Source organism: Podarcis raffonei, chromosome 10 (genome assembly GCF_027172205.1).
Source record: "Podarcis raffonei isolate rPodRaf1 chromosome 10, rPodRaf1.pri, whole genome shotgun sequence".
In the NCBI taxonomy this organism is placed as follows: Eukaryota; Metazoa; Chordata; class Lepidosauria; order Squamata; family Lacertidae; genus Podarcis; species Podarcis raffonei.
Genome location: NC_070611.1, coordinates 11,126,785 through 11,187,669, shown reverse-complemented (window position 1 = coordinate 11,187,669; position 60,885 = coordinate 11,126,785). Strand labels below are relative to the sequence as shown.

At 44.3% G+C, this 60,885-nt stretch overlaps 1 long non-coding RNA gene across 1 annotated transcript; it reads right to left on the bottom strand.

Annotated features, from left to right (window-relative positions):
* Positions 1–10,906: 10,906 nt before the first annotated feature.
* On the bottom strand, positions 10,907–58,672 carry LOC128422315 (uncharacterized). The gene is made up of 4 exons (XR_008332473.1): positions 58,545–58,672; positions 58,117–58,244; positions 18,296–18,421; positions 10,907–10,934 (listed from the first exon to the last, which is right to left on the bottom strand). It is a non-coding gene; the product is annotated as an uncharacterized LOC128422315 (long non-coding RNA).
* Between the last annotated feature and the right edge of the window lie 2,213 nt (positions 58,673–60,885).

The window sequence follows — 60,885 nt, the reverse complement described above, 5'->3', positions numbered from 1 at the left end:
TTTTTAATCTCACAATTATCTCTGGGCATATTTCTAGTGCCGCATGGAGGATATCTCTTGAATCCAGGGTTGGGTGAATCAATCAGTTTTGGGTTCTCTTGGTTTCTCATTTTTCCAACCATAAGTTCTGTTCCCATTTCCCCATCAGTTTGTGAATTGTTTTTAAAGTCCTCATGGAAATTCTTTAAACCCATCAGCTGATTTCTCCTAAGAAGATTTTCCCTAACGGAGTCATTTCTGAAAAGCCATTTCCCCCAGTATAATGCATTTTCCAGCAATTTGCATACTTTATCCTAGTATGTGCATTTTGGGCACGTTCCTTGGCTGTAGAATGACATTTCTAAATTCAGAGAAGTGTAAATTTTGAGGTATGGCTGTGCTTCAGTTTGCATATTGTTTTGGAAGGTCTGAATTTGGTAGGTTTGCCTCTAAATGCAAATTTAATCCCTACCAATACCTGCACCCTTCTCTGAACATTGTCTGTCTGTCACTGCCTCCCCAGCATTTTGTGGCATCTTCTTGCAAACTGGACAGGAGCATTTTCATTGGGAGAAATGAAAGGAAATCTTAACTACGTTCATTTGTCCAAAAATCTTCCAGGAAGCTGGGAGCTGGTGCTGTTTCATACAAAGTATATTTTCTGTCCGTGCAAGGATATGTAATATATGAAGTAGCAGATAAAAGGAATTAAATCCACTGGCAAATATAAGGCATGGCAGCAATTCTTCCAGCCACAGGATTTGCAGGAACTGATGCTATTTATAACTACAGTCAACCAGTTCTCATATTCCTTTCTCCCTGCAAAGGCACACAAAGAGAAGGTACAGGGCAATTTGTGGGTGAATTCGAATAAGTTTTACTCAGAGTCAACTCAGTGAAACTAATGAACATTGAAGCCTTTTCCCTAGGTATTATAGGTGAAGAGTTTCCAAGAGAAGATAAAATACTTTTTATGTATGCAACAACGGCAGCGAGAAGGCTACTAGCTCAGGGATGGAAGGAAGAAGAAATACCAACAAAAGAATGACAGATGAAACTGATGGAGTATGTGGAAATGGCAAAACTGACGGGGCGGATCCAAAACCGGGAAGATCAAGTATTTTCCAAAGACTGGAGTAAATTTGTCATTTACTTAAAAGACCACTGTAAACAGTTAAAGTCTTTGGCAGGGATATAAAGACACTTGTAATGTGGAATTGTTTTAATGGTAATTATGGTTATACAATAGTTAAAGGTAAAGGTAAAGGGACCCCTGACCATTAGGTCCAGTCGTGACCGACTCTGGGCTTGCGGCGCTCATCTCGCTTTACGGGCCGAGGGAGCCGGCATACGGCTTCCGAGTCATCTGGCCAGCATGACTAAGCCACTTCTGGCGAACCAGAGCAGCGCACAGAAATGCCGTTTACCTTCCCGCCGAAGCGGTACCCATTTATCTACTTGCACTTATGTGCTTTCAAACTGCTAGGTGGGCAGGAGCAGGGACCGAGCAACGGGAGCTCACCCCGTCGCGGGGATATGAACTGCCGACTTTCTGATCAGCAAGTCCTAGGCTCTGTGGTTTAACCCACAGCGCCACCCGCGTACCCTTATCTAACAATAGTTAGATAAGGGTAAAAGATGCAGTAAATTTAATCTTAAAGATGGAACCCATGGAAGGAGAGAAGGAGGTCTAAGGGTTCGAAAGAACTCTGTATTTTAATGTTTGAAATCACTATGTTTTATATATATAATTTTTTTTAAAAAAAACTTAATAAAAATTACCCACACACACATATATGAGAAATTAATGAACATTACCAAGATAGGTCCATTAGTTTCAGTGGGTCGACTCTTGAGTAAAACTTAGTTGAGTCCCGCCCTGTGTGAACAAGCTCAAAACTGCATGCAGAATTATGGGACGTAAACAGCAGGAGCAACTGGGATCAGTAGAATGTTGGATTTTTTCTGTCTTAGATCCCCTAAACTGCTAATACAAAGACCATAAGAAGTTCCCCATTTAAAGGCTTATGCTGAATGCTCTTATTATGCCTGTGCTGTGTTTCCTTGAGCCAGTTACCTCTGCCCTGTGTTCATAGTGGGCTCGTAGAAATCAAAATATAAAAATAAAAATACCCCGCACATATAAAGACATAATAAAACGTCAAACATTAAAAACTACCCAATGCAGGGCTGCCTTCATATGTCTTCTAAAAATTGTGTAGTTCTTTATCTCCTTCACATCTGAAGGGAGGGTACCACAGCCAAGAAGACCTTCTGCTTTGTTCCCTGTAAATTCACTTCTTGCACACATACACACACAACACATATGCAGCTGGCTGGCAGAGCCAAACAAATCTGCCGAGAAAAGCTGTTTTTAAAAATGAATGAATAAATAAATAAATAATGTTTGTAGACGTATTCCAAGCAGCGATGAATTCTATTTAGCCTCTAAGGAGAAGAGAATTTTGGTCACACTCCTATTTTATGAAGCAACAAAGAAAAAACAGACTGTGTCGGTTCAAAAGCCCCAGAGAAAGATTTTAGGCATTCTGTGTTCTGTTGAAAAATGGGAGCAATGAAGGTGATGGACTACATGGAACTGGCGGAAATGACTGGCAGAATCCGAGACCAGGGAGAAGAGTCGGTGGAAGAAGATTGGAAGAAATTTAAAGTTTATCTACAGAAACATTGTAAAATTAAGGAATGTTAGAAGGATGTTGGAATGAAATTATGTGGTTTTAGCGGAAATGTTATAAGGGATTAAGAAAAAATAGATGGTTAATTGGTGAAAAGAGGGAAAGTAAAGTCACATTATATTAAGATAAGGACAAAAATTGGAAGAGATGGAAAGGATTTGCTGAAATAGCTAACCGAACAAGAATACAAAAAAGGGAGGTGTGAGGAGGTCAAGGAAACAAGTGAATGAAAGGAAGGTTTGTTGTGTTTTTTAATTGTGTTTTTTTTCTTTTTTTTTCTCTTTTCTTCTTTTTCATTATTGTGATGTGTTGTTGTGTTTTTGTTAAATATGGTGTTTTCTATTTTTTCTTTCTGTAACCTTTAAAACTTTAATAAATATTATTTTTAAAAAAGAAAAGAAAAATGGGAGCAATTAGGGATTACCACTTAACCCCAAGTGCATGGCATTTTAGACTGCTGGTTTGTTTTGTTTCCAGGCAAGCCCTGGAACAAATGAAATTGCCATTAGGGTCAAGGGAGGACTGTTCCTGCCGACCTGCTTTCCCCTTAGACAACTCCCCTCAGTCCAGCCTTGCATGATCCTTTTCGTTGGCTCTTCCAGAAAGTACTTTCTTTTCCTTCTCATGTTTAGCTTTAAACCTACATTCTCCTGGAATGTAACAAATGCTCCTCTTTACCTGCACAATCCCTCAGGTCTACGCTTCTCAAAGTTCCAGTTACAGATAGGTAGCCGTGTTGGTCTGCCATAGTCAAAACAAAATTTTTTTTCCTTCCAGTAGCACCTTAAAGACCAACTAACTTAGCTTCTCAAAGTGTGAAGTACACTTCCTTATGCAGTCGCCTTGGCTTCAGGTCACTTCAAATGTTGAGCAAGAGCCTCCTGTACATAGCTGTCAACTTACAGATTTGAAAATAAGGGACCAGCAGCCTCAAAAATAAGGGATCAGCAGCCAAAATAAGGGATTTTGGCTTAGCTTGTGCAGAAATCCCGCACTGATGGAGCCATGCTGCTTTGGCTGCCACTGACTGTGTTTTGCAGGGGGTTGGACTAGATGATCCTAAGGGTCTACAACTCCGACCAAAGAAGAGTGGCAGACAAAACTGATGAACAGCGTTGAGATGGCAAAGCTTACAGGCAGAATTAGAAACCAGGAAGAGGACCTCTTTCATAAAGAATGGGGAAAGTTTATAATTTATTTGAAAAGCTATTGTAAAGAGTTCCATACATTGGTAGGATTGACAGAAAACTTGTAGTAAAAATTTGAACTATGGATGGACAAATGATTGTTAAAAATAGAGTTATGAAAGGGATGCAGAGGGGGAAATCACTACATTAAGATGCTGCACTGGTTGGAGGGGATGCTAAGCAGCACGTCGGAGCTGCCGTCATCCTGGCGCGAGGAGTTCCATCGGCCCTTCCCCACCCGAGAGGGAGGGAGGGAGAGAGACTCTCACTCACGCTACTCGCGAGCCCAGCATGAGGCGGTTGTAGCGCTGCAGCGGCCACTAAAGCGCCGCCCTTCTGCATCCCTCCCCATCCCCTCCTCTTCCTCCTCCCTCAGGCTGCCTCCTCAGCCGCCGCCGCCACCTCCAGCTTCCCCTGGCAGCGGCAGAAGTCTCACAAGACCCCTGGACCCTGGGCAGGAAAGTATGTGCTTCAATGCGTAGCGTATAAATGGCATATGTAAAAATGGAAGCCCATCACAGCAGTCAGAATGCATTCGTGTTCAGATTCCCTGCCAAACTCTTGCCTGTCGAGACTTGAAACCTTTCCAGTTGTATCTGTGCATATCTGTGATGACGGCAGCTGTCTGAAAATGGGATATCAAAAGTTGGTTCTTGTAGTCAGCATCCTTCTTTTCCGCAAATAGGTTTAAAGGATTTGTGACTGCATTCGGCGCGATGGCTTTCCTGTGACTGATTCTCTCTGATGGCTTTTTAAAGCTGTCTCTCTGAAACACACATTTTGATCTGAAAACTGACTGAAGTTATATGTGCTTTCCCTTCAAAGAATTGCTTTTCCTTTTTAAAAAAATTGTGGGTGGTATATACACGCCCAACGGCTTTTATGTGGGCACTGTTAAAAGATATTTAAACCCTTCCTAATGAATAGTGGAATCATATGTGAGGGAAGAGTTTTAAACTTTGGGGAGCAGGTGCTTTCAGATATCACCAAGATGTCGCAGGTTCCTGTCAATGCTAGGTGTCAAGACCCTAAGCTGGACAAATTGGGTAGCGAAAGAGGGGGTCATAGTCACAGGCCCCTTCTCACAGACATGACTTGGCCATGCTGGTAATTTCCAGATTCAATTATCACAGTGCAGCCCTTCCAAGTGTATATATTTTCCAGGACCAATCCCAGATTTAGTTGCCCCGGTTTCTGATTTGATCCCGGAATGCCCCTCTTTTCTTGAGGACATCGTATTTTTATCAGAGGAATGTTGGAGGGTATGGAGTTATGTGCTCTATATCCTTGAAGACGACTCAGAAACTTCAGCTGGTCAAAAATGGAGCAACCAGATTACTGGGGTTCCATTTAAAACTTACATAAACCCTTGTTTTGAAATTGCTGCACTGGGACCGTCCCTGTAAAATAGGGACACTTGGAGGGTCTGTAGCATGTGAAGTAGCCGTAAGAGAATATTGTAAGAACCAACCCTCACTTGGGAGGAACAGATAACTCCTAGGAGTCATATGAGAAGACAGTTGACCAAATTCTTCATCAGGGTATCTAAAATTCTGTAGCAAGGAAAGCCCACAACTTTTGTTTGAGCAATGAAAAGAAACAGCAAATCTTTGAAGGGAAAGTACCTATAACTTGGGTCACTTCTAAGGTCAAAAGGTGCGTGGTTTGGATGCCAATGCCATTTTGAATCATTACAGTGGACCAAAATGTGACTTGGGTGTGGCTTGCCCAGTTTTTGGCATGACAGGCCTAAATTCACAAATTACACTATCTAATTTAGCAATGACAATTTTTTTGGTTCCTAAAAATTCCCAGGCAGTGCCAGGCACTCCCTGGCTACTATTATATCATCTAATTCCAGCCTATTAAGCACAGAGAAAGTTGTTGCAGTGACAGCAGGATTGTGATCGGCAAGGCTGGAACAAGCATCATATTATCTCTTTTCACAGAGACAGGCTTTCTTGAACCCAGTGGTTTTTTCAAAGAGGGCTCAAAGTTAGGATTTACCCCAGGAAATAATAAACTGCCGCAGGGGCTGGATTAAACTGACTGGAGGGCCGGATTAGGCGCCCGAAACGGACTTTGGACATGCCTCTGTATGCTTTCTTCTTCTTGCAAAGATTTACTCCTTGCTGTCTGCCTCTTGTCATGTTTCTCTGCCTGGCTGGGACAAAAAGAGCAACCAAGAGCCTTAGAACAAGCACCCCCTGAGAATCTCTGCTTCTCTTTGACTTTAACCCTAGTCTAACCAATTCTTTCTAACTGTCTAATAATATGCCTCGGGTACTGCCTAGCTGTAGCACAGATACACATGGAAAAACTATGACTTATCACAGCGCATGCCACATTCAATGAAAATCTTGACCTATTATTTCTTGGGGCAAGCAGAAAAGTGAACATCAGGTTCATCGCAGAAATAGCAAGCAGGCAACTATTTAAAATAAAAATGGATTGCCTATCCAGCATCATTATTAATCGGGATCAAATAAATATGTATCTCAAAGGGCAAAATCCCCCACCTCTGATTTTCTCCCTTTTTAAAAAAGAATAGCAGTGTTTGTTTTTATCACAGGATATTTCAGAGATGTTTTTATGTTTAAGTGGCAAACACTACTCTTTGCAACGATTTGAACAAGTTGGCTGGCAGATTCCATGGTAAAGATTTCCATGGACCCTTTAGCATTATTTTGCTCTGATATGAGGAAATGGAGAGGGATGCTAATGCAATGCAGCTTTGCAATAATCAGGGCAGGGCTGTGGTTTTCGGCAGTTCCTCCCTTGTCCTCTCACAGCTTTTAGCTGCCAATAATTATTTTAAATTATACTGTAGTCAAAGCGCCTTGTCAGCCAGAGTGCAGGGATACTCTACTGTTAACTGCCACCCACAGGTTATTGTTTCCTCGTCACAGCTTCTCGGAATCACAGAAAATAGATGAGAACAAAAGAGCATTTAGTTCAATCTCTATTAACCGAGACAGGATTCACTAGAGCTGCCACTAAACAGGGTGGGGGATGGAAATGTTTAGTAATGAAAATCCTGAATTTGGATTAGATGTCTCTGTCTCCGTTAGAAGCTTAGTTTATAACCATTTAAAGATCATCATTTGCAACGGCACTTATTAGGAATAAGCATATTAGATTGTGCCTGCTCACTGTTCTTCCCAAGTAGCTATTCCAGGTGAAGCATATGGTAATTTTCAGTCGGTATAGCACAATGGCTTTTGGCGTGGACTGGTTCTCTCTCTCTCCACCCTAATTTCTACCGTCAGATATCGGAGGAAATGATCCTGCCCTAGAGCAGTGAAGTAGCATGGGGGAGGCATAGGGGCAGTTGCCCCGGGCACAAACTGGTTAGGGAGCACAACATTTCAACACCTGATGCTGACTCAATACAGCTGCATGCTTCCGTCGCTGGGCTCCGTTGAAAACAGCTTCTCTGTGCGAACCAGGAAGTGACCTCTCCAGACAGCAGAACGACTCCTCTTTTCTTATTTCTGCAGCTGTGATCTCCTGGGTGACACAGACGGCCGTTAGGCAGTTTAATGTGCATGTGTACTCCATCCGTTTTCCTTCCTCTGCACAGTCCGAGTCAATGGCAACCCACGCTACGCCACTGCCCTAGAGTAAAAGGTTTGGAATAGACTGCCTGTGGAACCCCTTCCATTTCTACCTTAAGGACCACACTAGGGGTAACCAATGTGGTACCTGGCAGGTGCTGCAGACTACATCTCCCATCACCTCTGACGGATAGTCCTATTAGCTGGGTCTGATGGGAGTTGTATTCCAAAACTCTTGGGAGGGCAGCCTGTTGGCCAACTCACGTGTCTCTGTGGAACTACATAAAGGGCATACCAGTCTCCATGGCACAGAACAGAGGCTGGAAGTTGTCAATGACTCCAGCTCCAACAATTGATTCACAGTTCTAGAAACAAGACCTAGCATTTACGCGGGGGTGGAAAGAGGCAAACAATCCATGTGTAGGAGGTTAAGATTATACCAAAGAGCGCCTTAATCGTTCTATTCTTATCCCTTGCAAAATACAGCACAAGTGGAGAGGGAGATGAGGGCAGGGTGGAAGAAAAGGGGGGTATTGCATTGAATTGTCACAATTGCCTTGTGGGGGAAGCCATTTTAGAATTATTTTTAAATCCGTGTAGAGGTCTATTTCTTTTTTAAAAAAATTCTCTGTAGGAAGATACAGGATGCAGCTAGGTGTTTTTTCCCCTTTTCTTAATTGCTCTCAACATTCATGCCTACCAGGATGTGAATGAGTAACACAGGCTTTTGTTTTATTATCACTTTTAAATAGAAATTCCCTGTCTTAAATATACAGCCTACTTACTTCCAGGAGTATTTGTTTTGGTGCTAGGACACATTGACAGATGCCTTTTATCAAGGACCTGTGTTGGTGTTGTCTGCACAGCACTGCATACCCTCCAACATTTCTCCAATGTAAAGAGAGGCATCTTATTTAATAATAATGATAATGATCATCATCACCCATCTGAGTAGGTTGCCCCAGCCATGCTGGGTGGCTTCCAACTTTTAAAAAACATAATACAACATGGTGCTGCAGGAGACTCTTGAGAGTCCCACGGACTGCAAGAAGATCAAACCTATCCATTCTTAAGGAAATCAGCCCTGAGTGCTCACTGGAAGGTCAGATCCTGAAGCTGAGACTCCAATACTTTGACCACCTCATGAGAAGAGAAGACTCCCTGGAAAAGACCCTGATGTTGGGAAAGATTGAGGGCAGAAGGAGAAGGGGACGACAGAGGACGAGATGGTTGGACAGTGTTCTCGAAGTTACCAGCATGAGTTTGACCAAACTGCGGGAGGCAGTGGAAGACAGGAGTGCCTGGCATGCTGTGGTCCACGGGGTCACGAAGAGTCAGACACAACTAAACGACAAAACAACAACAATACAACATTCAACATTTAAAGAAATCCCTATACTGGGTTGCCTTCAGATGTCTTCTAAAGATTGTATAGTTACTTGTCTCCTTGGCTCAAGGGTTGCATAACTCTACAGCCTCCAACATTTCTCCGATGAAAATAGAGATGTCCTAAGGAAAAGCAGGACATTCCAGGATCAAATCAGAAACCAGGACGGCTTCTGTAAATCTGGGGCTGTCCCTGGAAAGTAGGGATACTTGGAGGGTCTGGAATTGACTGGCAGCAGCTGTCCAGGATTTCAGGCAGGGATCTTCTCCACCTGTACCTGGAGAGACCAGGGATTGAATTGGGGATGTTTTGCATGCACAGGACATGATCTGCCACTGAGCTCTACCCAAAGAAGGCTCAGCTTTGGAATATATTTAACCACCACCAACATCCTTGCCTCCCTTCATGGAATTTAGGGTGGTCTGCATAATCACCCTGGGAGGTAGATGTGAAGGACCACCCTACTGCACCCTATGTTCTTGTGGAAATGTTGTGGGTAACAGGAGAGGATATATTGATTAATATTATCCTTCCTAACTCGCACTAGCAAGTTTATTCATGTAGCACAGTGCGTTCCCCTATCACACAGCGGGAAGCTGGTTGCAGACTCGTTAGAATCTCTTAAGATAATAAGCAATCCAATCTGGCTTGCCCAGATTGGGGTACACGTACATGTACCCCTAAACATTTTGTGAATCTAAGTTTGGCCTCATTGAGGGGCATTTCCATATGAGTAGGAAAATGAGAGTACCCCTAAGCATTTATTTATTTTAGAAAAAAAGCATTGTTCAAAAGTAACAACAAGAAGGTTTACTCACAATCAGAGAGAGCACAGTGTGATCCCTGAAGGCAGGCTTAAGACTTGATGTTACAAATTTGTACAAATAGGTTTACCCCATATGGGAGATAACCCATAGCCAGCAGTGCAGTCCAGGTGAAGCAGGAAGCAGAAAAAGGAGAAAGGGAAGATGGCTATGTGACTGGGCCTTTTACCAGGTCTGGAAAGGTCATGCCCACCTACTAGTCACATGCAAAGAAAGGATGCTCCGGCCAGGTGTAACAGGAAGTTCGACTGGATGGACCAACAGCTCCTACATGTCCACTCTAGCAAAACAGGTAATGGTGTACTTGACTGCTCCAGTGGATTACTCCCCAAAGTTCCCACCTATGAGGATGCAGAATTAGGACCCCGTTTCAGATGTTGTAAGCAGGGACTCAGATCGAAAACAGCTGGAGTTAATCATCACCATCATCTGCAGCTGCTAGGACTGGCCTTGTAAAAGCCACAGATCCTTCTGTTGTGAGGGTCTTCCCTGGAGGGCAGGGCTAGAAATGTGTTAAATAAATAAAGGGAATTCTTCAAACCTCCACTTTATTTGCATAAGCAGCAAAGAATTCGCATAATATGCAAACAGGTTGGAGGTAGAGGGACTAGAAAATGGAAATTTCAGCAGATGCCTTCTTCCCCAGGTTATCTGCAGAGATCAACCTCCCTCCATCTAAATTAATGTGACATGTTTCACCCACAACACTGATATAAACTATAAATTCCCTTAATGTCCCTCAGGACAGCTGGACGCTTCAGGGTCAATTGGGTGACATGCTGTTATTCTGGCATTTCACGACATCATAGACCCTTGAGAGGAGCTACATCAAAATTTAGTCAGAGGCATTCTGCTTTATTCGCATGGGTAGAATGTGAAATACTGATTTTCACAGGATTAAATTGATTCCCCGACACTTTGGGAACCGAACGCAATCCCTAGAAAGGTCTTTATCAAACTATCCGAAACAATTTGCTTTTGGATTTGGACGAGGTGTAAGCAATGCCATTCCAAACAGTGACACCTAAAGAAAGTGACAGTAACTCATCCCAGTCTGTAGGCGAGGATTATAATGTGATGGTTCGCAGCAGACTGTCACTCAAAATGAAAAATATATTGGAAATGTTCTCAAGCCTGCTGCTGCCTTCTTGTGCATTGCTTTCCTTTCCTGAGGCAAGAAATAGTTGCATGCTCACTTTATGAGACGGGAACCGGCAGGTCATCTCAATATATCATGAAACTGTAAAACAAGCATCCTACCTTTTGTAGCTTTAGTAACATTGAAAAGTCCCGTTAATCAGCTCCTGAAATGAAAGCGAGAAAGGCATGTTAGCCATAACCATAGAACCCAGTCGGTAGCTTTAACATTAAATGATATAGCCAACTCCTAGGATCCGGGAGTTCATCACAGACAGTACAGAAAACATTCCCTCCATTAACTGCTTGTGTAAGAACAGGTACATTTTTTTCTAAAAAATGTTTATGGGTACTCTCATTTTCCTACTCATATTGAAATACATCTCCTGGGCTTTTTTTCAGGCGGAACGCTCTGGAACTCAGTTCCGGCACCTTTCAGGTGGACATCATTGCCATTCTATGAGAATGTTCACGGTGAGATTCGGCACCTCTTTTTCTACAAAAATAGCACTGAATTCTACACCTACCTACACACACACACACACACACACACACACGGGCTTCCTTTTTATTCCACATCCATGATGATTTGGGCTCTTGATGCTAGTGGGGCAGTCACATGTGATCTCACTTTCTAAATCAGGCAGAGGCAAACTCGGCCCTCCAGATGTTTTGGGACTAAAACTCGCATCATCCCTAGCTAACTGGACCAGTGGTCAGGGATGATGGGAGTTGTAGTCCCAAAAATCTGGAGGGCCGAGTTTGCCTATGGCCATTCTAAGTTATTTGTGTCCACAAAAGTTTTGAGGCAGTCACACTGCTTCACTTCCCACAGAGCTAGTATTGGTGTGGTGGTTAAGAGTGTTTAACTTGGATCTGGGAGGTAAAGGTGAAGGGACCCCTGACCATTAGGTCCAGTCGTGGCCGACTCTGGGGTTGCAGCGCTCATCTCGCTTTATTGGCCAAGGGAGCCAGAGTACAGCTTCCGGGTCATGTGGCCAGCATGACTAAGCCGCTTCTGGCGAACCAGAGCAGCGCACGGAAACGCCGTTTACCTTCCTGCCAGAGCAGTACCTATTTATCTACTTGCACTTTGACGTGCTTTCGAACTGCTAGGTTGGCAGGAGCAGGGACTGAGAAATGGGAGCTCACCCCATCGTGGGGATTCGAACCGCCGACCTTCTGATCGGCAAGTCCTAGGCTCTGTGGTTTAACCCACAGCGCCACCTGCGTCCCATTGGATCTGGTTTCCAATCCCCACTCAGCCATGAAGCTGACCTTGGTCAAGTCAATGCCTCTCAGCCTAACCTACCTCACAAGGTAGATTAAATGGGAATTAAATGCTTTCCCTCCCTTACATTTTTGTACTTTTAAGAATCTAGGGTCCCTCGATCCTGCTAAATGCTTCTCTCTTGTGCATGTGTGACGTCGTTTCAGCTTCCTAAGAAAGGTCGCTCACCGCCCAAACATCAGAAAGAGAAGGAATGATGTAATCTGGCAGCATTTTATTACTTGCTCGTTTGTCAGCAAGGAAATCTGCATTATGAGAGTTGACAATTAAAAAAAGGTCAGCTTGTGAGGCCTGCTATATGAAACGCTCACAGTTAATCGGTTTTGCTTGTACGTTTTTCTGGAACAGCTACCTTTTGATTGCAAAATGTAAGTGGAAAACAAGGAACCACCAGATCTGAACACAATTATAATCATCACATATAACCTCTCTGGTCTTTCACAGAAACCCTCCTACCTGATAATCAGCACTGGATGGTTTGATCAGACTGTGGCAGCTTTTTGTATACAGGTCCAATAAATTAGCTCTTTATTCTCATTGCTGATATGAGGTGCTTTCAGACGGTGGGAACATATACGGTTGCCGTCTTAGCTGCTTGTTTTGATTGCCTTTTCCTATTTTCAACTATCCTCCAAAAGCATCTCTGTCCTCTGCTGTGCTCTTTTATTTCCTTTCCTTTTGATATGCCTTGCATTGCCTGTGGTGAATTGCTCGCTTGTGTCTTTGTTGCTCTCTCTCATTAGCATAGATGCCCAGCTTGCGCTTGACTTCTGTTTCCCCTAATATACGTTCTGGATGCTTTTGGGGGTGCATTTGCCCTCTAAATGTGAGAATTGCAGAACAAGGAATTTCACCCCGATTGCTGCAGAATGATTCTTAAGGCCCAGAAAATGCGTAAAGGTTTGGCCGAAGTACAAGGCCGTCAGCAGCAGCAAGGCGTGTTTGGGAAATAGCAGCATGGAATGAACAGTGTCTGCTTATTTTCTTCTTCTTTAATTTTATTTTAACCAAGTAATAATCACAAAAGCGGGTGGCGCTGTGGGTTAAACCACAGAGCCTAGGGCTTGCCGATCAGAAGGTCGGCGGTTCGAATCCCCGCGATGGGGTGAGCTCCCATTTCTCAGTCCCTGCTCCTGCCAACCTAGCAGTTCGAAAGCACGTCAAAGTGCAAGTAGATAAATAGGTACCGCTCCGGCGGGAAGGTAAACGGCGTTTCCGTGCACTGCTCTGGTTCACCATAAACAGCTCAGTCATGCTGGCCACATGACCCAGAAGCTGTACGCCGGCTCCCTCGGCCAATAAAGCGAGATGAGAGCCACAACCCCAGAGTCGGCCACGACTGGACCTAATGGTCAGGGGTCCCTTTACCTTTAATAATCATAAAAAATAAAAATGTGCACCCCACCACTGAGACCATTCCATTGTTACTATCCAACCTCCCAAAATTTCAACACCTTTTGCAATGGTTTGACCCCTTTCTGTTTTAACAGTACAAATTCTACAAACACCCTCCATATCTCCTCAAAACCATTTCTCCTGCATACTCCCTGTCTTACCTTAATGGCACATGTTAATTTATCATTAATAGCTATATCCCACACCTCTTTATACTATTCTTCCATTTTATATTCTGCTTGCCCCTTCCAATTCCTAGCTATCATAATTCGCGCATCTTTCAATGAATTTGTGAGCAGGTCCTTCATAGCCTGCAAACCTTCCACCTCATCGTAAGTTGATAATAATGCCATTTCTGGACTTTTGGTCAGCTGTAACCCAGTGATTTCTGTTATCGCCTTGAACACCCAGGTTAGAGGTGGAGGGGTTGTAACCATGCCAATAGGTGTGGTAACAAGGAGGGTATTGGTGTGCAACTGATATCATAAAGACTATGAAACCTGCATATGCAGATTATATAGCCTTGTTCCCCTCGCAATTGTCCTCCTTCGAAGAGAGAAGCTCAGAGGTGGAAGGTCCCAGGTTTCTTAGATAACAGCTCTTACCTGCTAACTTTGCTATCTGAGGCAGGTGAGACCAATGAGAGAGAACAGAAGTGGTACGTGGGGAAACAGGACATTATATACAGAGGTTTTAAATAAAAGTCGGGTGAACTGTGGCAAGGAATTCTGGAAATACATTTCAAAGTCTTGCGTAGCACACTTCAAGGCTGCTTTTTATTGCCATGGATGAGCAGAACATGCCAGAATGGGAGACTTTGGACTTTTGCCGAAAACCATATCATCCCCCACCCCCAGTAATGGCTCATGGACCATCAGCATAATTTGACCACACCATACTGTGAGTTTCCCCACTGCTATGCTGAATTATTGGCTGCCACTGGTCAGGGCAAGGAAACTCGCAGCAGGGTCATGTCATGTTACGGGGTTCAAGGAGCATGAGATATTTGTGGGATGTTTTCAGCAGCAGCCTCAAGTGACCCACTCTGTCTGATTCTGCTCATCAGTGGCAGCTACTGTAGGTGCCTTTGGAAAACCACAGCAGCTCTGCAGCGTACTTTGTATGCAAAAGGCAGGTTTATTCCTTGGCCTCTCCAGGTAGTGTTGAGAACAATCAAGAAGGACCACAGCCATCTTCGAAGAAGATGCTACTGAATTAGGTGAATCAATAGTCTGACTTGATACATGGCACCTTCCCATGCTTTCCATAAGATCTTGTTTGAACATTATACACTCTTCATACAACAACATGAATCATGTCCCCAGACAGGTGTTATTAGTATTAGTATATTAGTATACTAATATAGCGGGTGGCGCTGTGGGTAAAACCTCAGCGCCTAGGACTTGCCGATCGCATGGTCGGCGGTTCGAATCCCCGCGGCGGGGTGAGCTCCCGTCGTTCGGTCCCAGCTCCTGCTCACCTAGCAGTTCGAAAGCACCCCTAAGTGCAAGTAGATAAATAGGTACCGCTTTATAGCGGGAAGGTAAACGGCGTTTCCGTGTGCTGTGCTGGTGCCGGTGCCGGCTCGCCAGAGCAGCTTCGTCACACTGGCCACGTGACCCGGAAGTGTCTCCCGACAGCGCTGGCCCCCAGCCTCTTAAGTGAGATGGGCACACAACCCTAGAGTCGGACACGACTGGCCCGTACGGGCAGGGGTACCTTTACCTTTTTATTAGTATTTAAATTTGTATACCGACCTTCATCCATAAATCTCAGGGCAATTCACAACATAAAACTGCTGCTTACAAAGCAGACAGAATCTAATAATTGAGCCATTTTCTTCCCTAAACAAGGATCTAACCTGAGTATTAACTTGGGACTCAGCTATACAGCTGCAAAGATAACATTTTAAGTGTGTTTTCAGAGCATTCTACAAATGTGACACTAGATGGCGCAGGTGGGCTAACGACAAATTCCATATATATTTTTAAACGTTTTTTTTAAAAGCATTTTCACAGTGTTTTTTTATATATGTGTGTAGATTCAGCCTTGCAGGAAAACATCACTCAACATTTTTACCTTTAAACTTCCAACAGGATGGGATTGTAGTCTGGTGACTACTGGGAAATATATTATTTTAAAGCTGCTTAGCCCATCTTTGTAAACTCACTTGTGCCTTTTCTCCTTTTTTTCTTTTTAAAAAATTCTATTTTCTGCCATTGCTTCTGCAGCCCTGTATTTCAGATGACAGCTTTTGGCCTATTCCCCCCAGACTTCATTATTCTAAAAGGGAAAAGAGAAACATTTGCTTGCGTCGCCTTGGCATGTGCCGCGAAACGTGTGGGCCGAGCTGCGTTTGCAGACAAAGAGAACACACTTAAGCAGGGTAATTGAGCAGATCAGTACAATGATGATATTGGAAGATATTAAACCGGGAGGCTGACGTTACAGTATGTGCCTTTGTAAACAAAATTAGCGAGCTATTTAAAATGGCACCATTAACATCAGTGGCGTAGTGTGGGGGGTGCAGGGGGGGGCCGGCCGCACCGGGCGCAACATCTGGGGTTAGGGCAAATCCACGGGTTAGGGGGCGCAAATTACTTGCCTTGCCCCGGGTGCTGACAACCCACGCTACGCCACTGATTAACATAACTGTCAGGAAAAGGAAATTCTCAAGAGCTCAGAGCTTTTAAAAGCCCTGGCTGTAAAAATACTTAGGGTTTCTGTGGAAATATGCTGTTTAAAATCAAGCAGGGGAGAACATTTAAAAAAACCCCCAGAAAAACCCAATAACTGGATGAGTAAGAATGATGAGACAAGGACGTTTTAAGGTTTTCCTGTCAAAACACTTGGGAAACAAACGAAGGCATGAATTATTATTTTTTTTGGGGGGGGGAATCACTAAGAAAAGTATACAATCTCTGCTAAATACTATCATTAGTTCTTTCTTCCAAAAGAATAACAATAGAAGATGGTTTTATCGAGGGATTTAGGGAAATGATAGGAGCATCACAATACAAATCTAGATGGCTCTCCCCTCTTCTCCATTTAGGGATTTGAAAAATAAATTATGCACCTTTTCAGCATCTGTTCCTGAGCATGAGCCAACCTGTGCTTAATAATGATTATATACGCTGAGACAACCTTATGTTGGGATTTCAATGAGACAGTTAGGGTTTGCCTCCAGGTTGTCAGTATTTCGTGGTTCAATCACCATACTGGAAATGTAGGTTTCTGCAACTAAAGTAGATGAAAGTGTTCTATTGATCTAGTGCTCTATCAGTTTAAAGGTGCTTTAAATGTATAGTAGTACCTAAGGAGAAAACCTGAAGCAGCGATGCAGTTTAGGTAATGTTAGCCTCTGGGCTGAATGACCTTACAGGGACTGCCCACTTTAGGTGGCAATGTGTATTAAAATGGCATTAAGCCACCCCTGCTGTGTTTGGGATGCCTTCTGTTCATTCTGCTAAACTGGGTTCTAGAGTCCTACAGGCTGAAATGCCCCCAACCTTGTTATGAAACCGCCCCCAACCTTGTTATGATCATCTTAGGTCCTTTTTGGTGTGCTTCCGCCACAAGACGTCCAGAGGGTGGCAATGCAAGAACAGGGCCTTTTCTGTGGTGGCTCCCCACTTGTGGAATGCTCTCTCCAAGGAGGTTCACCAGGCACCGTTGTTACATATCTTTAGGTGCCGGGCAAGAACATTCCTCTTCTCCCAGGGCTTTGGCTAAATAAATGATCTATGGCCTTTTAAATTCTGGGTGGGTATTGTTTTTGCTTGTTACTTTGTTGTTCCTTTTTGTGATTTTATACTGTAAACTGCCCTGTGATGCTCAGATGAAAGGGCGGTATAGAGATTTAATAAATAAAATACCAGTAATAATAGCATCTTTAGATACACTAAAGGTCATCTCTTCAAAATGGCAGCCAAGTCCAGACCCTCCAAGTATCCCTATTTTCCAGGAACAGTCCTAGATTTACAGAAGCCATCCTGGTTTCTAATTTGATCCTGGAATGTCCCGCTTTTCCTTAGGACATCTCTATTTTCAAAGGAGTTATGTGACCCCCCGAGCCAAGGAGATAAGTAAATACACAACCTTTAGAAGATAGCTGAAGGCAGCCCTGTATAGAGAAGTTTTTTCTATCTTTAATGTTTTATTATGTTTTTATATCTGTTGGAAGCCTCCCAGAGTGGCTGGGGCAACCCAGTCAGTTGGGCAGGGTATATAATAATAATAATAATAATAATATCATCATCATCATTACGGAATAGGACGTTCCTATTTTCATCAGGACGTGGGTGGCGCTGTGGGTTAAACCACAGAGCCTAGGGCTTGCCGATCAGAAGGTCGGCGGTTCGGATCCCCACAATGGGGTGAGCTCCCATTGCTCGGTCCCTGCTCCTGCCAACCTAGCAGTTCTAAAGCACGCCAAAGTGCAAGTAGATAAATAGGTACCGCTCCGGCAGGAAGGTAAACGGCGTTTCCATGCGCTGCTCTGGTTCGCCAGAAGCGCCTCAGTCATGCTGGCCACATGACCGGAAGCTGTACACCGGCTCCCTCGGCCCATAGAGCGAGATGAGTGCCGCAAGCCCAGAGTCGGTCACGACTGGATCTAATGGTCAGGGGTCCCTTTACCTTTCTTTTCATTGGAGAAATGTTGGAGGGTATGCAAGTCCCATTTTGCTAAGTCCATTGCCTGCAATCAGCTTGAGATCAGTCAAGATGTTGGCATCATGGTATATTGTCATTGGCAATGACAAATGCCATGGCGTTGTTTGAATTAGAAAACCAGCACATGTCAACCGTAAATGTTAGGGCAGATGTGCTATCCTTACTTACCATTTCACAACCCCCAGTAGATTCCTTCTTCACTTGTAGCAGTCTGTTGGCTGACTCTTTCAGAGCCCCCAGAGACCATGTGCTGGGGGATCTTTTGGCATTAAGCCGTTCTCCAAGTAGGCGAGTCTAAAAGGGAAAACAGATGCCACTATTAAAAATGAAAAAGTGATGTGGTTATTTTTGGCCAAGATTGTTGCTATTGCCAGACTAGGTAGCTTTCCTCTCCTCCTCAAGCCAAAAATATGTGCTGTAAAACAGCAACTTTGACGTCGCTGCTGTTTACAAAAAACTTACGAATCACGACCAAATCCCCCACCACCTGCACACCTATTTTAAACTGTGTTTAAAATATGCTTGGATTCATCAGTTTTAATGTCAGTAACTTCCTAAGAAAATGTTGTTCCTCCTAACAGGTGTGAAATGTGCAAAATGTATCTCTCGGGGGGGGGAGAGAAAGAGAGAGAGAGAGATTAATTTGCAGTTAATTTATTTTACAGTAGTCTCTGTAAACCAATGACCACATTTTATCCTTGCAACCAATGAGCTGCTCTGAAGCAAATAGGCTTTGCATAGTTAAACTGCGATCATTTGCATATCCTGCCTTTTTCTGTGCCTTTTTCCTCTGTCCCTTCTGATTTACAGAAAAATGCAGAGGAAAGCACAACAGACTCAAAAGTATTTCAGGGAGCAAAGGACTTGGTGGGGGAGGATTCCTAAAAGAGCAGCAGTCTGTGTTGGCCAAGGGGGAACAACAATCTCCCACTTCCTGCAGCCTTCCTTGCGAACAAGCCCCTATAAATTGTTTGTGGTCCAGCAACTTATCCTTAGGTGTGGCCATCGCATGCACAATGTTTAGTTCTTTGTGGGCTACAAAACAGGCAGATCCACCGATATCAGGCTCCCTGATTGGTTGTCCTGGGACCTGGGACTGTGGGTCGCATCAGGGAAGAATTTTGGAACAGAAGCCCCCTTAGCAGAATGAGCTGCAGGGTCCCAAAATAAAATAAAATGCAACAGGACTGGCTTGCTACATTTTGACGCACATGCAGCATTCATGCACTTCCTAAAGAGCCCTTCTGTCAAGACAATCTCTCTCTCTTTCCGCCTTATCTACAATGTTCATTGCATTATTATTATTTTCATTTTTTTCAGGGTAGCCATACTTCTTCATTTCCAATATGTGCATGTCCCTGGAGGAGACTGATCATCTGGATCCATTTCAGTCTGGTTTCACCAGCTGGGGACCCCCAAGGGAAGAAGGCTCAGAGCCAGGGGATTGGTGGTGGGACGACAATAAGAGGTCAGAGGGAGAAGACTGGAAAGAGGAGGTGTCAGAAGCTGAGGAGATAACAGGGCTTTGTGAGCTGGGAGAGTGTGTGGCAGAGAGAAGTTCAGAATCAGAGGCAGAAGCTGAAGCAAGGAGGGTGGGAGGAGAGAGACCAAGAGGCAGAGATGAGTCAGGCTGGTGAAGATTAGAAGGTGTCTCCCCTTACTGTTGCGACAAGCTCCCTTCTCCCTTTGTCTCCCAGAACCAGAAGAGGCATGAAAAGGATGGAGGAGAGGTTAGCTTCGTGCAGACACAGTCTCAGATTGCTTGGAAGAAACCCAGGAGAGGAGGAGACTTAGGCAGCCATGGGAAGGCAGGGACCTTCAGTTCCACCAACTGCTTCATGGGGGGGAAGAGCTACAGGAATTGAGTTGTAGACAGTCTCCGAACTACATTGGCATTATACTTAGCAGGTCTTTTCAGTCGTGCCTTAAATACTTTGGAAACGCCATCCTTGCAAAACAGCGGGAGGCTTTGGGATGAAATATTCAAGAGAGCTCCGACTGAAAAAGGCTGGTTTTCAGAGAGCCGTTTCAATTTTTTATGAGGACACTAATTTCATCACAAACGCACAATTTTATTTCTGTGTTGGGCTTTGCCACATGCCAGGCCCCCTTTAACTGTGTGTGTGCCACACAGACAACAGCCTGTCTTCCAATGATGCTTACCTTTTAAGTCGGGCACCATTGCGGGACGGTGACATCGCCAGCCCCAAGATTCAGCAGCTGTGCTGGAGACACGGGGTTTTCATGGGCTTGGGTGAACCCTGCTTCTCCCAGGCCCGGGAAATAGATTGTAGCCTGCCTGTGCAATGGGCCAGTGGCAGGCTGGCTGCAGTACTGCCCCCTGAGCTGCTGCTAATAACACCACTGTTATTCACTGTTCATTCCAGTTTTACTTTCTTGGGCTACTACTGACTTCTAGCTATAGCTTGGGGCCCCACTCTCTTGGGGACCCAACAAAAAATTAAAGGGAAAAAACCTGGATGTACATTTCCAAAATGTAAGATTAAAAACAAATAAAATAAAACCTACATACAGCAACAGTGTTTTGTGTTTTGTAGGCTCCTATGATGTAAGTAATGGGCCCCGCCTGCTAGCCTGCTCCTTAAAATATCACTGGTTTGCTCATGGCTTTACATACCTATTAGGTCCATAAATTACCATATAGCATATATTCAACACAAAACAGCGACAATTTGTTGTTGACAAAGGACAGCTGGACATATAAAGGGCCCCATTACCTTCAGTAGCTTAGGGCCGCTTCAAACCTAATTTCAGCCCTGCTTCAAGGATGTATAATCTGCTGCTAAAATGGAATACTCAGGATGAAACGGTGAAATCTGCGATGATTAAATGGGCACAAGATGTTGGACACAACATTATGTTGGCTGACTGGGAACAGTTATGGATCACAGGTATGAAGTTTACGGCATGTAATGCCTTAAGAGAGAACATTATGAAAATGATATACAGGTGGTACATGACACCAGTCAAGCTTGCAAAAATATATCATTTGCCTGATAATAAATGCTGGAAATGTAAAGAGACTGAAGGTACATTCTTTCACCTTTGGTGGACGTGCCCAAGGATTAAGGCTTTCTGGGAGATGATCTATAATGAAATGAAAAAGGTATTTAAATATACCTTTTTGAAGAAACCAGAGACTTTTCTCCTGGGCATGGTCGGCCAATCGGTGTTAAAGAAGGATAGAACTTTCTTTATGTATGCTACAACAGCAGCAAGAATACTTATTGCAAAGTATTGAAAGACACAAGATTTACCCACCCTGGAAGAATGGCAGATGAAGGTGATGGACTACATGGAACTGGCGGAAATGACCGGCAGAATCCGAGACCAGGGAGAAGAGTCGGTAGAAGATGGTTGGAAGAAATTTAAAGACTATCTACAGAAACATTGTAAAATTAAGGAATGTTAGAAGGATGCTGGAATGAAGTTATGTGGTTTTAGCAGTAATGTTACAAAGGAGTATGTAAAAATGGATTGTTAACAGGTGAGAATGTAAAGTTAAAATATATTAAGATAAATTATTAAGATAAAAACAAAGATGGAAAGGATTTGCTGAATTAACTAATTGAACTAGAACACAAAAAAGGGAGCTGTGAGGAGGTCAAGGAAACAAGCAAATGAAAGATAAGATATGGAAAAATTGACTTGTTTTTAATTGTTTCTATTTTTCTGTATTTTTTGTATTTTGTATTTTTGTTTTATTTTCCTTTATTTTTGTAATTCTTTGAAATTTTAATAAATATTATTTTTTTTAAAAAAAATCAGCCCTGCTTCTAGTTGCCCAGTTTTCTTTATCCCATCCTCTTTTTAAAGTGTTACCTTTCTCATTCTTATTTTTATATCATTTTGGACACTCATCAAACCCGCTTCTTTTGCTGTTTTATCATATCCTTATATTTAACACGATAGATAGATAGATAGATAGATGATAGATAGATAGATACAGATGTTTTTAAAGGGATCTTTGAAGTTCTGGGGTGGGGAAAAGGAGTTAATACAAAGCCGTGACTCTAACGCAGCGTGCCAAAGGCAACAGAGGCAAAGAGAAGAAAATCCTCCAGTAAGACTCCTTTTCCGCTCCAACAATCTCCACACATGAGTAACGCCAGCTTGAATTCAAAAACTGGCAAGTGTTTATGCTCACATAAACCCACCTTTGCTAATGCTCTTAGGCATTTCGCTGGAGGTGAGGGAACCACACATCTCTGAAAGGCTTTTTAACAACATCTGGAGAGGGAGTGTGTGCGTGTGCAGGCAGTCATGAGGCATAAAATACAGCCATACCTTGGGTTACAGACGCTTCAGGTTGTGTTTTTTCAGGTTACGGACGCACCGAAACCTGGAAGTACCGGAACGCGTTACTTCTGGGTTTTGGCAGTCGCGCATGCGCAGAAGTGCTAAATCGTGCTTTGCGCATGCGCAGAAGCGCCAAATCGCAACCCGCACGTGCGCAGACGCGCCGCTACGAATGCTGCGGGTTACGAATGTGCATCCTGCATGGATCGCGTTCACAACCCGAGCGTCCATTGTACAATGTTAAAGTAAAGTACAAATAAAATAATAATAATAATAATAATAATAATAATAATAATAATTAGCATTGCTAACTGATGGTGCTGTCACTACTAGCCATTTCCCCAGGCTGGCTCAGTGGGAGAGATGGAAAGCAGGGTTCACTCAGCTGTTACCTGGGGGCAGGTAACAGTTATCAGGCTGCCGCAGTGGACTGGAAATGAAGCAGGGCTCCTTTCATCACCTGTCCCGGAGGTCCAGTGCCATCGGGCACCTCCTCCCCCCAACTGGGCCAGCCAGTCGCTATAGTAACAACTGTTTAGAAATTAGCATCCAGGTTTTAATTTTCCTCATCCCTCCGTGTCCCTTTTCCTCGTGTGTGTCATCTTTCATTGGTTTTTCTTTTTTAAGATGGTAAGCCTGCAAGTAAGAATTGCCTTGTTTGGATCATGTGTAAGTTGCTCTGGGAGCCTTTTTTTTTGGCTGAAGAGCAGGGCGCAAATTCTCTAAACAAATAAATAATTCCATGGCAGGTTCTAAACACTCCAGCAAATCCAGCTGATTTGGTGCTCTGGTGCAACAAAGCCTCTCCCCTCCCCACTGTCAATCATGGACTTTTTGCAACATGAAATGTGGCGGATTAATGCACTGGAATGTGTGGGATAGCATTTGCTTGATGCATTATTGTTTAATCCCCTCACAAATGAATTGGAATGGATGCTGGACAGTGTGATTTTTGCAGCTGCTGTTAGAGTTGCAAAACAATGAAGCCTGGGGCAGAGCAATGGAGAATTTCTGAAAGAACAATGGGATATTTCTCTGCCCAAGGCATGATGGAGAACAGCAACAAATGGGAAAAGATAGACATAACATTTTACAAGGACAGGAAGAAACACCACGGACAGAATAATTGCCACACACAGGAAGAATAAGGATATAGACTGAATGCCTCACTTGTAGCTTCATAAATCATTTAATGCATGGGTAGGCAAACGAAGGCCTGGGGGCCGGATCCGGCCCAATCGCCTTCTAAATTTGTTCTGCGGATGGTCCAGGAATCAGCGTGTTTTTACATGAGTAGAACGTGTCCTTTTATTTAAAATGCATCTCTGGGTTATTTGTGGGGCATAGGAATTCATTCATATATTTTTTTCAAAATATAGTCCGGCCCCCCACAAGGTCTGAGGGACAGTGGACCGGCCCCCTGCTGAAAAAGTTTGCTGACCCCTGATTTAATGTGTCAATATGAACAGAAGTTGTTAATATTGCAGTTGTTGTATAAGGGATTGTTATTTTGACTGGAGTGTACAGTGGTACCTTGGGTTACATATGCTTCAGGTTACATACGCTTCAGGTTACAGACTCCACTAACCCAGAAATATTACCACGGGTTAAGAACTTTGCTTCAGGTTGAGAACAGAAATCGTGCAGCAGCGGTGCACTGGCAGCAGGAGGCCCCATTAGCTAAAGTGGTGCTTCAGGTTAAGAACAGTTTCAGGTTAAGTACGGTCCTCCGGAACGAATTAAGTACTTAACCCGAGGTACCACTGTAATTGAAATTAGTAAGATTTTGGAACGCAGAAATAAAATCATCAAACCATCAATTCTTGCACGCGAGGGGGGGCACCTAAATTACATAATTTGGTATCCAAAAGATTGGTATTAGTAATTGTATTATAATTTGGCATTGTTACAATGAGGCTATCATTAGACTGTAACTGAAAACTAATAAAAATTATTATAAAAATAATAATAATGGAATGGATGCTCGATAAATAGTCAAGGCCGTGTAATCTCTCCAGAAACAAAGCAAGAGGAATGCTCAGTAAAGAAATCATCTGAAAGAGGAGCAGGCTGTTTTTTGTGGAGTCTGTTGCAAGGCACTCACAGGCTCTGCCATTGCATATGTATCCTACCCCACACACCTCAGGAAGCCAGTTTTAAATAGATATATTTATATATTTGGCAGCGAGAGCCAAAGGTTGCACCTGAGCACACCTGATGGCACAGCCTACGGATCCCTTGGGGCTGAGCTTACAGACTATGCTCCATCTAACTCATGGAGCTACTGCATGGGCTTCCAAGTCTCTTGCCACCAAACGGCTGCCATCCCTACTTGGCGCCAGCGCTCCCAGCCTCATAGATCACAACATGATCTATAGACTAAAACTGTGCCACAATTAAAAACAAGCCAGCCCACGACAGCATCTATGCAAAGCATTCAAGTCATCCAAGCGCCTTCGTGTAGATGTGAAAAAGCATGGAGGAGAGGACAGAGCCCTGAGGGACCCAGCCACCCTAGGCAGTCCAGAAGGAGACCATGGATAAAGGTATCAAAAGCCACGGAGAGATCCAGCAGAATTCAGAAACAGCTTTCACCTCTGTACCTTGCCCGCTGGAGATCATCCAGCCTGGAGGGTAGATCAGGGGTCAGCAACCTTTTTCAGCCGTCGGCTGGTCCACCATCCCTCAGACCATGTGCTGGGCTGGAAGATATTTTTTGGGGAAAATATGAATGAATTCCTATGCCCCACAAATAACCCAGAGATGCATTTTACTCTATAAGACGCACCAGACCACAAGACGCACCTAGTTTTTGGAGGAGGAAAACAAGAAAAAAAATATTCTGAATCTCACAAGCCAGAACAGCAAGAGGGATCACTGCGCAGTGAAAGCAGTGATCCCTCTTGCTGTTCTGGCTTCTGGGATAGCTGCACAGCCTGCACTCGCTCCATAAGACGCACACACATTTCCCCTTACTTTTTAGGAGGGAAAAAGTGAGTCTTATAGAGCAAAAAATACGGTAAATAAAAGGACACATTCTACTCATAATAATAATTTATTATTTGTACCCCGCCCATCTGGCTGGGTTACCTCAGCCACTCTGGGCAGCATCCAACAAAGATTAAAAATACATTAAAATGTCACACATTAAAAACTTTCCTGAACAGGGCTGCCTTCAGATGTCTTCTAAATGTCAGGTAGTTGTTTATCTCTTTGACATCTGATGGGAGGGCGTTCCACAGGGCGGGCGCCACTACCGAGAAGGCCCTCTGCCTGGCTCCCTGTAGCTTTGCTTCTCGCAATAAGGGAACCGCCAGAAGGCCCTCAGCGCTGGAACTCAGCATCTGGGCAGAAAGATGGGGGTAGAGACACTCCTTCAGGTATACGGGGCCGAGGCCGTTTAGGGCTTTAAAGGTCAACACCACACTTTGAATTGTGCTCAGAAACGTACTGGGAGCCAATGTAGGTCTTTCAAGACCGGTGTTATGTGGTCTCGGCGGCCGCCCCCAGTCACCAGTCTAGCTGCCACATTCTGGATTAGTTGTAGTTTCCAGGTCACCTTCAAAGGTAGCCCCACGTAGAGCTTATTGCAGTAGTCCAAGCGGGAGATAACCAGAGAATGCACCACTCTGGTGAGACAGTCTGCGGGTAGGTAGGGTCTCAGCCTGCGTACCAGATGGAGCTGGTAGACAGCTGCCCTGGATACAGAATTGACCTGTGCCTCCATGGACAGCTATGAGTCCAAAATGACTCCCAGGCTGTGCTCCTGGTCCTTCAGGGGCACAGTTACCCCATTCAGGACAAGGGAGTCCTCCACACCAGCCCGCCCCCTGTACTCCCAAGAACAGTACTTCTGTCTTGTCAGGATTCAACCTCAATCCATTAGCCGCCATCCATCCTCCAACCGCCTCCAGGCATACAAGACCTTCACTACCTTCACTGGTTCTGATTTGAAAGAGAGGTAGAGCTGGGTATCATCTGCATATTGATGGACACCCAGTCCAAACCCCCTGTCATGTAAAAACAAGCTGATTCCTGGGCTGTCCGCAGGCTGGACTGAGAAGGCGATTGGGCCGCATCCGGCCCCTGGGCCTTAGGTTGCCTACCCCTGGCCTAGATCCCATCTGTGACCACCCACTCAAAACACGTTCCCAAGAAGGATTGAACCCGAGGCCTTCTGCATGTAAAACAGATGAGCTATGGCCCTTCCCAAATATTTGGCAGAAAACTCAAATCAAATGTAGGCTTGATAATTCAAGACAGTGTTGTAAATAAAAAAATTCCCTTTTCTCTTAGGGGTTATCCAAGAGCCCATATAGAGTCCTTACATAGGTTCCCTATTGGTAGGAGAAAATAACAGAGGCCAACCAGAGAATATTGAGAAGCAAAGCAGCTAGTAAGCCTGATCTTTATTGATCTGTTGCAACAGGGTGCTCCCCTCACCCGCAGGAGAGGAGGAGAGACCCAGAAAAATGGCATGCAAGGCCTTATAAAGACTTTTGAAATTCCCATCCTGTAGATCAAGACCACCCCCAGAAACATCTACATACATAACAGAAAAAGGCGGTCTAAACAGAAATTTAAATGTTTTTCTCGTCTTTGTTTATCTCCTGTCTGGCAGGTAACTTGATTGGATTGCCTGGGAAGCCTGGCCATTCTTTTGTAGTGATAAATACTTAGTTCCTGGACCATGTCACAGGCTCACACCTTATTCAAACACCCTTAAGACAGGATTTGTGAAGGAAAAGACAGTGGTGAGGCTTTTCCACTTTGACCTTGCAGAGAAAACATTTGGTCAGTTTAGGAATCAAAATGGTTCCAGGTTGGCCTTTCTGTGCTGATCTATGTATGTGCTTGGTTGGTACACTTATGAACATTACCATATATCTAAGACCATAAAATTCCTATTACAACAGTGAGCCCTGCAGACATTTCTCCCCACCACCACAACTCCCTCCGCAACAACTGGGCTCCTGTTGCTGCTTGCTTCTGTTTTCAGTGTAAGCAACACTAGCAATTCCTAGGGAATATGTTGATCATCCTTTTTCCCCCCACGCTGATGTGCAAATCCCAGGCCAAGAGATGAGGGAGACTGACGCGCTGAGCATAATCTGAATAATTACAGATTGCATGAAGATTGCTCTACTGCCGCCCCCCCCCCCAAACCCTGGCTGCCATTCCCCACATTTCTGGGGTTGTTCTAAATTGTAGAACATAGTAGTAGAAAAAACCCAGTTTTGACACACCCTTAAAGAGAGCTGGGCTGCCTAAAATCAAGGCAACCCCCCCCACTCAGAGATGAGTGGGCTTCTGTGCTATTGATTCCAATTATACAACTGTCAGACATGTGGTGAGCCTCATTCTTCTCCCTGTGCAACAACACAAATAGCTCCTTGGATTAAATTGGCTAATGTTTACGATATGCTTCGGAGATGAAGCTCTATATAAATGCTAATTGTTAACGACGCTACCTGTCAAGCAGAGTGGGAAGACGCATAAAAACAATGAGGAGGAGGGCAAGGGAAACCGGGGAGCACAAAAAGAAAGTACTAAACAATTTTCAGTTAGATTAGCTCACCGAAGTCAAATGCTCTAGCAAATTCATTTCCACATTAATCCTGTATGAAAATATCAACATCTGAAAGAAGGCTAGACATGCAGAAGTCACCCAATAGACCCCTGTCAACTGTCAGAGTTTGCATTCTGATTAAGGGGGGGGGGACCTTCTCGTGTCCCAGTGATTATAAACTCTGAATATATGAGACACTTGAAATGTTTCTCCCACACAACTTGGATTCAGTTAGAAGACGTAGCTACTTCATTCTCACACTCAGAAAGATATCAGTCTCTCACACACTCCACTTCAAGGACAATGGGCAGGCAGCCTCCTTGCAACACAAGGAACTCTGATATATATAGATATAGATAGATAGGGACGTCGGTGGCGCTGTGGTCTAAACCACTGAGCCTTGGGCTTGCCGATCAAAAGGTCGGCGGTTCGAATCTCCATGACGGGGTGAGCTCCCGTTGCTCGGTCCCAGCTCCTGCCAACCTAACATTTCGAAAGCACGCCAAGAAGTGAAAGTAGATAAATAGGTACCGCTCCAGCAGGAAGGTAAACGGCGTTTCCGTGCGCTGCTCTGGTTTCGCCAGAAGCAGTTTAGTCATGCTGACCACATGACCCAGAAAAACTGTCTGCAGAGCAGACAAACACTAGCTCCCTTGGCCTGTTAAGTGAGATGGGCGTCGCAACCCCGGAGTCGTTCGCAACTGGACTTAACTGTCAGGGGTACCTTTACCTTTAGAGAGAGAGAGAGAGAGAGAGAGAGACTGACTTCCCTTCTCTTTCCATGGTTCATTGCATATCATAAAGTAAAAGGTAAAGGGATCCCTGACAATTAAGTCCAGTCGTAAATGACTCTGGGGTTGCGGAGCTCATCTCGCTTTACAAGCCAAGGGAGCTGGCATTTGTCTGCTTAAGCATACATTTTTTATAGGTCATGTGGCCAACATGAATAAGCCACTTCTGGCAAAACCAGAGCAGCGCACAGAAATGCTGTTTACCTTTCGCCGGAGTGGTACCTTTTTATCTACTTGCACTTTGACGTGCTTTCGAACTGCTAGGTTGGCAGGAGCTGGGACTCAGCAATGGGAGCTCACCTCGTTGCGGGGATTCGAACTGCCAAGCTTTCAATCGGCAAGCCCAAGCAGCACAGTGGTTTAACCCACAGCGCCACCCACGTCCCTCATAACGTAAACTCCTGCATATTTTACATAAAGTAAACCATTCAGTATTCCATTATTACATCCATCAAAACTAATTTACACTGTTGAATTTATCATAATCCTGCCAGCATTTTCAAGTGTACACAATTTCCCCCCATATATTCAATAAACGTTTTCCAATCTTTTTAAAATGTTCTTGTTATCTTATTCTATATGTTAAGTCTGCAAAATGCGCATATTCCGTCAACTTTAGTTGCCATTCTTCTTTAGTTGGGATCTCACTTGTTTTCCATTTTTGAGCTAACAAAACACAGGCCGCAGTAGTGGCATACATAAATAACCATTTTTGACACCTGCGAATTTCTGTCTGAATTATCCCCAATGAAAAGGACTCGGGGGGGGTTGGAGGGGGAGGTGCTTTTAACCTTTTTTTTAAATTCATTATGGATCATTTCCCAATACTCTTTTTCCACATATGAAAAAAATAATTTTTGATCTTTCGTCACATCCTCCCCAGTGATGCAACCAGGTCATGTTTTGGGGGGCAGAAGTCCAGGATCTTGCTCAGAGAATAAGCAGAAGGGTCCCCAAATGCAGCAGGACTGCCTTACCACATATTGAAGGAAGTGAAATAATACATACTATTTTAGACAAAAAAAATTAGACGTAAAATTTCCATATTGCACACCACAGATGTTTGCGCCACTGAACCTCCCCTTTGCCCAGCCAGGGCTCAGGGATGGAAAGGTATTCTCTCAGCAGTGTGATGCTTTCGATTCTCCAACATCTGCTTGCCATAGCTGTGAAATAGTGCCCATTTCTGATCTGGATAATAATAATAATAATAATTTATTATTTATACCCCGCCCATCTGGCTGGGCTTCCCCAGCCACTCTGGGTGGCTTAAAAAAAAATATTAAAATACTGTAATACATCAAACATTAAAAGCTTCCCTCAACAGGGCTGCCTTCAGATGTCTTCTAAAAGTCATATCAAATATGAACATCTAGTGTCAGATACCGTACACTGAACAGAGACTCTACCTCAGAATTTGAAGCATGTTGACTCCAGGTGCGCCTCACCTGAAATCCCCTCCATTGGGGAGCACCCCCAAAATGTAATCAGCTTTGAAGTGCATGTTTCAGCAAATCACAAGCCTTTTGGGATTAAGTGTGACCCGGTTGGGAAGAGGGAAGGAGCTCTTTTTGATCTCCGCTGCGGCTTATTAAACGGCAGGTTTAGTTGTTATGCCTCACTTGACAGTTCCACCTCTCCTCTTTTCTAGGCCATTTGATGCCATTAACCGAGCTGCATGTCAGACTGCCATGCCACCACCTTCGGTTTCTTCTGCCTCACATATTAGCCCCAATTGACCTTGACATCCGTCTGACACCTACAGCTCACTTGGAGATGCTTCTGTGCTAACAGCTTATCACTTGCTTGCGAGCTCAAAGCGTCGGAGAGTGTGGAGATATGCCGCCCATGTCCTCCGTAATATCGTGTACACCAAAGAGCGGATGATGTACAAAAAGAACCCAGTGAGGACATCCTAGGATGTTATCGCTTCAGAAGGCAGAAGGGAAACCTGGTGGCATAACACAACATGGCGGCTGGGTGAGTGGCGTAATGGCTGCCATATCTACTGTAAAAGAGCAGAAAAATAGACAAGACCACAAGATGGTGTGGCCCACCACCCTGAAGGTGTCCTATCATGGGGGAGGGGAATAATAAATAATAATAATAATAATAATAATTATTATTATTATTATTATTATTATTATTATTATTATTATTTATTTGTACCCCGCCCATCTGGCTGGGCTTCCCCAGCCACTCTGGGCGGCTTCCAAAAAAATATTAAAATCCTCTAATACATCAAACATTAAAAGCTTCCCTAAATAGGGCTGCCTTCAGATGTCTTCTAAAAGTCTGATAGTTGTTGTTCTCTTTGACATCTGGTGGGAGGGCGTTCCACAGGGAAGGCGCCACTACCGAGAAGGCCCTCTGCCTGGTTCCCTGTAACTTGGCTTCTCGCAGTGAGGGAACCGCCAGAAGGCCCTCGGCGCTGGATCTCAGTGTCCGGGCAGAACGATGGGGGTGGAGACGCTCCTTTAGGTATACTGGGCCGAGGCCATTTAGGGCTTTAAAGGTCAGCACCAACACTTTGAATTGTGCTCGGAAACGTACTGGGAGCCAATGTAGGTCTTTTAAGACCAGTGTTATGTGGTCTCTGCGGCCGCTCCCAGTCACCAGTCTAGCTGCCGCGTTCTGGATTAGTTATAGTTTCCGGGTCACCTTCAAAGGTAGCCCCACTTAGAGCTTATTGCAGTAGTCCAAGCGGGAGATAACCAGAGCATGCACCACTCTGGCAAGACAGTCCGCAGGCAGATAGGGTCTCAGCCTGCGTACCAGGTGGAGCTGGTAAACAGCTGCCCTGGACACAGATTTAACCTGTGCCTAGATCAGCCCTGCCATGTTCACTCTTGTATCTTGACATATCTCCTCTGTTCAGTACAGAGGAGTGGGTGAGTGTCCCTTCCTGCCAGAAGCAGAGCAGAAAAAGCAAACAGTGTCTCGTGGATCCTCCCCCCAACAGTTTTATTAAAGTTTTCACAATACAGTAGTACCTCAGGTTAAGTACTTAATTCGTTCCGGAGGTCCGTACTTAACCTGAAACTGTTCTTAACCGGAAGCACCACTTTAGCTAATGGGGCCTCCTGCTGCTGCCGCGCCGCCGGAGCCCGATTTCTGTTCTCATCCTGGAGAACATTCTTAACCTGAAGCACTATTTCTGGGTTAGCGGAGTCTGTAACCTGAAGCATATGTAACCTGAAGCGTATGTAACCTGAGGTACCACTGTACAGCAAAGTAATATCTAGAACAAATGAAGTCAAAAATACGAAAAGGAAAGAAAAGATCCAGAAAAGATCAAGAGGAAAAAGAAGATTAAGAGGAAGCAGAGAGATAAAGAAGATTAAGAACAACACCAATAATAGCAGGAAGAAGCCCGTGTTTTGTAAGCCCCAAAATGGAAAATGAGTGAGGTCGAAACCAAAGAAGAATGGCAACTTGAACTTATGGAATATGCGCAGCTTGTGGATCTAATTTACAGAACAAGAGAACAAGAAGAGCATTCGTTTAAAGGAGACTGAAAAATGTTTATTGAATATATGGGGGGGGATTGTGTACGCTTGAGGACATTGGCAGCATTAAGATAAATTCAACAGTGTAAATTTGTTCTGATGGAATACTGAATGGTTTAGTTTATATAAAATATGCAGGGATTTATGTTACGCAAAATGAACCATGGAAAGAGAAGAAGGGAAGTCATTGATATTTTAAGGTTGTCAAAATGAATATTCTAAATGGTAAAACAGAAATTTTAATTAATTAAAAAAAGAAGAATAACACCAATAAATAATAATAATAAACGACAAAATTATTATATGTATCTAGTTCTCTGTTATAATTATACCTTAATCTTCAATTTAGTCAGATCAACCAAAGGCCTGCTTAAAAAGGAACGTTTTTGCCTGGCGCCCAAAGGTGCATAATGAAGGCGCCTGGCGAACTTCCCTGGGGAGAACATTCCACAAACAGGGAGCCACTACAGAGAAGGCCCTGTTCTCGTGTTGCCACCCTCCAGACCTCTCGAGGAGGAGGCATATGAAGAAGGGCCTCAGAAGATGATCTCAGGGTCTGGGTAGGTTCATATGGAAAGAGGCGGTCCCTGAGGTATTGCACTCCTGAGCTGTTTAAGGCTTTATAGGTCAAAACCAGCACTTTGAATTGGGCCCCACAGAGCAGACACACCTGTACCTGCTTCTCACATGCACACAGACACTCCACATGTGAACAGCCACACAAAGATTTCTCTTCTCTTTGCCATGCATACTTCCCCCTCCCTCAAGTCTCAGGATAGAACACATTACGATGGGCCCCCACGGGATCTTTGCTGCCCAAGGAATACCCTATAGAGACATTCAGGCTGCAGAGGTACTAACTAGAACATGCCTTATCTGCACATCATTCTTCATGGTTTTGTGTATTGCCCAAGTTAATTTAGTACAGTGGTACCTCGGGTTAAGTACTTAATTCGTTCTGGAGGTCCGTTCTTAACCTGAAACTGTACTTAACCTGAAGCACCACTTTAGCTAATGGGGCCTCCTGCTGTCACCGTGCCGCCAGAGCACGATTTCTGTTCTCATCCTGAAGCAAAGTTCTTAACCTGAAGCACTATTTCTGGGTTAGCGGAGTCTGTAACCTGAAGCGTATGTAACCTGAAGCGTATGTAACCTGAAGCGTATGTAACCTGAGGTACCACTGTAATATATTATGGTTCTTGGGGAATCGGTTCTGCTAAGGGGCAAAATAAATCTTATTTATAAAGCTTATTTTCAATGCTGGGCAGAAGGTTTGTACAAGAAGTGGGTCCTCGCCTCTGGTTACATTTGTGGAGGGCACTTCAAATCATATGATTAGTTGTTTCTGCCCGGCTCACAAGGTTGAAAGTCTCAAAAGCTTTTTTTTGTTTCAAAGCTCTGCCCGGAAAGGATCTGTCGTTGATTTTTTTTTTTTAAGGCAAAAAAGCAAATGGAAAGAAACAAAAACCTTGATGCTTTGAACTGGGCCTTTTTCCTTTCTTTCTGATATCAGGGGACCAGCTGTGATTTAAAACTCCGCTAGCTTGTTAAAATGCATTTCTTTTTGCAGAGGACATTTCTCCAACATGCATGCAATGTTAAGGGAGAATTTATATGCAGCATCCCATATGCAAGCTATAGTACGGTTCCGTAAGCAAGTGAAAAAGGCTTAATTATTTAGCGAACAGAAAACATCCAAATGCACTATATACATCAGTCACATCTATTCCAGAAGATAATTAGAAGGACAGCTACGACCCAGAGTATTACAGTGAAACGAGAGTAGAAAGAGGACTTGAATAATGAAACTATTTCTTGACTGACTGACTGGCTCAAAGGATGAACAGAAAATTGTGCGGAGAGGGGAAGATGTCTCTGGGAAAAGTGAAATAAATCAAAGTTCAGGAACAGCTGTCTGTCAAATACTTTCCCCTTTGATACAAATAATATCGATGAAAATGTTGGTTGAAAGATTCCAAATGCAAGGGGTAATAAGAAAGATCTACTCTTTTACTAGCTAAGATGTGCAAGAAGGCTTGATATCCCCCAAAGTAAGCTGTACGGAAAGGCTGTGAATAAGTGGAGCAAGAGATTTTTAAAAAAATATATATTATTGGACTGTTTCATCCTGATTTCATCAAAGGAGCTGCCCAACTCAAGACTGATCATGCCTAATTCTTGGTTTGCAATTGGTTTCAGATAAAAAAAACCAAAATGGCCTCTTTAGAGTGCTGCATTTTCAGGGGGGGGAAATCAGGGACATGATCAAATCTCAAAAACATCAATGTGTTCTGACACACGGGATGTCTTGCTTCCATGGGGCGACTGCCCATTTACTGCCGGGTAAGGAGAACATCATCCAGGCATTTCAGTAGTTACCTCAAGGTAAATATGAAGCTACCTCCGGCTGCTGTCTTTTGGATACAGCATTCTGTCTCTTTCACTCTGCGTTTGTAAATAGTTTGAAATACAGATATAAATCCCAGAAGATAGGTCATTGGACATACCAACGTTTTGAAATAAGTAGGCAGTGTATAAACTTTGGGTGCTTGCACCCGTGTGCAAGACCCTCCATTCAGCTATAAACTACACAACCTGAATTTGTTGGCACTTGATTGAATTCCACCTGAAAAGAGCAACAGTCTGCAAGCAGCTTTGTAGTTAGTTATGTACAGTGGTACCTCAGGTTACATACCCTTCAGGTTACATATGCTTCAGGTTACAGACTCCGCTAATCCAGAAATAGTGCTTCAGGTTAAGAACTTTGCTTCAGGATGAGAACAGAAATCGTGCTCCGGCAGCGCAGCGGCAGCAGGAGGCCCCATTAGCTAAAGTGGTGCTTCAGGTTAAGAACAGTTTCAGGTTAAGTACAGACCTCCGGAACGAATTAAGTACTTAACCTGAGGTACCTCTGTATACTGATTTGATGAGAAATGGCCATGTGCAAAAATGCAGTGATGGAGGAACTGTGGACCCCCAGATGTTGCTAGACTCCAACTCCCATCGTCCTGGACTGTTGGCTTTGCTGGCTGCCGCTGATGGGATTTGGAGTCCAACAGCATCTGGAGGGCCAAAGGTTTCCTTCCCCATATATATTAAACAACAACAAGAACTATTGTTTCACTGAGTGGTGCAGAACTTTGCAGCAGAAGTCCAAACCCCAACTCAGCAGAACAAGCAGGAAGGCCCCCAAACTCAGCATAGCTGCCTTAATACATTTTGGAGTAATACACATTATCAACTAAAGAGGGAGCCCCATATAAGACCATTAACAGACCCTCCAAGTGTCCCTGTTTTCCAGGTTTACAGAAATCCCAGATTTACAGAAGCCGTCTTGGCTTTCAATTTGATCCAGGGATGTCCTGCTTTTCCTTACGACGTCCCTATTTTCATCGGAGAAATGTTGGAGGGTATGGAGTCATGCAAACCCCCAAGCCAAGGAGATAAGTAACTATACAACCTTGAGAAGACATCTGAAGGCAGCCCTGTATAGGGAAGTTTTTTTAATGTTTAATGTTTTTATGTCTTGGAAGCCACCCAGGATGGCTGAAGCAACCCAGTCAGATAGATGGGGTATAATAATAATAATAATAATAATAATAATAATAATAATAATAATAGAGTAGGACGCCCCTGTTTTCATCGGAGAAATGTTGGAGATTATGCATTAAGTCCAGAGTCTAAAATTACCTAACTGTGTGACTCACAGTACTTTTTAGCAAAACTCTTTTAAGACAGAGTCTTTCATCTCTGCTGTCTTGTATGGATCAGGTGGTCCTGTTTTTCTTTACACAAACTATTTGTTTATATATTTAAAAAGAACCATAAATTGTCTTCTGGTTGCCGTAAACCTCGCAATTCCCACAGTTCGGCATTATTCTTCCTGTCCTGGGTTTACTAGGCAGACATTTTAAAGCAGCCCTATAAAGCAGAGTTCTCATTATCTGCACTTGTTCAATGGTCCATGGGGGAAGCGTTTAGTGTCTGAATAAAACATTGCACACAACATGCACTGATGCAAAGCCCACAGAGACAGTTCACATTGTCAGCTAATTAGATGTGTCGATTCACAGGGACTGGGCACAAAACAGCAACACACACACAAGAGAAGGCCCTTCGGTATTCCTAATACATTCCACTCCTACCCCCATTTTAAATCTTCAGCTAAAGTGAAATAGAGATGAGATGGATAATGTGCAATGCGTATACAAACCCAAGGTAAGGCAGTTTTCAGATTTTCCTTCCTACAGTAAATCTCTCTCTCTCTCTCTCTCTCTCTCTCTCTCTCTCTCTCTCACACACACACACACACACACACACACACACACACACACACACAGAGTTGCTGTATAATAGCAACAGGGAACAACATCCCACAATTCCAGGAAATATCTACAAGGTGGCAAATCACACACTTCACAGAAATCATCTAGAACATACCTGCATACAGTGGTACCTCAGGTTACATACGCTTCAGGTTATACATACGCTTCAGGTTACAGACTCCGCTAACCCAGAAATAGTGCTTCAGGTTAAGAACTTTGCTTCAGGATGAGAACAGAAATTGTGCTCCGGCGGCGCGGTGGCAGTGGGAGGCCCCATTAGCTAAAGTGGTGCTTCAGGTTAAGAACAGTTTCAGGTTAAGTACGGACCTCCGGAACGAATTAAATACTTAACCCGAGGTACCACTGTATTTCTCCCTTCAACTTTCTTTCTAGGAGGGCTAGAGACTTAAAAAAAAAAAAAAGCTTAGAGTCTGGGGCACCTACACCTCATCCCACTCCTTTCCCAGGGAAAACCTGCTCTTTAGCTCTAAATCAGAACAAAGGATAATCCGTGGAAAACCCAAATTGCTGTTTGCTCCAATTGAGCTTTCCAAGTGAAAGCACTGGGAGAAGAGGACAAACCCTTTATTTCTCTCTGTTTTCTGGAGTGTCGTGTAAAGTTCACATGCTCCCAGGTTTTCCCTTCATTTCTTTAGCACAGGGCTCATATTCTTTAAGGTTGTGAATGTGTTAGGGCAGAGGTCAGCAAAATGTTTCAGCAGGGGGCCGGTCCACTGTCCCTCAGACCTTGCGGGGGGCCGGACTATATTTTGAAAAATATATGTGAAGAATTCCTATGCCCCACAAATAACCCAGAGATGCATTTTAAATAAAAGGACACATTCTACTCATGTAAAAACATGCTGATTCCCAGATCATCCGCGGGCCGGATTTAGAAGGCGATTGGGCCGGATCAGGCCCCAGACCTTAGTTTGCCTACCCATGTATTAGAGTGTTAAATTAAATACACAAGTGAGCCAGGACTTCCTCTTGTTAATGCACACAAGTGTTTGTTGTGATACCAACTATCAGTATGTGGAAGAGTAATCCCATTAGTTTCTCAATCCTATTTTAATTTAATGCACATTTTTATGGAAGCCAGATGGTTTTGTTTATAGATCACACTGCAGCATCCTTCCAGCTGAAAGCAACAATAAAATCAATGCTGCTAATAATTCATAATTCTTATGAGCACCATAACTAAGGAAACAAAAGGGTTGGGGGGGGGTTGTTCATGGCTCATTAAAATAATGCCGAGTAGCATCCTGTTCTCACCCCACTGCTTCTCTACTTCCTGCTCCTTCTGCACAAATCTCTCAAGAAAGATGCTTTCAGATATCTCAAAATCAGCCCAATTTATCTCCCCCTTTGCTGAACATCTGCTCAAGGCTTGTTTTGTTGTCCCTTAGAATATTTCCTCTTTGATACGCCTGGGGTGGTTGCTATGTTGCCTTTGGGCAGCTATGCACTATTTTGCCAGAGTAGTCTAGTAAAGTCGCTAATACTTGCTTCCTATGCTATTATACATTCATTCAATAGAAGCTTCTTGGGGGCAGATAAACTAACCACGCTAAACTGCATTCCAGTAGATTAATGTCTCCCTGTGTTTTCCATCAGGGGGAGGTGGGTTCTGTGGGATACCCAGTCTCATATAACCAACACACTTACTTCTAATTAATACATGAAGGGGTTAATACCATAGAGTAAGCTGTCTGAACAGGCTTAGCTAAATCCACTCCTATGCACCTTGAGAGGAAACTAGGTAATTGAGCATTTGTTCCCCTTTCAGTCTACTTGATAAATTTACCATGTGAAGAGGCTAAGCTGGTTGCTCCAGTTTAGCCTAATATCTCGCACTAGCCATTTTTGTATTCCTATACCAATAATTTAGGAACTTTCACAACTTTGGAACTTATGCTAAGTTTTACTACCCTCCTGTGCAACCTTTCTGACTGATGTATGGAAAAGCACATGAATCTGACCTTTGGAGAGTTTGTTAGTAAACCACTTCTAATGTACTAAATCTGGGTGTCCCCCCACTATGCTTGGGAAAGAGAGGACTATTTTGGAACTCACTTGGAAATGCATATTTTAAAGGTCTAACAGCCTCTATTTCCACCTTCTACTTTGTTGCATATTTTGTGATTTTAAATCTGTGCTGGCGTTCTCTCACCAAAGAGTATTTGTTCCAAACTTGGATCTGGGCATCCAGAATTTATCCTTTCTATATACCTATTTTTTTTCTTGCATCAACAGGTTCAAGCTCAACATACCTAGCAATGCCCATCTTTCAGTGTCAGCTGTCTTGCATTGCAATAACAGTGATCTATATTCCAGGCTTGTTGTCAGGAAGAGCACAACGAGGATGGTAAAGCAACAAGGATATTAAAGTAAAACTGAAGTACAGCAAGAATGCTTAAAAATAATCACATTTTGTTATTAAATTCATTGAATTCAAATAAAAAACTTAGCAAACCACGATGAATGGAAAAGGTTTTTTTCCTCTCTTTTTCTGACCACAATGATACTGATTCAGTAGGTTCCTGCTTATTTGCCGATTCTGTACTAAAAGGCTTTTGGGGTTGTTGTTTTTTTCTTATATTCAGGTGATTTATTGTGTTTCCGCGAGCTAAGATGGAAGAATCTGAACACAGTTATTGAGAGACCATGACACCTTTTGACCTCGCCATGTCAGCACAAAGCCATTCAACGTGCTCCGAGTTCAAAACCAATTTAAAGTGTTCAATATTCTTTTTGCCTCCTGAACCTTGCAGCTCTTTGGTCAGCAGTCTGCGGTGAGGGAAGGCTGTCTGCTTCTGTCAAGCTGTAATTGGTAGTTTCCAAAAATACATATGAGAGCCATATATCTCCTCCGAGCTGAAGAAAACTTGTCAAGATTGATTTACCGTAGCGACGATATTAAATTGGAAAAAAGAGTGGCCATTTGTACATGACGTATGACGGCAGTGTATAAAATATTTAATGATGATGCCACGGTTAAACCACAAGAAGGAACACGCTATTTACAACAGTGGTCTCTTTCTTTTTCCAGACTCATTTGTCTGCTAAGGAGCTCCTGTTCATCTGCCACAGAATTCCTGAATATTGCATAGCGTTTTGACAAATGTTCTACATCTCTTTTCCAAATTCAGGTGCTGAGTGGGCCATTTTGGCTTCACTGTAGCCCCAAGGTGAACCATAAGTGAATCCCAGTTAGGGACAGATGGACCTGCCAATTTGGGGCTTCTTATTTTCTCATTTTCCAAATCTTAAATTTAGTTCTTCACATTTCTACAGCAAATTGCAGGGTTTTTTTTTAAAATAAATAAATAAATAAATTCCTCATATAAATTCATCTGCATTTTAGTGAAAATTTACCCTAATAAACATGGTTTTGTCTGCCATTTCAACCTATGTCCACATTTTGCAAACAGTTTCCCTAAAAATATGGCAATGTTGTATGAATTTGTTGTTACTAACAGATCCATTGGAATGCAAACTTTTCCTATTATGTGTATTTTTGCAAACCTTGTTTGATCAGAGGAACTGCATTTCAAAATGTGGATGAGGGTGAATTCCAAAGGATGGCCGAGTTCAGGTTCTCATCTAGTTTTGGAAACTGTGGATTTGAAAGATTCTTCTTGAAATACAAACTGAATCGAATCTCTTGCCCAGTTCCTTAAACTCTCAACATCCTTCTGTGCATTCCAGGATAAGATCAGCAGCGGTTAACCAACTTTTATAGGGACAGCCCTACCATTAGGCAGACTGTGATTCAGGGTTCCTTTAAAGGACAGCGACTTGTTGAAAATTTAACTTATTGTTGTTTTATTTTTACTGAAGGAAGAGGGGCTGTGGGATCTCCTGCCTCAGTGGCCAGAATTACTTGAATTGCTTTAGATCAGGCATCTCAGGCATCCCCAAACTCGGCCCTCCAGTTTGAAAAATGCATATACAGTGGTGCCTCGCAAGACAAAATTAATCCGTTCCGCGAGTCTCTTCGTCTTGCGGTTTTTTCGTCTTGCGAAGCACGGCTATTAGCGGCTTAGCGGCTATTAACGGCTTAGCGGCTTTAAGAAAAAGGAAACAAACTCGCAAGAACTCGCAAGACGTTTCGTCTTGCGAAGCAAGCCCATAGGGAAAATCGTCTAGCGAAGCGACGCAAAAACCGAAAAACCCTTTCGTCTTGCGCGTTTTTCGTTTTGCGAGGCATTCGTCTTGCGGGGCACCACTTACTAGGTTAAAGTATGTGTGTGTGATGCATATATTTGTGAATATAGAATAGAGGATGTACATTATGGGCAATTGCTTGCAGGAATATGCACGTTGGCCTAACTGCATATACAGAAGTGCTCATTAGGAGAAATTTGCACCAAAATGGTAATGAATCTTCATGAGAGTTAAAAAAGCAAATCAGAAATTGCTGCAGACTGTAAGCAAGTTGAAGATTGGAAGAATGAGAAACGTAGAGAACTGAAATGGACCGATTCATCCATTTCCTAGCTGCACTACATAAAATAAACCAGAGCTGGCTGTCTCTGATAGGAAAAAACAACAGAATTCTCTGAGGAACTGAGGACCTCTAGCAGTCTGATTCTATCTAACCCTAAAGTTCAGGACTTAAATGTAATTGCTAAAACAGCTCCACAAGGGGGGTATCATCAGGGTTAAGAAGACCCAAAGGTAGAAGGAAGGACATCTTTTTTAAGAGGAAAAACCCTAAATACCTCAATGCCATACATTGCCAACACCTCAATGAAGACCATGTGGGTTTAGCGGCCATGGAATACTGACTAACTGATGAAGGAGAGGGGGACACAGAAAGTTGGGCAGGAGGGACAATGGAATAGAGTGGGTGGAAACCTCAACAGAAACACTTCACGCTGCAACATTTTGTTGTAGGCCCCACTTGTATTTCGGAAGATGCACTTGCCTTTCATACACTTACAGTTTTGAGCACATACATTTCCTGCATGCATTAAACACTTGAACACGTAAGATTTCTCTTGACTCCCACTTGTACGGGGTCAAGGCTGCTTCTCCTCAGTCATTTTTTTCTATTAACCCCCCCCCCAGTATATCACAAATGAGGAAAAATTGTGGCAAATTTTTTAAGCCCACTTCAGGCCCTACTGCAGACATGAAACATGCTGGCTCCTAAAACAACCAATGGCTTGCTTTCAGGGTAATTAATTTGAAACAATTCATTTCGGCACTGACAGACTGAAATAGCTATTGCACAGTTGTCTCCAAGATTCTGCTTTTTGACCTTAATAATAAAGGCAATGCTTTCATAACGAGAAGAAAACAATATGCCTTTCCTCTCTCTTGCTGAGGTGAACCAGCTACACACACACACAGAGGCAGATGCCACATTTGATTATACATATGGCATGGCAAATTTTCCTGTCTCGGAAGCTGCAGCACTGCTGATAGAACATGAACAGATCTTCCTCCCGGCACCTTTCTGATAAGAGGCATCGCTATGAAATTGCCAACTGTTTTCCATCCATCACAATCAAAAACCTTTTAATTAGAAGGATGCAAGTTCAGCTGCCATCCTGTCTTCTCTCATTTATCTTCCATCGCCATCACCACGCCTTTCAGGATACAAATCCTTCCAAGGTTGGTTACAAGAAATTAATAAAATCACAACCCCCCCCCCCCAAAAAAACCATTACAACTCATTAGGACTGGACTACTGCCATGCAGTCTATATGGGGCTTCCCTTGTGCTTGATCCAGAAGCTGAAGTTAGTGCAGAATGCGAGACCAGGGATGGAAGCCCCCCCGCTATAGATAAGAAATTAAATCATTGTAAGAAAAGAAAAAATCGCTATGTACAAATTGCATAGAAAATTGATTTGCTCTCCAGTGGCATCTGGCATTGCATGTTTATAACACATTGAAAATGTACAGAGCCATGTCACGGATTGGTTACAATACCATCAGTTACATAAAATGTTTAAATTAGATAGGAAAAAATGGTTTTCTGGACCAAAGCTCAAAATTCAAAAGAACTATTACAAAACAAAGAGAAACTTTTCTCCAAAATGTAGAATCTGTTATTAGATTGGGAAATAAAAGACAGTTTGTAAAAGCCTCAATGACACACTGGGCAATAGATATAGGTCACAATATCGATTTTTAACCTCTGGGAAAGCTCCGGAAAAGTGATTTGAAGTTAATAGCATGCTATTCTTTGAAGGAGAACTACATGAAAATAATGTACAGATGGTATTTAACTCCGAGTAGGCTTGCTAAGATGTATTGAAGCCTTAGATTAGCAGTACCCGGAGGTCCAGCGGTCCGCCAACCCCGTGGCCAGAGGGGAAAAACAATTCCAGAGACTTCTTGGTCAGAGAAAAGAGATTTATTGGGATCTGCGCAGAGGCAGCCAGTGGAGTCCTCTCCAAAGACTGGCTACGCCCAATTTCACATTTGCAAACTTTCTTATACCTTGAAAACACCCTTCCCTCCCCCAAGCTTCCCCAAAACCTTCTCCAATCAGCTGGCAAGTTTTAGCTTACTTCCTTATATGGCATATGGCTATCTAAACGCCCCTCCTTCCCTTGTTCGTGTGTTCTTCTCTTGCATTACTGCATCAGAGAGCATGTGCAGAGAGTACTGCAGTTTCTACTTAGCTGAGAGAAAAAAACAGGAAATGAGCTTCCCTGCTAGCCAGCAGAAAGAGGAAGTAGCTCCCAGCTTGCAAAGCCACTGCTCGCTGTCTGTTAGCCGGCAGAAAGAGGAAGTGGGCCTCTTCCAAATTCAGCAAAGCAGGATAATATGCAATTTTAACAGAGCAATTTAGAAAAGCAACTTATCAGAGCAATTTACTTAAATATAAAATACAGGGAATACCTTCCCTGTCCCTTCATTCCCTCCTCTTCTTTTGGGACAACCTATCTCCTAGGTTCGTCCTGGTCTCTCGGGTTTATAATCCTGGGGAAGAGCAATAAGGGCCATGATTCTTTTTGCATCACACCTTGTAAGCATTGCACGAAGCAGGATATACAGAAGCAAAAAAAAAAAAGCAGAAGGATTAACAGCGGCCCTGCTAATAATACCACAATATGCCTGAGCCAACTGCCATGAGGCAGCCAGGAATATAACCAACCCCATAGATCACCTCCTGTAGTTTTCAGCGGGTTCCTGGCTATCATTGTTTCCATGTGATCAATGGTGGCTGAAATGCTGACATTATTATCTGGGACATATCTATTTTATTGCTGAAGGGCCCACTGATACTCGTGCTCTATCAGCTGCCTTGCTTTTTGGGAGGTTGTGTCCCACCTCTCTGAGGAGGAGCCTATTATCTTAACCAATTTTCCCACCTGTCCTTGTGGATGCTTAATACTCTCATGATTTCCTCCCAACATACTATATCCGTAAGGGGCTTCTCCCTCTACATATATTAACATATACCCACAGGAATATATATCCACCCTTGCAGAGGCCTGACACACGGAGTGACCATATCAAAGAGTTCTGGCCCCAATATCAAAAGTCCTGGCGGTGCCTTAAAATTTGCTGGGGAAAAAAGTCTCTACGTTGGGGACGCTGCCCGCGGGCGTCCCTCCCATCCACTTGTCCAGCAGGGCGGTTGTCTGGCGCTCTTCTGGAGATGGTTAGCTTCAGAGGATCATCAGGATTTGGTGTAACTGTCCAATCTAAAATAGCCTTCTTCACTTAAGTGTGGTGGACCCAAGGGGTGAGGTAACAGCAGTGGGCCTGGGTCCACCTGTTAGAAAGAGAGAAAATCTCGGGAGAATTACTGCACATAATTATCAAACTGCACATTTTGACTAGCATGGGGGGTTATTGCAAAACTGAGTGGACAAAAGCTGGTCCATTGTCAGATCCTATTGACCTAGGTAGTCCATAGCGGGGAATGATCTCCCTAAGCAGGCACCTGGTTACTTCAAATGCCTTTTCAGTTCTGGTGGGCCAGGCTTCAACCCATTCTATATACGTGCAGATCGCCACAAGCAGGTAGCGGTATAGTCCACAGCGGGGCAATTCAGTGAAATCCACAACAAGGTCTTCCATGGGTGCAGTTCCACTATGCTGAATCCCCGGGGGAGCCAAGGGTCCGGTTCTGGGATTATTCTTTTGACATAGCGGGCACTTCCTGGAAATCTGGGCTGCCAGTTGATAAAGGTGGGCTATGTAGAAGCACTGCTTCAGCTGTCTGGTTGTGGCATCTGGTCCCATGTAGGTGGACTCATGGTATCTCTGAGTAATCTGCTGAGAAAGGGACTCTGGAATCCATATTCTGTCATCATGAGTAAGGTACCATCCTTCTTTGGACATGGTCAGCCCCTGGGCATCTGCAGTGTCCCTCTCCTTTTGGTGTATATTGGCTTATCAGCGGTGTTCAAGATCCTTCCAGGGACCAGTGCTCCAATAACTGACGCGGGAGCTGGTTCTCGGGCTGCTTCCTTGGCCACCCTGTCTGCTAGTCGGTTTCCTCTGGCCACTCCTCCTAGTCCAGTTTTGTGTCCATAACAATGGATAACTGCCACTGCCTTGGGCTCCCATACAGCATCCAGAAAGTTCAATAAGGCTTGTGGGTGGGCCACCTGGTTTCCTCTGGAGGTAAGCAAACCTCTTTCCTTCCATAAGGCTCCATGGGCATGTAAAGTCAGAAAGGCATACTTAGAGTATAAATGTTTATCTTCTGTCCCTTTGCCAAGCACAAGGCTCTGGTGAACGCTGTTATTTATGCCAGCTGGGCCGACGTTCCAGGCGGGAGTGGCTGCGCTTCGATCACTTGGTCTTCCAAGGCTACAACTGCATAGCCTGCTTTTCGCTGTCCAGCCTTAACAAAGCTGCTTCCATCCACAAACCATGAAGGCCAGTGGGGGTTTGCTTCATCTTTGAGGTCAGGCCTGCTAAAATATTCTTCAGTAGGGTGGCTACTGCCACAACTGTTCTCATACACGGCGGTAAACCTTGCTCTGTAGGCGTCAGGCGCTCAGGTACCCTTCATGTCACTGGCTGTTGCCAGCTTCCCAATTTTTGGCACAAAACCCCTTTCGCCGTCCCTTGGTCCTCATCCACGAATAGAATAAAGGGTTTCTCAGGATTTGGGATGCCAAGCGCTGGGGCTTGCTGCAGTGCCCTCTTCAAATCCACGAAGGCTTGCTGTTGTTCTGTGCTTCAAACAAAGGGGTCTCTCTCAATTCCTCTGGTTGACTCATGTAGAGGCTTGGCAATGATGCTGTAATTAAATATCCATATCCTACAAAATCCTGCAGACCCCAGAAAGCCACGGAGTTCTCTGCAGTTCTTTGCCTCTGGTATCAGGATAATAGCCTGCTTCCTTTCTTCACTGGTAACAAAAGGGTGTTCCACTGTGATTGGCATTGCCTCAAGATCCTATGTTGGAGCAGTCGCTCTAGATGCACCTACACTCCTTCAGTCGCCCTTCGTGGGATGGGATACTTATTTACTGCAACAGGATTGACAAATGGCTTGGGCTTCACGATTATTGGTGGGATATTCTTTGCCATTACTGGCGGGGATGGGTCCCTCCTCTTCTTTTATTATCATGAGGCGCCAGTACTCCCTCAGGGGTGCCTCCACAACCAGTTCCCCAAATGACATAGTGGACAATGTGGCTTCTCCCGATGGCTTAAAAATAATTTGGGCTTGCAACTTTACCAACAAATCTCTTCCTAATAATAGAATAGGGCATTCTCTCTTCCAGTGCCCTTCCTGTCGGCAGATGGCGCACTGATTCCTCCCCAGGCGGCTTCGCCCTCCTCCCCGGGCACTTCCTCTTTCCTGAGGGGTGGGTGTGGTAGCCTGTAATGCCGTCAACTTCCTTGTTTGATACTTCTCCTTTTTTCTCTGGGCCTCCTCATCTCTCTGATTGTAAGTGGTTTGAGCTATTTCTAACATCCATTGCAGCCCATGGTCGATGCACCCCTCATGCTTCTGGATTTTTTCTTTTGGCGAATATTGGACGCTGCCTGAGCTACAAAGGCAGCCTTTATAATGGGGCGTTGGCAATATCATCTGGGTTCTCCTCAAAGGTAGGGTTCTAATTTCTCCAATTGCACACATCAGCACTTGAAAAAGGCACATGTTGGACTGTATAAGTGCATGGTGGTGCTTCCCCACCCTGTCCTGGGGGGGCTGGTGGGTCATACACTCTGCGTAGAGGCATCATTGCAGTCCCACCCTTTTTCTGTGCCTTATGGGACTTATAGAGGGACGCCCTGGTTTCTGCTTCTATCCATTTCTTCTGTGCCAACAAATGGGAACTAACATTCACTTCTTTCGCACAGGGTTGTACATACTGTTGCAATCTCAATGTCTGATACTGTGTCCACATTTTTTCCTTTCTTTGCTAACTCAATTAGTCCCTTCATAAACTCCTCATCATCCTCTTCCTCTTTGCTCTCTAATTCATCAACCTTGGAGGGTTCAGGCTGAGGGCCGGCTCCTCCCTGGTCCTGGGGCCCTGGGCCTGGGGGATTCGCTAGAGGGGCAGCTGGTGGAGCATAGGGTGGCGGCGGTTTAATGACTTCCCCCTCTTCTCCTTCCTCTCCTTCCGGCTCTGATATCACCGGAGGCTTTTCTGACTTCCCTGCCGGTCAGACTGCACAAATTGTATTTTGTGGGGCGTCGCCTCGGCAGGCTTTCAGCCACGGTGGATTCTTTTCTACATTGATTTTCCAGGTAGAAATATAGGGGATCTGGTCTGGGTGGACGTTCAAGATATTTTGATATAGTGGGTTGATTAGTTGCAAATTAAATCTGCCCTCCAAGGGCCAATTAGTTCCTTGGGTGGGCCAATCAACCTCACATCCTCTCTCTTCTCAATTTGAACCCAATCATCATGCTTCGTAGCTGCTTTCCAGTTGGTTAAAAAACATTTCAGAGGACTACGTTAGCTTGCCCCAGACCCCATTTTTTTCAGATACTCCGCTCCTAACCGGGCTTAAGATCCTTTCACACACCAACCACTACAGACTGTGACTTGGCGAACTCTCGTTGCTAAGAAATGCACAGCCCTGCAATCGCTCGGCCAAGGGGACGCTAAGCCCCGGCCCACACTTGACAATTCAGCCGCTGGAGTATCTGACATGCAACACACAAAACACACCCCAATATAATTCCAACATGCAACACACAAAACACACCAAAATAATTTTCCCTCTGTTTCCCCTTTCCCTTTTCCCGTCTGGCGGGGCGGCACCTTATTGCCACGGCCAGTTCCTTTGTTCCTTTTCTGGCGGCACTCTACTGCTCACAGCCAGACCCTTTATCCCTTTTCTGGCGGCACTCTACTGCTCACAGCCAGAGGAAGCTGATCGGGCTTCCTACCACGCCCTTTCCCTTGGGCTTACCTGTTCCGCTGCGGACCCCTCCTTCGGCCGTCCTCTTTTCTCTCTCGACTGGGTGTCTCGGCTCAGGCACAGCGTGGCGATCTCCCCCTACGAACTGGCAGGGTGCGCGCTGGAGATTGCGAGCGCTGGTCCTGGTTGCTCACCCGGTCGAGTCTGGCCCCTCGGTCCACCTTTCGTGGGGTGGGGACCCATCCCGGACACGAGCCCCCAAAATGAAGCCTTAGATTAGCAGTACCCGGAGGTCCAGCGGTCCGCCAACCCCGTGGCCAGAGGGGAAAAACAATTCCAGAGACTTCTTGGTCAGAGAAAAGAGATTTATTGGGATCTGCGCAGAGGCAGCCAGTGGAGTCCTCTCCAAAGACTGGCTACGCCCAATTTCACATTTGCAAACTTTCTTATACCTTGAAAACACCCTTCCCTCCCCCAAGCTTCCCCAAAACCTTCTCCAATCAGCTGGCAAGTTTTAGCTTACTTCCTTATATGGCATATGGCTATCTAAACGCCCCTCCTTCCCTTGTTCGTGTGTTCTTCTCTTGCATTACTGCATCAGAGAGCATGTGCAGAGAGTACTGCAGTTTCTACTTAGCTGAGAGAAAAAAACAGGAAATGAGCTTCCCTGCTAGCCAGCAGAAAGAGGAAGTAGCTCCCAGCTTGCAAAGCCACTGCTCGCTGTCTGTTAGCCGGCAGAAAGAGGAAGTGGGCCTCTTCCAAATTCAGCAAAGCAGGATAATATGCAATTTTAACAGAGCAATTTAGAAAAGCAACTTATCAGAGCAATTTACTTAAATATAAAATACAGGGAATACCTTCCCTGTCCCTTCAGTATAAGTCTGAATTAGATAAGTGCTGGAGATGCAAAGGTGTAAGAGAATATTGGGAAATGATACATAATGAATTTAAAAAATGTTCAAAAGTACTCCCCCCCCCCAAAAAAAAAGAGTCCTTTCTGTTGGGGAGAATTCAGACTGAAATTCCCAGGTGTCAAAAGAGGTTATTTATGTATGCCACTATTGTGGCCCGTGTTTTGTTAGCCCCAAAATGGAAAACGAGCGAGGTCCCAACCAAAGAAGAATGGCAACTTAAGTTAACAGAATATGCGCAGCTTGCAGACTTAACATAAGAGAACAAGAAGAACATACGTTTAGAGATTGGAAAACGTTTGGATTTGATATCCCGCCTTTCACTTCCTTTAAGGAGTCTTAAAGCGGCTAACATTCTCCTTTCCCTTCCTCCCCCACAACAAACACTCTGTGAGGTGAGTGGGGCTGAGAGACTTCAGAGAAGTGTGACTGGCCCAAGGTCACCCAGCAGCTGCATGTGGAGGAGCATGGAAGCAAACCAGGTTCACCAGATTACGAGTCTACAACTCTTAACCACTACACCACACTGGCTCTTATTGACTATATGGGAAATAACTGTGCACAACTGAAAACGCTGGCAGGATTAAGATAAATTCAACAGTGTAAATACTGAATGGTTTAGTTTATGTAAAATTTGCAAGGATTTATGTTATGTAAAATGAACCATGGAAAGAAAAGAAGGGAAGTCATTGCTATTTTAAGGTTGTTTAAATGACTATACTAAATTGCAAAACAGAAAATTTAATGAAAATTATATATGTTCAATGCAGGATTGGTGGTTTGCTGCTTGTTTATGTTGTTGTTGTTTGTAGTACAAATGTGTTTGTAGTGTGCACAGGGTAGATAAATGCCAGGAATGAGGTGTGCACCTTCGACGAGGTACCACATTAAAGACATGCTTTTGAAGGGTGAATGAACTAGGTCTTCAAGGACTGAAGCAGGCATATAGAAAAGTGATGGTGCATAAATATAACAGGACCCAATACAGTGGAACTGGGGGCCACACCAAAGGCCATCTAGCCCAACCCCCTGCAATGCAGGAATCACAGCTGAAGAATCCCTGACAGATGCCCGATCCAATTGCTCTGCTTCAGGACCCTTTGCCTATTGCTTCATTACAGAGGTCAGAATCCTCTCCTATTCCATATTTTTGTACTTGCATTGTTGTATATAAATCAGGTACTTTTCCATATTGTCTTCTAAATGAAGAAATTGATTGTTGGTCTTGTGGAGAAGTTAGCATGCTTGTCTTCAGGGTAAATGACTTAAGAGGAATATTCATAGGAAACTGCCTTGGACAGTGTCAGGCATTGACCCATCCACCTCAGCATCGTCTACACTGACCGGCAGCATCTCTCCCGGGTTTCAGACAGGGAACATTCTCTGCCCCACCTGGAGAGGTCATCCAGGATTATCCGTGAGGATGGGGATAATGCAAAGCAGATTGTCTAATCCTGTGCTATGGACACCCCTAGACTTGGGAGTCTTCTACTGCATTTCAAGGGACATTGGGATTGTCTCCCTTTGGAAATGGGGCTGAATGAAGAATGATCTGATATAAAAACATGAACTCCAAAAGAGAAGATTCACCTGCAGACGGAACAGCAGGTGCTTCCAACTTCTGAAGAAACATTGGGGGGGGGGCAAGTTTGGCCCAGGGTCCAGGTGGGTGGGTTGCCGTGGGAACAATGACCTGCCCTCCTTTGTGACATCTCCTGCTTCTCCCTTAAAAGCCACCAACTACAGGTGTCCATTGTGGGTTAGTGAGGAGCAGTAGAGAGGTTGGAGAGCAGGAGATTTAAAGGCTTTGGTTTGGGTTTTTGATTCTTTGATTTTGATTTTCTCATTTTGGCTGTTATTTTATTCATTTGATTTTTAAGATCTGATTTTAATTGTTTTAATTTTTTATTTTAATTTGTTTTTGTTTTTGGGTTGTTCTTTCTTTTTTGGTTTTTTTTGCCAATCAGCCCTGCAGGGAGGCAGGGACTGTTTGAATAGGAGGCAATGCGCTCAGTACCAGGAATCCTGGAGGAAGGCAAAATAAGCGGACTTTTACTTCGCGGGACAGAATGGTAAGTTTGTGGGGCCCCATCCTATTCTTTGCCCCATCTCCTTCTCCCCAGAACAATTCCCGTAGGCTCATTATCACGTGGTGCTGATAATGCCAAGGTTGCAGGCTCGGTCCCTGAATGGGACAGCTGCACTGCCCGCAGAATCCTTGAGTCTATCTTCCCTAAATGGGGGGGGGCTGAAGTGGTGACACCCCCCACAGTGGCGATTCCAGGGTCCCCTCTTAAAGGGGTTTGTATATGGGAGTTACTGGCCATACACTGAAAGGTTGTCGGTGAAGCTGTTTACAAGAAGGTAAAACAATGTAGGTGTTGTATGTTGACAAGGCCTTGTTCCTGTAAGCACTCACGCTGCAGCATCTTGCACTAATTGCAGCTTCCAGGTCAAGCATAATAATAATAATAATAATAATAATAATAATAATAATAATAATAATAATTTCTTTATACCCCGCTCATCTGGCTGGGCTTCCCCACGTACAGTGCATGGCAGTAATCCAGTCTTGAAGCAATCAGGGCCTGAACTAGGGTAGCCAGGCTCTCTCGGTCCTGGAATGGCAGGAGCTGGTACCTCCTTTCTCTCCAAGCCCTGAATGCTCTTGGCTGCCCCTTTGCAGGAGTTATGAAGTCCTACAGTTCATTCAACTGCAGAAAGAGGGAAGGAATTGGGAGGGATGTGCTGGCAATTCTCTATTAGGCTAAAGGTATTTCTGTTCTGCATCACCTCTTCTAGGCTCAGGAGACTGAGGACCTTCACGAGCATAAAAAAGAACAATAAAGTGGCCGTGCTGGACCACAAGGAGGAGTCTTCTGAGACTCCAGGTGAGGAAGTAAACCCCCCCGCGCCATTTTCGGAAGGGCAGGGCAGGAATAGGCTAGGGGGGGCAGCTCAGGGTATAGGATTTGTGGGGGAGGGGAAGCTAGTAAGAAAAGAAGTCGAAAGAGCCAGACTGCTGGATCTGGCAGGAGGCCGAGGCAGCTGATAGGACAGGGCAGGGGGACGGTGGTCAGCTAGAGGGCCACATTCTCTTGTGAGCCGCATTTGGGGGGCTGCAGGCCAAGATTGGCCCCCAAGGCCTGGGGTTTGCCACCCCTGTAGGAGGAATGTAGAAGCAGGGAAATCAAGGAGAAGATTATTGCAACAATCTTGGAAGCTGCAAAGGGACGAACTAACCTGTCCCCATGTCCTTCTCTTGTTGCAGCTGTGACAAAGTTATCCCAGATCTTCCCGGAACTTGAGGTTAGTACTGGGGGAAACAAAAGAGGAGGGAGTGGATCCCCCAGACCCTCTGCCTGCTGACTATGGTCTTTGCCCCCAATTCTGCAGTCTCTGAATCTTTCCACGCCCACCCTCCAAAAGGCAACTAATGCAGCTAATGTGGCATGTGTCAGGATGATGCCAGAGGCATGTCCTGCCCTCTTCCCTGGTGCTGCCCTTCCACCTCTGCCCAGGAGGCTGCAGGGCCCATGGAGGTCCTCTGGGGCAAGGGATTGGGCCCAGGCCTGAGGGAGGCCACTCTTTCCTGGCTTGGGCCTCCTTGTGGGCTCCCTTGCACCTGTCAATGGTGGGTTTTGTAGTTTCACAAAAGGCGTCTCATCCAGCTTTCTCTTTCCTCTGCAGAAGGCAATGGCCCGGCACCGGTCCCGTGTTCGGCCAGCACCTAAGGAAGGTAAACGAATCTCCACACCTTGGGGACTTTTCACTTAGTAGCCTTATGGTTCATTCCTGAGAAAGACCTCCCAGGCCTTCTTGCTGTGCCTTGCAGGCCTTTTTCACTTCGCCTCAGTAGGCAGGGCCCTGACTGACTCCAGCTACAAAAGCTGAGGTGGTTGAACCCTTGGGTTTGGGTATTGTTTGGCAGGCGTTGTTGAGAGAGGCTGTTAATTCAATCTCTCTCTTTCATTCTCTTCCAGAGGACATCATTGTCGAAGATCTTGAATAAACCCGGAGACAGGATCCAACTCTGGGCACAAAGGGGAGGAGCTCTAACCCCGCGCTGCACAGTCTCAGGCTTCTAATGAAAGCGGCGAGCTTCCAAAAATTAAAAACAAATTTGGAATTGTAATTGGCGGAGTCTATTGGACCATTGCATCAAAAGTGAACTTATTAAAATTTGGAGAACTGCGGGGCGCAGAAAGAGAGTCCATCCCGGCAGCTGGGAGAAGATGGCATATGGCGGAAGGTTGCAGGAGGAGCAAGGAATTACTTCGTGAGGAGGAAGACACTGGAAAGCCCGTTCCTTATTGCTTTTGGAGTACGTGGCGTTTTCTTGAGGCTTCCAGTGGACTAAGCCAATAAGTGGGCTTTGTTGGGTGATTTAAGACAGTGTTGGAGAAGGAGATTTTGGCGCTGGGACTTCTAAAATTCACCCCCTTACCAGCATTGTTTCGTGAGGAGGAAGACATTGGAAACCCTGTTCGCTATTGTTGCTGGAGTTTGTGGTGCTTTTCAGAGGTCACCAGTGAATTAAGCCGACAAGCGACGGAAAAAGAAGAATGCAAATTGGATTACAAATACCTTCCTTTTAATGTTTTAATGTATTTATATCTTGTTTTTTCAGTTGTATTCATTCAACTTGCTTTTATTATTGGCTGTTAGCCGCCCCGGTCCATCCTTGGCTAGGGAGGGTGGGGTATAAATAAAATTTATTATTGTTTATTATTATTGTTACTATTATTATTATTCCTCATATACAGTAGTTTGGTTTTTCTGCTCTTTGTTTCTTGTGGGCTTTCTTTGGACGCGACGGTGTAATAAACAAAGAAAACGAAAGTGAGTGTAGTGAAGGAAAGGTCATTTCTGTGTTTGCTGCCATCGTGTGGGACGGGAGGGAATTGGACGTAAAAATAGAAAGCTTGGACTTACGACCCCTGGAGGTTGTCAGAAAATTACACAGGACAATTTAAGACCCAAATAGTATTTTGGGGCAAAATAAACATCATGTCTGGGGAAAATGAGGAAAAGGGAATAGGCACCCCAGGGGAAAGACGTCCCTCTAGGCAGGAGAAAGGGAAGGAGGGGAAGGAGATCAGAGACTATGAAAGTTTAATGGTGGAAATAAGGAAAGAATTTAAACGGAATGAACAATATATGGAGAAAAAATTATTGGAGGTACAGGAAACATTAGATAAAAAACTAGAAGCAGTCGTGGGGGAATTGTCAGGCAAAGTAAAAGACCTTGCAGTGAGATCCAAGGCTGTGGAAGACTCAGTGAAACGCACAAAGAAAGAATTGAAGGAGACAAAGAGGGAGACAGAACGGGTTGGAGGAGAGGTCATAGAAATTAATAAAACGCAAGAAGAAATGTTGGACAATATAGCCCTTTTGGAGATGAGGCAAAAACAATTGAATCTGAAATTATCTCAATAAAAAGAAAAACATGAACAAAATTGGAGTTACGTATAAACAACTTTTAAAAGAAGAACAAGGACAATTAAAATTGAAACCGTATGAAGAACTCCAACAGGTTTATACTACTTGGTTACAATATCATCAACTATATGATAAATTTAATTCCGATAATAAAATTGGCTTTTAAAAAGAAGAAGCAAAACTCCATCTAGAACTTCTAAATAATTCCAAATTAATTTGTCAAAAATGTATAATTTATTACTTGAATGGGAACTTAAAGAAGAACAGATTAAAGAAGTGATGATAAGGTGGGGGCAAGATTTTGGGTACGCGATTTCACTTGATCAATGGGAAAATCCACCTCTCCCTGCCTTCCTAGTATGGTGCCATCCAGCTGTTTGGAAATCAACTCCCATCATGACCATAGTGACTGGGGTTGCTGGGAGTTGGAATCAAAAACATCTGGTTGGCAGCAGAACAGAAAAGGCTGCGACAAACCACCCAAACGCCATGCGCATACACACACACACATGCATAGTTGACTGCTCCTTATTTCTTAGTCCTTATTCTCAAATTTATACCTCATTTTGCCTTCTGTACTATAAGGCTAGTTGCTGTGAGCAAAGCAAAAGGCAGTGTAACAACCAGGAACTGTTGTGTTCCTGAAAATTATTTTAATTTCCATTGTTTTATTTTAATTTCCATTGTTTCGAATGTTTCCCCTGTAACTTAAACCTAAACCAAGTGAGGAGTAAACACGAGGAAAGAAAACCCATTAAAATTTGAGTCACCTGGCAATCCTATATAATTACTAGCCAGGAAAACAGAGCAGACCTTATATATATAAAAAAACCCGAAATGTACAATGGGGATGTGAGTGTGTGCATGGGGGAAAAGAATGCTGATCTCACAGCATTTTAACCATAATGGCACTTTTCATTTTTCTCAAAATATCAGAGCAGCTGTGGCTCAAACAACAGCCTTCACCACCCCCTTTGGACTGAGTGGGGAAAGGGGTTTTGAAAAGCACAAGTTATTACAGAGCACAGTGCTCCAAATGTAGCCTTAAAGATTGGATTGTTTCAGCCCCCCCTCGCCCCCGTTTCTAAAAGACTACACAATGCAGGCATCTGAATGTTAATGACACATTAGGGCAGTGGCTTGGAATTTGATACACTACAGATGTCATTTCTGTGACAATGCACCTTCTGTTACATAAAGAGGCCAGTGGCATTTTTTGGTTCTTGACGATTTTTTGATCCCTACACCAAAAAGGCAAATTTCCTCAGGGTATATATAGATATTTCTATATGTGCACCTCAGGGTATACTATATGCTTGTGAAACATGAACCACTTATAAACATCATCTCCAACTCCTTGAAAGATTCCATCAACAGTATCTCCAAAAAACTTTACACATCACTTGGGAAGACAGGCAAACTAATATCAGTGTATTGGAAGAAGCAAAGATCACCAGTGTTGAAGCAAAGATTCTTCAACATCAACTTTGTTGGACTGGTCATATTGTGCGGATGCCTGATTATCGTCTTCCAAAGCAACTACTCTATTCTAAACTTAAAAATGGAAAGTGTAATGCTGGTGGTCAACAAAAGAGGTTTAAAGACTCTCTCAAGGCAAATCTTAAAAAACAGGGAAACACTGGCATGCAAGCCTTCCAATTGGAGAACAGCCTTTACCAAAGGTGTCATGGGCTTTGAAAACACTCGAATTCAGGACGCAAGGGAGAAACGTGCTAAGAGGAAGGCACGCTTGGCAAATCCACACCGTGATCAACTTCCGCCTGGAAACCCCACTGTGGAAGGATGTGTGGATCCAGAATTGGCCTCCGCCGTCACTTACGGACTCATTGTTAAAACCATGTTTATGGAAGACAATCTTACTCGGCTACGAGGGATCGCCAAAGAAGATGATACAGTGGTACCTCGGGTTAAGTACTTAATTCGTTCCGGAGGTCCGTACTTAACCTGAAACTGTTCTTAACCTGAAGCACCACTTTAGCTAATGGGGCCTCCCGCTGCTGCCGCGCCGCCGGAGCACAATTTCTGTTCTCATCCTGAAGCAAAGTTCTTAACCTGAAGCACTATTTCTGGGTTAGCGGAGTCTGTAACCTGAAGCATATGTAACCTGAGGTACCACTGTATATATTTCTATATGCAAAAACTATGTTGTAAGGCAAAGGAAGCACTAGCAAAATCTGATTTGAGTAAGGGGGGGGGAGTAAAGGACACCTGGACAGTTAAGTCCAGTCAAAGGCAACTATGGGGTTGCAGCATTCATCTCACTTTCAGGCCAAGGGAGCCGGTGTTTGTCCACAGACAGCTTTCTGGGTCATGTGGCCAGCATGACTAAACCACTTCTGGAGCAACGGGGCACCGTGACAGAAGCCAGATGGAGTGAAAACGCTGTTTACCTTCCTGCCGCAGCGGTGCCTATTTATCTACTTCCACTGGTGTGCTTTTGAACTTGTAGGTTGGCAGGACCTGGGACCGAGCAACAGGAGCTCACTCCTTTGGAGGATTCAAACCGCTGACCTTCTGATCAGCAAGTCCAAGAGGCTCAGTGGTTTAGACCACAGCGCCACCCATGTCCTTTACTGTTTTTTGTTTGAGTTCTCCCAAAGAAACCCATACCCTCCAACACTCCTCCAATGAAAATAGGGATGTCCTATTTAAATAAATATTATTATTATTATTATTATTATTATTATTATTATTATTATTATTATTTTACTGTTTATACCCCACTCATTTGACTGGGTTTCCCCAGCCACTTTGGGCAGCTTCCAACATACATAAAAGCATAATAAAACATTGACCATTAACAAATTTCTGTATAGAGGGCTGCCATTAGATGGCTCAGGGGTCAGATAACTCTCCAACATTTCTCAGATGAAAATAGGGACGTCCTGTGGAAAAGTCTAGGATCAAGTAAGAAACCAGGGCGGCTTCTTTAAATCCAGGACTGTCACTGGAAAGGAAATCTGGTGCAGAAAATTATTGCCTAGCCAAGGTGAAGCAATTACAGTCCCTCTCCCCCACGGAAATCAGTGAGATTTAAAAGTGCTTCATGTGAACCAGATCATGCTCTATGCATTTCCCTAGGCACAGATCCTGCAAGAGGTGGCTGCTGGTTTTCAATGATTTCCTTAACTTAGACCAAAAGCAATCCCTGCTTTTCAGATTCACAAATCGTTTTTGAATAGCCCGTTTCTGAGTAGCCAGTCCCTTTGACAAACAACTCTAATTCGTATTTGTGCAATTGCAAATTGCATGAAATTCATCCACTCGGCTGCAGATGCTTATTTCAACAGTTTGTTAAATGACCTTTGGGGAAATAGCTTCTGATACTACAGCATAATTCATTCTGGAGAACCATGTGGAGCTCTGTATTATTTATTAGTGAAATGGATTATACGCAATAGATGTGATCTACCATAGTTCCCACATACAATTTGATAGCTCCCAAGCCAGCCAGAGATAGGCTTTCCCTAAGCTTTAGAAAGGAAATTGTCTTAAGAGAGGGGGCAACCGTAAGGGCCCAGAAAGGCTAAATCCTGGGTCTTTTGTGCCAACCCAAGATCATCCCTTTTAATTATTTAAAAAATCTTTTCTTTCGCCCCCAAAGCAGCTGGGGGTACTGCAAAGAACCCAGTCGCTCACAATCTTAATTTCCCCAGAAGCATCTAGATATTGTGGGATATTTACAATGCAGACAAACCAACGATTCGTGTTTTGCTCGATAGGCACATGATAGTTTTCTTGTAAATTTGCTAGAGAGAACTCTGTGAGAGAAACAGATATATTCTCTTACCTGCCTGGGCACATCCCAGCCCATTTCTTCTCTTCCTCTTCTTCATCGGATCACCGAACCAGAAATGTGAAGAACAATCTGCATGCCAGTTCTCAGACCCCATTTTAAACTGTATTAAGGTGGAAAATCTAATAATTAAAAAAAAAAAAAAACTGTATTAAGGTAGGTCTTGGTAACTGAATTACCATGTTAAGCCTGCCTTAAAGCTGCTGCACCCGTTACTCTTCAGCCAGTATTCTGAGCGAGTAAATCTTGTTTTTTTAACCGTTTGCAAGATGGTGTGATTGTTGTTTCATGGGGAAGAAAAGGGAAATATCCGGAGAATCCAGTCTGCCTTTGGGGGCGAACAAAGGGGGGGCGGCCTGCCCCAGGTGCCATCGCGGAGGGGGGGTGGGCGGCAAAATTATCAAGAACAATTACTGCCCTACCCTCTGAGAGGTGGTTTGGGACCCGGCGCTGGGCTTCCTGGGTCCCAGAAGTTGGCCTGTGTGAGGAAAATGAGACTAGGCCAAGTAGACTAGGCCTGGCCTTGCCTTCGCCTCACCTGCTGGATGCAGCCGATTGGCCAGCTGGGTTGGGGGCGGGGCCAAAGCAAGGCCAGGCCTAATCTACTCGGCCTAGTCTCAATTTCTTCACATAGGCCGACTTTCTGGGCTGCTGGGGAGGCCTGCCAAGGCGCCACTGCCTGTCCCCTGCACCCCCTTCGGGCCCCAATCGCCCTCCAGAAAGCCTCTGCTGCCCCCAAAAGTGGAGCACGCAGGACAGTGGCAGTGGCGGTGCCCTCTTTTGCCCTCTTGTGGCGCCAGGAAGAGTCAGTACCCTCATTTAGGAAGCAACTGTGTGATGAGCTTAGGCATTTTGATTGCTTCATGTTTGAAATCCGGCAGTGCCGTTCGTTTTTCTGAAGATGAAGCCATAAATCAGGAGTGATAACTGCCCCGTCTTTACCTTCTTGTGGCTTTTATGCACCCAACTTAACCTCTTCTTTCTGACAGTTTGGTGCCTCACCTCAACCGTTATTCTACCACATTAATTAACAGTTAAGCTATCAGCGCTTTGTACATCTTCATGACAACCCCCTAAAGGGCTGGAAGCAATTAGCAGAATATAAAACTATGAGAGAGAGAGAGAGAGAGAGAGAGAGAGCGCATTGGAAAGGGTAGGCATATTAGCTATCACAGAGGGAATAATATGGACAAGCTTCCTTTATTTCAACATATGGTCCTGCTATTCATATTGCTGGGGGAAAGGATGCACATTGAGAAAGAGATGTGCTTCCTGTCACATGCGGAAACCAAAAGGGGTCAACAAGAGATCAGACTTGCATAGGGTTCGCTGGGATCTGACCAGCTTAAAAACATATATTCAAATATTGCCAAATAATCAACTGTTTCATGCACCGATCTATTAGGAGAATAGCAAGAAACTGATAAAATGTAGCTGGCTACACAGTTGGGGCAGTGAGAAGGTAGATTTCCAGGAACATTGCAGTGAGAAATATATGCTGTGTTTCTTGACTCCATGTATCCCACACCCTCCCAGTTTTGCAGGGACAGTCCCGGAACTGAGAAAGCAATTATGGTTTCTGATTTGATCCCGGAATGTCCCTGCGATCTGCCCTGAGATCTTGTGATGAAGGGTGGTATACAAAATAAAGTAAATAAACAAATATTTCCCCTGCCAGAGCCACCGCCAACAAGCTCAGAGAGGAGGATGAGTGGTGGCCGTGAGGAATCATCCTCCAGCATGGCCTCTCTGTGGCCTCTCCGTGGCCACTGCTGTGGGCCTCTTCCCTTGGGCAGCAGGTAGCAAGGAGGAGCAGTGGCTGCCACTGCTGAGGCCCAACCCTGCATGACCCGCTGGTTCTGAGGGGCAGGCAGAGGGCAGGGCTGCCCTGGGCGGGAAGAAAAAAAGGTGGATCAGAGCTCAAGCAGTCTTTGATTTATTTTTTAAAATGTTTTGTGCATCCATGTCTAATCTTGGCTCTTTCGATCTGGCAAGAGGTCGAATTTGAGAAGAGATTTTGCTTTCAACTGTGTGCCGAGGAAGAACTCCGGAGTAGAATTTTAATGGCGGAGACTGGACATGTGAGTTATTTATGGCCGCAGCTCATACACTAGTCCAGGGGTCAGCAAGGCTTACTGGGCATGGCCCGGATCACTCCTGCTGAGATCCTCCATGGGCTGGACTGGCGCAGCCCGACGCCAGAAATTACGTCTGCGCATGTCCATGGCACTGGAAATTGCTTCTGTACATGCCCAGACGCTGAAAATTGCGCCTGCGCAGAAGCGATTTTTGGCGTCTGGGCAAGCGCAGAAGCAATTTCCAGCACCACGGACATGCGCAGACGTGATTTCCGGCGTCTGGGCATGCGCAGAAGCTATTTCCGGAGCCGCGGGAGAGTCCCTGCACTGCGCTGCACTGATTTGGCGCAGCGCATGGAGGCTCGTTGAGCGAGTGGCTCGGTTCGGGGGTGGCTCGTGGGTCAGTTAAATTGCCTCCGTGAGCCGCTTCCAGCCCATGGGCCTTAGGTTGCCAACCCCTGCGCTAGTCAGTAAACAGTGGAAGGAATAGAATGAGCCCTTGTCCCATCCAGATAAACACTGCAAAGAACTGAACAAGGGAAGATAGTAATGAATTCTCCCAGCACACCAGGTCTGAAACAACAATGTATATGAAGGACTACACACGTGAAATGGATTTATATTTATAAGATGTAACAGAGGTGCTGTTTGTAAGGAGGAAAAAAATGTGGTCAGCTGCAAGAAT